The sequence below is a fragment of the Siniperca chuatsi genome, linkage group LG5 (assembly GCF_020085105.1).
Source record: "Siniperca chuatsi isolate FFG_IHB_CAS linkage group LG5, ASM2008510v1, whole genome shotgun sequence".
In the NCBI taxonomy this organism is placed as follows: Eukaryota; Metazoa; Chordata; class Actinopteri; order Centrarchiformes; family Sinipercidae; genus Siniperca; species Siniperca chuatsi.
The window spans coordinates 12,261,390-12,333,478 of record NC_058046.1 but is presented as its reverse complement, the minus strand read 5'-3'; the positions used below and the strand labels follow the sequence as shown (position 1 = coordinate 12,333,478).

Genomic DNA, 72,089 nt, shown 5'->3' with positions numbered 1-72,089 from the left:
TTGAGGGCTTGTGCATAATCAAATGACAGACTATGCTGCGGTTTTCACCATAGAGAGGGGTCACAGCCAAACATCCAAACATGTCCTCGCAGCAGAGCGTTACTTTATTGTGTCAGTCAGCAGCACAAAACACACTGCTGCCACAGTATGAGGCATTGTTTGCATGCTACAGGTCTGACATAGATCTGTCATAGACAGTGCTTTACTGTAACTTTATTGATCCAACAGTAGGAAACTCTTTCACTGAAATACCACAAAGCCACAAGTGATGCAATACAGACATTTGGACACTGCTCATAAAGGTGAGTGCATTGGCAATATACAAAATCTTGTGATAAATAGAAATACACGACAGACACAATTCAAAGGAAGGTTCAGGTGCAATCCATTACATTCATTCCTCATGTCTAAGAAAGACATGACCATTTGAACCATAGACAGGGACATGTAAACATACTGCTGCAACCGTTTTTTCACCTCCTACCTCTGTTCCTGTGCTGAGAAAAAGATGGTGTAGGATTCATCTCTCAGTGCCCAGGGGTGCAGATAGAGCCCTGGATAGGGCTCAGTAATCCCCACCACTATTGGAGCCCATCTGTTTTGGTTTTCATTTTTCTGCATTATTAGTGCTTATTGGTACATGGTCTAGGAATGTAGCCAGGGTGTTTGAAGTCAAGGAGGAGGTGATGCCAGGGGCATTAGTTGAAGGAATGATGACCTTAAGGTCTAACACAAGCCAGCACTCCTAACCTTCAGGAACCTCTCCCTTGATGTTGGAATCCAAGTCCTGCACTCACTTCTACCTCAGACACCCTGGACTTTATATACAGTTTTCCATTTCATCTGTCAATTGAGAAAATTCATAGTCATGAGATTTGCTGGTATGATGATGTACTAAAAAACTAAATATTTATTATAAATATAATCTAAATATTTCTATTCTCATAATCAATCAATCAATTTTTTTGTTATTTGTGGTCTTTCAATATCTTTACAGGAAAAATTGAAAAAAAAAACCCGTTATTTTTCTGCTTTAAACTATGGCTTAACTATTTTTATGTTAGGTCATTTTGATAAGTTTTATCAAACATTATTTGCTGCCTCCCATTGTCACTAATATGTGACATTGTACAATTTTATAGCATCAGAGCAATAAAATAAATAAGACTCTACAGCCAGGCTAGCGTCTCTGTGAGGCTGTATTTAGCCGCAACGGTGCTTTGAGTTAAATGCTAATGTCAGCATGCTAACATGTTAACACGCTGATGTTTAGCTGGTATAATGTTTACCATGTTAACCATCTTAGCTAAGCTTGTTAGCATACTAACATTTGCTAATTAGCACTAAACAGAAAGTACAGCTGAGGCTGATGGGAATGTCATTAGTTTTGCAGGGATTTGGTCATAAACCAAATGGAAATTTTGACCTGAGGATTGCGCTACATTTACTGAAGGGATCACCAAAGTGGATTCATCCTGAGGGGGGCAAGAATGTCTGCGGCTAATTTTATGACAATCTATCCAATAGTTGTCAAGACATTACACTCAAAACCACAAATGTCAACCTCATAGTGGTGCTGGAGGAAAAGTCAGGGGATCACAAAAGTCTTTAGGGTACATCCTCCCTCTGGGAACCATGAATGTGCCAATTCCTCAAGTAGATGTTGAGATATTTCACAGGATAAGTAAAAACAGGAAAAGTCATTAGGATTCATCCTCTGAGGACCATGAATGTCTGTACAAAATATCATGGAAATCTGTCCAATAATCTCGATACATTTCAGTCTGGACCTGAGTGGTTGACCGACAGACAAATATTGTGTCCCTGAGAAAAGCAACAAGGAAAACAAAGAAGTAGTCAGGGTGATGTTTATGGATCAGTCATTGGTTCAGAAGTTTTTGAAGCAGAGTAATATGAAGCCCTCAAAGAAATTAAAGTTCAAGCAAACATTCTAATTGTCCACAAAGTGAATTTTGCTTTTGTAATCAGTGTATCAGCTCCAGGCTGTGCATTGGTGTAATACTGCAGATTAGAATAATCATTCTGGCCTTTAGCCCTAGCAGAGGATAGTTTATGCTGCCATTCACCATGTAATTTTAGCATTCTCCTTTAATAAGGACTCAATGATAACATAGATCAATCAAATTTTACTCATATGAAGAGCTTTTGGTAATTAGTACCGATATGTTTTCCACTTCATGACATGCACAGCTAACTGATACCTGCTTGTTTATAATTATTCTTTGACTTAAGTTACCTTCTGGCAAATAGACAACACCAGCATTGACTAAGCAAACCTTTGTTCGTCAATGTGCTTCGTGGATTTGTCAAACTGGAGCGGATAATTAAATCTGTCACTGAGGCAGATAAAGGCAGCAATCATATTAACCACAAGAGTTAGAAGAGAGTGTGCAATGCAGTTCAGGTTACTCAGCAATTTAATCATGTCAATAAAGATCCCCTTTTACGTGTGTTACTCCTCTTCCCCAAAACATGTTTGCATATAAAAGAGAAATTTTATCAGTGTAATCTGAAAGCCTGTAAAAGTTTGAATTCACAGTAACTCCTTTTTTTTCTGTCTGGATGAACTTAAAGAGGAGAGGAGGCAGTCTCTTCTGGCTCACACATGACTTTGGGCAGAGTTGCTGTTCACAGCAGCTCTTACAAACATTGGCTGTGGATGTGGGATACGGTGCAGGACAAGGTGAGCCCTGAGCCGTATATTTAAGCCCTGGATGTTTCGACAGAACTCACCTGTGAGGCTGATAAATCACTCGCAGTGTACACTCAAGAGTTGAGCGTGGACAGTAAATCTGAATGTCAACAGCCAGTGAGGGCTTAACCAAACTGTTAGGAATTCTGTATTTGGCACATTTCCTGTCATGTATACCCTATTTATTATATACCCTAATGACTCCTTTCTGGAGACCATCAATGACTTATGTTTGCTCTGAAAATAAACCTTGACCTCTGTCCTTCAGGTAGCAAGTTATAAAAGAAGTCTGTTATGTACTTTTTGTTTGTTTATATAAATTAGGTCCAATTTAGTGATTCCCAAAGATCTTTATAACATTGTAAATCAGTATCTAGTGAGTACTACACAGGCTATTGCAGATCAGGTAATGACCACTGGGCCACATGTGACCTCCTGCATGACCCGCTCTAACTTGATAATCAGTATTTTCAGAAGACAGAGGTGGGTGCTACTGTGCCCTGATGTGACCTTTTTCATTATAGCAAGAACCAACATGATTACCAGTTCATCATGACAATTATAATCCATAATGTTACATATGAATATCATTTGTCACTCGTGTCTTTCTGTCTGATCCCCCAACAGATACGGTGCTCTTCTAATAGAGCTTTGATCTGGAGAGCATTGATTAGCCTCATGCTCTCCTCCAGTTAACAGCGGACAATCATCCTTTGTGCGCTGCCCGGCCTTTTGGTGTGTTTTTGACAGTTTTATTATAGGGACTAAAATGGCCCAAATAAACCACAGAACAGCCTCCTCTCGCTAGCTTTTCAAAAGGTTAGTAAATTTCACCATATGGATTTTTTGGTGTTTCTCCCAAATGTCATGGCTTAATTATTAACTGTGGGGCCATTTTGGAGAGAGATTTGCACTTTTACAATATTGTTGTGCCTGGTGAGGTTAAGTGTTGAAAGTGCAAGGAAGGCCATTGTCCTTTCTCTGTGTTTAATGAAGATGGATTTAGAGATGAAATGTTGGGTGTAATAAAGACAGCGTGACCTTTAAGTCCTTGCCACAAGTGGAAAAACACGCTGATGGTTTGAACAGACATATAATGTGCTTGAAGATTAAAAAAATTCAAACAGGTTTTCACTGTTTGTGAATTTAATTGAGTGAAACTACAACATATTTTATCAGCAATAGATATTTGTTATATATTTGCTGTCCTGTGGCATCATCATTGAACACTTTGCTGTAGCTGTTCAGTGAGAGTAATTTTTTTTTCCTCTTCAATAGATCAAGATTAAGAGCTTTAACTCAAGATTATAACCAGTCACGAACACCAAAGGTCGTGACCTCCCAGCGTGGCCTTTATGAGTAAATATTGATTACACTACAGTCAGTCAGCTAAGTGGAGTCGGCAGAGCAGAACACAGCCATGTACTGTGGTGTTTTTTGAAAGAAGTAATATCTGGCCTAATCCCAGCCTCAGCCCTGCCCTCGCCCCAGCCGGTGCACTTCTCTCTGCTGTGCATATCAGCATGTGCGGCTCTGCACTTGGCTCAGGTTTCTCAGAGCTCCTGCTTGGTGCAGTCAGACCTTTGCAGCGGTGCGTCTGAATAGGCTCCTGAAACTTAAAGTCCTCATGCTCGGGCTTCCTCAGGGCACTGACTGGCTGACTCCCAAGATGGTATGGCAGTATCTCAGTTCACATGTTACCTTCATACATGTCATCAGACTCGCTGTGCCCGCCTCAGTGAAAGCTCTCTGTTGACTTCCTCTGCTGACAAGCGAGACGTGACCAGCTCCATGGCGTTGAGCGCTAACCACTGAGCAGAGCCTTGTAATAGAATAAGTAAAACTCTGTTATGAAATATATTACGTTGCCAAATTCATGATATAGCCTATACTGTGGCTTTCTGCATTAAATAGGCTCTTTTTGAGAGCAGGCAGTGATGTTTGATTCATATGCGACAGAGATCCCTGTATGAGTTAATGAGTGTGTTTTAAAGGAATAGTTCGACATTTTAGGAAATACGCTTGTTTGCTTTCTTGCCGAGAGTTAAATGAGAAGATTGTTGCTGCTCTTGTGTCTGTATGGTAAATAAAACCTAGCTGGCTACCACCAGCAGCCAGTTAGGTTAGCTTAGCATAAAGACTGGTAACAGGGAAAAACAGCTAGCCTGAGTCTGTCTGAAGGCAACAAAAAACTCTTCCCAGTGCCTATAAAGCTGTCAGAGCATAAAAATGACAAGTTGTAATAAGTTTTATGGAGGGGGATGTTCCCAGTCTTTATGCTATGCTAAGCTAACCAGCTACTGTCAGTGGCACTATATTTAACAGACAGATTTGATAGTGGTATCAATCTTCTCATCTAACTCTCGGCAAGAAAGAGAAGATGCATATTCCCCAAAAATGTCAAACTACTTGATCTGAGTGTCCTAGCAAACATGATAATGAATTGGTTTCATTATTTATATCAATTCCAACACAAAGAGAGGATTTCGAGCCATGCAGCAGTGGTGTCAACTGTCAGATTGACAGAATGGCCTGATTTTCTTCTTCTGGTGTTTTGGAACTGGAGGCTCAGGAGGAGGCAGCAAGCCCCGACAGAGAGCTGCCATTGCACACAGCAGAGACCTACCCACAAACCCTTGCCTGTGGCTTGCCCTTTGAAGGTGCATGTCTCTTCTTGACATTTCTTGTCAACTTGCCTTGGGAACATTGGATTCCATCCACTTGGTCCACAGTTTGTGTTCAAACTGTCTGGGATGATGCAGGAGATATAAACCACTTCAATGTCATTCAAGGGAGGTACACAGTCATTAATCCTCAAAGTCAATATTAACCATTCCAAAAAATGTATCAGCTAGGTTCCTGGTCTGAAAACTTGAGGTGAGGTTCAAAGTGCTATGAGTCAAAGTCTTTACAATCCATACTGGAAACTATAGATGATGCAATGCAAAACGCTGGTAAGTTTTTATTTATTCCTGCCTTTTGCAAAACAGCACACCATCCTTCTACATTCTCTCTTGTATGCTGCATGCCTGAGCAAACAGATACACACAAGAGCTGACGGGGAACATGGCATATTTGTGTCACTCCAGCAATTGGAACAGAACAACATTAATAGACCATGCAGGTTGTAATACAATTAAAATATAAATATGCAAAGTACACAGGGGTGCCGCTGCTGTGCTGTATCTGCAGAGACAGGTGCCAGCCATCTTTAGTGTTTACGACAAAGATCCTCCAGCAAATGGCATCACGGCGATCACACTGGATTAATTTGTGATGTCTGGGAGCTTGAATTTCAGCACGACTTCAGCCGAAAACAATCTAAAACAGTAAATGACCTCAGCAGGAGGAGCCCTGGTCTAAAAAGAATAAAGTAACCTGAGGCAGACATGTAGAAGAACTTACATGTCTAGATAAGTAAGTATGTTGTAAACTGTCAGCACTGAGCAACGTTGTCATGAGAAGAGAGTTCCTATTTTTTATACTGGATGGCAAAAAACACATCCAAGACATCTTCCTTCTCTGTCTTCTCACAAATCAAATTAGTTAATGATCATTTTCTGTCCCCTGTCATATTTCTTTGATATGAAAGGAGGTGCGAAAAACATTTTGCATGTCTGAACAGAAAGCTTTGTTTGCTCCGAGGCAACTGCAACAGAAAGCTGGCATGTTCCAGATAGTGAAAGCTGACAGAGTCCTGTCTGTTGAACTGATTCTGGCCTTCTGACATGTCCTGTCTTCTTGCAAGGCATTTACTTCCTCTTTCATCAGGTTCATTCTTGGCTGTCTTGTGTTCAGTTTGGCTGATTGAGCGGACGGTTCCAGTCGCCGCCTGGCAATTTCTACAGATGTACACAAATTGTCAGTCAAGAAGTGACTGTTCAATAATATAGCCTTTACAGCCTATGCCCAAGGACCTGTAGGCCATTACAGGGCCATTACTAGTGAAATCCGTGTCTGGACAAGTGGAGGGAAACTAATGTGTTACTGTGACGAAAGGTTCTCATTGTGAGGGTTGCAGCAAGAGCCTAACAGGGGAGATAAGATCAATTGCAAATTAAGCTAGTGGCTGTGAAAGTAGGGAGTGTGTTGCTACAGCATAATACTGTAGTGCTCATCATTAAAAAATGGAAAGTTGTTTTTAAGGTGTGTACCAATTGGTTCACTAATTCTAATTCTAATGCAGCAATAGTTTCCCCATATTGTGTTGACAGCTGTATTTGTTCACATTTGCTACAAATATCATAATCTGAAAAAACATTTACAATGCTAATGAACATGTCATGACTTGTAGATTTGTTTTACATGCTTCAGATTTTAGTATCCATGATGAATGTGTTTGAGAGTAAAGATTTGCACAGTAGCTCACACACATTTAAGTTTGGTGAAGAAACATTCAGCCAGTTGCTGACAGCTAGAACTAGAGCAGTAGTTATGAATCAGATCATTATAATTGATTTTTTTTTAATGAAAATGACAACAAATCTTACTATACTGTTTAATTCTTGCAGTAAAGATTTCACAAATTGGGGTAAACTTGGTTTTAATCACTGTGTTGCATTAATGTACAGTAGACAGTTTTTCATCATAAAAATGAGTCGTCTAGACAACCTCATTGCTGCCACAGTTTCTGACAAGCTTAATTCTACACTTCCACATCTGTCTTTATTTTCCTATGGGTTTGAACTGTCTATCACAATGTGGTTTCCAAAATGTGCTGGGTGTTTCTCAATGTACCCACACAAATCTTTCCAACTCCAATGATACATTTACTTTCATATTTTTTCTGTGGTTAACCATATATACTTTAGCCTTATTTTTTTAGTAAATATCTAAATAACCAAATATGCGTCAGTTCTTTTTGTGCTTTGTTTTGATAGAAACCATAAATTACACTGACAAGAAAACAGTGATGAGCTTATGATCAACTAATAATGGAATTACTTTAAAGCTTTAAAACACAGCCTGTTTCCAATCTGGCACAATCAAAGTTGATAAAAATGAACAGCATTGCCTAAAAAATGTCTACAAGCTAAATGAACATGACATTAAAATATTAGCATTCACTCCTCTGTGGAGTGAAGCAAAAATGTTCGTTCGGGGGGGGGGGTGTCTTGGATTAATTAAGCTGAGGAACTCCCAGTCTGGGGAGTTTAGCATGTGCAGGGTGATGTTTTCTTCAGAGTCTTTTCCACAGGGATAGGTTTGCACTCATCTTTGATAGTTAACCTCACGTGACCCTTCCCTAGAGCCAGTCCCACTCCCACCTCACTGCTCCTGCTTCTCATTAGAGCCTGTCCACTAGTCTGACTGGGTCTAAGTAGGCCGCCACCCAAGCCACTGACGCACTGGTTCCTCCAAAAAACAGAAAATTCTGTGTGTGTGCTGACTCACTGTATGACTGTGTGAGTTTCCAAGTAAGTTTATCAGTGATTAAGACATCAGTGTTTAATTCAGATATGGAAGAAATCTCAATTTACTGTCAGACTGATATGCATGCATATTTGACTAAAATCACAATTCCACTGACTGAACAGTTTACTTTGGCATGTGGAAGCATTAAAGTGCTGAGTTAATATTTTACTGCTTTCATATAAAAATATCCATTTGTCAATTCAATGGCCCAAGCAGAGCTGCATTGAACTGATTCAAATGGCTCAAATTTCCTACATTACATTAAATATCACATGTACACGTAAATATGCATTGTCTTTGTAATATATCTGTTACTTATAATTCAAGAGATCAAAAAATGTTTTTTTTTAAAGCACAATATATATATTAAAAACATGCAAATAAATTAATCTAAAATGTCTTCCACCAAAAATCTGTATTAGCTGATCGCGCCACATGAGATAAGCTGTTTTGATGAACATTTTTTACAGCAGAGGCGACAGGGTTGAAATTGCAGCTGAGTCATTACCCTGTATCATTGCTATCTCAGTGTATGATGAGACGTGAATTTGTCTGACTTCCCCGGGGCAGCACAAAGGGCTGAATTCAAAGCGGGGTACCCAGGGGCCAAGCTGGCGGCAGGCCCAGCTGAGGAGCACCAGCCAGCCACCACCTGCATACTGCTGCTCGCCCAGTCTCCCTGGATATCAACCCCCACCCTCCCTCCCCTACTTCAACTACCACCCCCTCTCACCCCGTCAACCCCCTGCTCTGACAAGCCTCATCTACATCCCAGTCATATCCTACTCCCACACCTAATATCTGCCCAGTCCATCTGATCTGTCCATCACGCAGCCTAAATTCTATGTGACGGCAACACTATGGCCTCAGCTGTGAACACTCCTTTCATTCTGTCACCGAGCTGTTGCTGAGCTGATTTTCAGATCCTGCAGTGACAATGACTTGTGCAATCTTTTATCTCCCCTCTGATTGTGATTTAAACATTTGGGGGTTTTTTCCACATCAGATTTTAATGTCCCCTCGATAAAAAATTTAATTTGGTACTGGTGGCTAATTTTGCAATTTTTTTAAATTTCTGTTCAATTAATATATGAAAGTTTCTGTTTGTGTATAAATGCTCCTAACACCACCCCTGTCCTTTTCTTTTACCGCGATAAAACTTCAAAGAGTAGAAATGTCAAAGTGCTTATAACTGTTCCAAGAATTCATTTTAGATATTTTGTCAAAACAGCAATTATCTTATTAAGCTTGAAAGTACAGTTTTGTGTCACTTAATTGTGTAATGAATGTGGTTTATCTGATCAGTCTTCCCAAGAATATACAATCTCACCCAAGCATATTACTTAACAAACTTAAGGTGCGGTATGAAAGAAAGCCAGGTTTCTAGTGTTGTTTCAGTCAAATGATGGCAGCCATCTTGTGACAACTTATTTGACACTTATTTCAGCTGCTGAATCAGTATAAATGTTTAAAAAATATCCAAGCTGAGAATTTGAGTTATCAATAAGGTTTGATTATTTGCCTCTAACCTTCCATGAGTTCAGCCTCCACGCAGCTGAAGTGTTTCTCTCTGGCTCAACAGTCTCAAGTGCGTTTCTCTCTTAGTTCAATACTGCCCCCTGGAAAATAAATTGTGTACTGCAGTCAACAAAGCTGGATCAGGGTGTAAAAAGATGGCAGCCCCCTGGACCGATCATTTAGTCCTCCCATCTGCCTCCAGTGCAGCTCTGGACAGGCAATTTTGACACTTTAATTTTGGATATTTTGACAATGATGTCAAGACGGCTGTTAGACCACACACATAAAGCCAGAAAAACTAACCATGTATTCATTGTAAGGATTATTTTTAATAACTGTGAGGATGATATCATTATGATTAGCATTCTTGTTAATAACAAAGGCTCTCTTCATCCACTCTGTTTTTCTGTTAGAGTCAACTGCAGTTGAAATTTTCACCTTCATTATGGTCACTGTTTGCAATTCATTTCCCGTCAAACTCAGATGTCACAACCCACATGACCCTTGCCCTTGAGCAAAAACAATATCAAAACACTGAGCTGGGAGGACAACGGAGCCAGACAGGGAACACTGGGATGCCAGTGCCAGACAATAAGAGGGCAAAAACGGAGGATGGTAGAAATTCTCCTCCCAGCTGTAGACCTTGTCAGATCCCTATCCTGAATTCCTGAGCTGTCCGGAGGAGCCCTTGGGGCTGGCAGAATGGCAGGGTGCGTTGTGGGAGTCTGTCCAGTTTCTGTAAGCCTAGGCAGGGGGTCGGGGGGCAGGGGGTGATAACGTTGCATTTTTGACCCCCTCACGCTCCTGCTGTCTCTGCCGCAGCGTCTGATTCACGTGGAGGCATCGGCAGCCCTTTAGACCTGTCTCTTAGACTCATGCAAAGACTAATTCACAGGCTTGTTGTGGGCGACAGTGTTTGACACCGTGCTTCAGCTTCCAAGGTGGACTAATGGGAGAGTTCACGGAAGGTTAAAGGGTTAGTGTGCTTTACTACTGCTCTAACCTTGATCACCAAAGTAATTATGAGGTGAGGGAGGGGCTGAGAACATGCCTGAGGCTATGGATATGGCAGAGCAGAAGAGCTCAGTGAATGTGTGTGTGTGTGTGTGTGTGTGTGTGTGTGTGTGTGTGTGTGTGTGTGTGTGTGTGTGTGTGTGTGTGTGTGTAAATGTTTATATGTGTGGATGGCGTGGCGTGGGTGTGTGCACATATTTGCAGTCAGAACACAAGCACCCGACTACATCGCTTTAATATTTCACACATTAACCCAGATAGTACTGAGGACAAAGTAATGTAAGGTTATGTAATTACATGACTTATACAAACAAACAACATAATGATATACAGTGACACCACAATTGGCTCTGGAATAATCCGTGGCTCTGCTGTGTCACCAAATGAAATAAAGCAGAATTTAAAGCACTGAGCGGTCACAGATGTGTGGAGTTTTTCTTGCAAGTGAAAGGAATAGCTCAGATGGAAACCAAATCCTGTGCATCGCTGCTTCAGCAGAAATATCAAACAACTGGAAGGAACTCGCCATAACTCTTTGTCTTTGAAGTTCTACATGCTCCTGTATTATAATAAATACATAGTTGCAGCAAAAGAGTGATTGGAATGAATCGTGAAGGTATAATACATCGTAACTCGCACACATGGAGACCTAACAGTCACATTCTTGAAGGGAGACACTGAAGAGAAAGAAAAAAAAAACATTCACATTGCTCTCAATCTGATTGAGGCTGTCACACTGCATGAAAGTTGACATGTCATATCATGTGTGTTCATCAACATGCCGCAGCTCTCCGCGGAGCGCAGACCGCAGCTCTGTGTGCAGGACCAGTTCGGCCTCCGAGGGGGCGGTTCTGGAGGCGATCCATTATCAGTAATGGGTCGGGGTCACACAATGGGGGCACTTTGTCAGATCTGCTGGGGATGCACTGCGGTAGGCAAAGGGGTCGCTTTGATCTCTGTGCGCATGTTCACCGGAGTGTGCCATGTCTGAAAACTGATCCACTCTCTGACATTTCCCTCCCATAACCATCTCAGGATCTATATCTCCTCTCTGAAAAAATAAATCACTTAGATAGAAAAGATGAATACTGCCCAGAATTGACTATGACTCAGGGGCGAAATTACAAACCTGTGCTACTAACAGCCGATGCAGATAATATCTTTGTCTTTGCTATTGTCTCTCCATTGTATCAAAGATAAATGGGCTGTTAACAGTTGGTGTGTGTGTGCATGTGTGCATGCAAGTGTGCATCTGTGTGTCTCAGATAGGAGCCTGGACAGCCCAGTGTTTGTAGTTTTTGTAGTCCTGAGGGCCCCTGGTGGGTGTGCTGACTTTAAAGGGCCCAGTGAACTGTGAGGACTTGAGACATGAGACTGTGCCGCCCAACTGGCCCCAGGACACGGGTTCACCCAGAGAATGTGAGCTGAGCAGGGGAACTGGGCCGAGACGGGCTCCCACAAACCTCCACTCCATTCCTCAAGGCAGCTATCCCATCTGAAAGACTCATCTCTCGCTTGTCAGAGGGAAACTCTGCCTTGCTGTGGTTACTTGTTGGGATCTGATTTTGATTTAAATCCACCATCTTTGTCACAATTGCTATGTTTTAAGCTGGTTTCTTCACATTTTAGCCCATTTAAAATCAGCTGAATCTGTCATGACTCTGTAGCTGCTGTATATTTGATCCAACTGTAGAGCATATTCAGTCAAAACATTCATGTCAGCTTGTATGTCGGTGAAGATTCGCAGTCAACCAATTCATTGAATATATAGAGTCAAAACCAGCCCGACTTGCTGTTTGGTATTTGAAGTGTGGCGACATTCTATATTTTTCTTATTGTCAAGAAAATCTCATGAAATGACCAAAACCAACAATAAACTGATCCTAGTAACAAGTATTTTGCATATAGTCAAAGCCTGATATAGCTTATTCCTTTTGTGCCATAGACCTCCATTGTTGTCCAAAAACTATTATAAACATATCAATCAGCCACACTGTTGCACTGGGTGACATGTTCCTTCATTAAATGGACATAACTACTATAGTTTATTTTGGGCCAATTCCATGTATATCATCCTGCTGCCATACAGTAAATGTGTATCAATCCGCAGCTGAAAATAGTTCCCAACAAAAAATGTACCATTTACTCCTGGTAGAGTTCCAGTTGCTAAAACCTACAGTGCCCAGCTGTTTTAGGAAATCAGTTAGCATTTTGTAAAATTTAAACAACATATTTGTGACCTGTTTTTTCCAATGGACATGGAGCTCAGGGCTACAGAGAGGGTAGGGAATTCAGAAAGTAATGAGAGACAGAGGAATGCATTGTTGGATCAAAGACCAAATCTTTCAATGGGATTTGTTGACGATAACAAAAATATAGAATATCGCCAGACTTAACCTTTAAGACTGATGAAGACTCTGAAATTAGTGGCACACCTAAAGGCCAAACAGAAATTCTAATTGAAATTGATTAATTCTAGTTACATAAGCTGGATGAAATAAAATAAATAGTTTCTATTGTTATTTAGTAGTAACATATTATTTCATTTGAAGACTGAATGAAGGAATTGTCTTCATTTTTCTATTCCACTGTACCATCTAATGGCTATAAAACATGTTGCAATAGGTGTCACAGGTATGGTATTGTGAAATGTTTATTTTACAGGCAACATTTCAATTGAAATGGTTACACCCACATCTGTATTTATTCAATGAGTGCGTTCCAATCACAATTTTAAACATTTTTAATGTTAAATATTCCCCTTCACAGTACACATCACCACATAGCTATTCATGTTTTGTATTATACCGTACATACTTATCAACCTCTAAATCCACTTTGGTACTTACACTTATTTTCGCTTTTATACTTTATATCCACTTTGTACTTAATTTATCTTTCCTGTATTATAGCGTATTATATTTTGATTTGCTTAGTACTTCTATTCCTTCTATTCCTGTGTGCATTGACGTGATAGTGAGCAGCTGTTACGAAAGAGTTTCCCCTGGGGGATCAATAAAGTATTTCTGATTCTGATTCTGATATTGCAAAAAAATACCTTGGATTGAAAGCCAGCTAATCATCTGTCTTACTGATACCAGAATAATGTCTATATTTTCCCCTGATCACTTTTAAACTTCTGTCACCAGCTGTACTGTATGTCTGATTTATTTTTAGCCATGGAGATAGTTTGAGGAAGCCCTTATAGATTGCACCCTCCCAGGAGAGAAAAACAGAGACTGCAGAAGTAAAGCGAACCCCAGCTGAGTGTCGATATCAGGTTATGATGTTTGCTGTTTTAACATGAGCCTCTTTTCTCTTTTCTCCTGTTGTTTCTTCTCCGCTTCAAGGGTAGACAGGCAGACAGAGCCTGGGGGCTGTATCTCCCCAGCTGGGATCTTAGGTTAAGCTCCAAAGAGAAAAATACCACCGTTGTTGACTTTTTTGGTGCAATTCCTTCATTACAACTCTATTTTACATTATCCACTGGACAATTCCCATCACATGGTTTTGTTGTTGTAATTTGGAGTGAGGTTCCATTAATTTGAGCAATTGTTTTGACGCCAGTTCATTCTAAGGTCAGAGGTTGTAAAAACAGTCAATGCAAGCTGCTGAGCTGTGCCCAGTTAGTGAAGGTATAAATCTACCCGTTTCAGTGAAAAGAAGCAAACATTTTTTCTGTTGCATGCTACCATTTAAAAACGATTGCCTTAAAAAAGAAAGAAGCACCGCAACAAAGCAGACACCGATCAATTTGCAGTGATGAATTGTGGCTTTGGATATTCGATCTATGATCTTGGGAAAAAAATTGAGTAATCTATAATCTAATCTTACAGCACTAGGAGAAAATGACTGAAAAAAAAACAGCACCAGCATTTTCTTTTATGTTCACAGAGCAGCATTCTCTGGGTGAAGTCTGATGGATGTCAATTAAAGGGCTATTTAAATATTTAAGCAACAAAGTTTGCAAGTTGTCCCTTGGGTGCAGTTATTGGGGAGGGCGGTAATGCAGCCTCAGCTCTCCAAGGAGCAGCTGAATGCCAGGAAGGCAGCGTGGATAGTTGGGAGGCATCACGGCTAGGGTTACAGTGTGAATTAAAGCTGACACTAAGAAGCGCTCCTTACAATGACCTGCAGAAAACAGCAGACAAAAGAGCCTATTTTAAAGCAGGACAAAGGGGAGGTTAGTGGAGATACCTGAGCCCGGGCTGGCCTAGTCAGCGTGTCTGTGGAAGGACGAATGGCTGGTGCCGCAGGACCACCGCAGCTAGACCCGGCAGGAGAAGAAACACACTGGAAAGCACATTCCTGCACAGCCATAACACCAGAAAAGACATATGACACACACAAATACACACACACACACATACACACAAGAATATCCCGAGCACAAGCTGTAATTTGTAAGACATCACTTTTGGTATTAATATCAGTGTTGTCAGTGGTGTGACTGGTCCTGTTCTGGGTTTGTGGTCACACTCACACACACAAACACTAACACACAGTACATGATTTCATAACAGTTCAAAACAGAGAGAGATTGTCAGTAATCTGTTATGCTCCCTGGAGGACTTTGTCATCTGAAAAGCATATTTAACCTTTCAGATCTTTTCAGAAATGTAATTTTCCCTGCAGCAAAACTTACTCAATCATTGCTATTGACATTTTGTGATGAAATTTACATTACCAAAAATATTTCTGAGAGCGCTCCAGTTCTCTCGTGGCAACAACCCCCAAACTCTGCCTATGAATGCTTGTGAATTCCACAAGAGTTTGCGCTATCTCCCTTCATCTGCTGTCACCATGGTCCTCAGCATGCTTTCACCTCCATCCTAATCCCCCACTTCATCTGAAAGTCAGGATGACAGCTCTGGCTCATGTCCTCTCTCTGTGTGTTTATGTTCGCTCCTTCGATTTTCAACAGCATCCACCTGTTCTTGGAGTGGGGAGGCCGCAGGTCGATGGGTAGAACTAATTGTTGGAATAACTGGGACCATCACGCTCAGTTACTCCAATCAATTGTTTTTTTCATACACATATCAAACTACTAGAATCCCCCCACCCCCCTAGTTCCACACTGAGTTGTCTTAATAATTTATATACTAGTTCCATTTTTTTTTCAGACAATAGATAATTTGCTTCTAGCCAAACTGACAGCGTCCTAGTTGAAGTAATTACTTTCTGCAGACATCTCCCAGGGTGCAAAGTGTCCAGACGACAGCCGCATTCTTAAGCTGCCACTCTGAGGGTCACAGCTCACTCTGGTACCAAACTGGACTGTTCAGAATACCATATGAAATATTATCTTTGTATTCACTGTGTCACTTTCTCTCTTGAAGTATTCAGATAATACTCTTGGCACTTTCTGAAACACTGAGGAGGAGCTGCAGATTGTTTACAATGAATGCCAAATGCTATCAAGCTAACCACTTAGGGCTTGGTAGGAAAGTTTTCTTTCACACTGTGAAAATAACAAGACCGTGACACAACTTGCCACAACCTAGACGGTTAATTAGAGGAAATGTGCCACCAAGCCAATGGAAACTAAAGGAGCCTCCTCATTTAAATCTGGCATTAAATTGGATATAAAATAACAACGCAAACAACAATTTTAGGTGTAAATGAGACATAAGGAAGTGATTAACAGTATGGACTGAGTGATGATAGATGATAGATGTCAAAACTTGTGAATGTTGTTCACTGGCACCAGCTTTTATCAGAGAAATGCTGAAATTAAAAGCTGAGATTGTCACTGTAGTAACAAAGGATAAATACATTACACAATTTATATAGGTCTGCATAAATATAATATGTATGTTATATAAAAGCAGTCAAGTTTACTTAAAGGGTATGTTTACATTTTTTCATGTCTGTCTTAAAACTGCTGTAAAAAAAAAAATCGCTGTAATTGTTCCTACTTTTCATACTGGCTGTGAAAAGATCTCTTCCTAATGTGATTCCAATGTAAGTGATGGGGGACAAAATCCACTGTTTCAGTGTACATAGGGGCATGTGAATATTGTTTTAAGACAGACTTGAACAATTGTGAACCTATCCTTTAATCATTGCAAATTTTGTTCAGTAATTTGCACCTCAGATTATTGATTTTTATTGATTATCCACAAATATATAATTCAAAGTTAACTCAATAACAAGAGAACATCTATGTAAATAACTTCCACTTTCCACTTTGTATATTCACAGTGTGTTATCTTCCATCTAATCCATATTTTCTATGTTTGACAATAATCAAATAAAATTGGGAAAAATGTCAATATATTAAACCTGCATTTAAGCATCACAGCAGACATTTTGACTTGTCATAGCAGGAAAAACACAGGTGTTACTACTAACATTAACAATGGCTCTGTTCAATTCACTTGTCCCAGTAAGCCATGACAGTGAGCCAGTATGCACAATACCAGGACCCTCATTCATTTTACAATTTACACCTGTGCTTTTCCTACTATGACATGTCAAAAATGTTTTGTTTATGATTCAACATTCACTCATTTACTTGTTCAATATTATTTGATAGGTTACTGGTTTATCTAATCATTTCTTAATGACATGCATTTTTAATGTTGAGTTTGTATTGACACAAGTTTTAATATTGAATGCAAAGCCTGGTAACAGTGCAGAGTCAGACAGAGTAGCCCCAGCAGGAAACCAGCAGCTTATATGTCTCCGGTCTCGACTGATTAACATGGATAACTCTGACCCACAGAACGGGTGAGGATTCCTGTCTAATTGAATTACTGTCAGTCTTCTAGCCTCCAAATATTGTCTTGAACTTATACCCCTCTCTGTTGCCAGAAACTATTTACTTTATATATGTTGGAGAGTTTTTTTTTTCCTTTCGACTTAACTGCAATTTAGTTTTAGGCTTTGGTACAGAGTATGGCAAGGCATATATACAGATATATATGTTCTTGCACCATACATCTCAACCATAAAAGATGTCATGAAATAAAGCCTATGTGACAGAGTCCTTCATATGTTGCATACAATAAAAGCACATTCAGGTTTTTGGAAAGAAAATCAAAACAGTCAGTAGGCTTTTTACTTGATTATACGGAACTGAACACCTGCTGTGTTTATATATTCCACTTAAAATTACTTTTCTATGTATTCAGTAAAGCTTAACTCGTGAACTTAAATCTAGAGAGAGGACAGAGGTTGAAGGAAAGCTCGTCTTTGAGTGTGAATCGCATTCTTATGTTAAGGCCAAAGTTATGTCACTTATTGCATTGCTCTGGAATGAGGTGCAAAAACATGGCTGCCAGCTCACTTCCCCCTCAGGCCCTTCAAAACCCAAAGGCAGGACTTATGTGCCGTTTCATGCATGTTATCCATTTTGCATCAGAAAACACAAGATAAAGAACCCTCAGTAACATGGGTCCCCAGCGGATAAACAGCTTTGTTCTCACTTGTTAGTATGTAGCAACAGTTCTGTTATATAAAATGCATTTAACTTGGACATTCAAGTCACATCGACATGAACATTCTATTAAATATGCATATCTCAAGTGTCCATGTCTGATTCCAAAGTGGACAGTCTAAGATTTATGGCACCATTGACCCTCATTGCTCTGCTGCTTCCTCAAGAGAACCTGCCACAGGCTGCGTGCCAAATGCTTTAAAATTTAAAGAGGTGATGAAGAAACTATCCAGAGGAGACAAAAACACATCAGTTCTGCCACAATGAGACTTTTCTCTTCCTTCCTTCCAGCCTCTTCTTTCCAGTTGATCTGTTTTACCCTGAACACTCAATGCCAGCAATGGCAATGAGTTGACAACTGGCCATTCAAACTTGTGGTTGTGGTTACGTATATGGAAAGCCTGGGAAAATCAGATAAAGCTTTCTCTGTAAAATCCCTATAGGACCTCCAGTTTGGATGAAACGAAGAAATCCTTGGCTTAGCTTTCAATAAATAGTTCTTTGATACAATGATGTGTAAATGACCAATACATGCCAAGATTGCAAACCAGAGATACTGGAAACTTTATCATTACGATTGCCATGTGAACAGCTTTGCCTGTGCCTTTTCACAGACTGCAGGATGAAGGAGGCTCAGGGATGGTGAAGAGAGATTTTTTTCCCCCCTTCAGGCTGTTTGCTGCAAGCTGAACACCTGCATTCATTCCAGGCTCTTTGGAGAACTCTGAATTTGACCTGAGTGTACAAGTAAAAGGTTATCCAACTTCTTCAAAATGTCAGAATGCCACATAAATCTATTGTTCCTGACGTGTTCTCTCCACAGAGGCTCAGATAAAGAAACACCTTTCTAAAAGTGGCAAGGCTGACATACGTTTCTAAGAGCAATGGAGGAAACAAGAACTCCCACATTCTCAGAGCAGCTCTCTGATTTGTCCACACTTACTGGTAAACTGATAAAGTACTGTGACAATACCTCTGGAGTGTCTCATAAATGCTTTGTATTGACCTTAAAGCATTTTCTGACCACAAACAGAACTACGAACAGGGGGGCATTTCTCCTGTGGGTAGGAGATGATTTTCTCCGGCAGGCACACAGGATCACTGTCTTGGTACTTTAAGCTGACCTTCCACAGACAGCAGCACCTTCCATTGCTCCAGGCCTTCAGCCTGAAAATCTCTCCTCTGCAGGATGGATTGGGTTCCAGGACCCTCTCCTCTCCTGGGACTGACCCAACCCGGGGAACAGGGGGCTTTCATGGGAGATCACAGGTGCTTATATACAAAATGGCAATTTTCTTCTTCCATAATTCCATGTTACTGCATTACAAGATCTTATCGTGAGGCCAGTATCTCATTCCTAAGGGTTTTAGACATTAATGAAAGATGCTTTGCCTCTGGCCACTGGGGGCTAAATCAACAAGCCTAGGATTCCTGTTGGCCTTTGTAGGGGAATACCAAAGGCAGAGAATGGACTGAGCTGGGGTCAGAGACAAAGCATGGAGCTGAAGATGGAAATGCTGTGCTCAAAACAAGCTTGTATGCAATCTAGTGCATTGGTTCCCAACCTTTTATGTCAGACATAATCCCACAGCCCTGTCAGATGTACTCAAGCACCCCTTAAGTGGCACCACCTGTCATGTCTCAAACGTGTTCATATGAATTGGTTTTAAACAGGATTGTTAATCATTTTAATTATATTAAAGAGGTTATTGTTACAGTGATGTTTTCATACAATTGAACTGCATTTGTGCTGCTACCACTTCGTTGCAGAAGCTGGATGTGTCATTTATCTGTTACTTTTAGCTAACCATTAATTTGTTAATTTTAGCTAACAATTTCAACTATTTACCCATTATTTTTAGCTATCTATCCTTTAGCTAACTACTTCAACTGCTGTGCTTAGCTATTTCACCATTTATCCATTTGCAATCTATTTTAACCATCCAATAGGCTTCTTTTAGCTAACTGTTTCAGCCTACTTTAGGCTAATGGATCTATTATCTATCTATTACTATCTATTTCAACTATTTATCCATTAATTATTTGAACTGTTTATTCATCACATTTGGCCCTTTATTTCATCTATCATTTTTATTTGACCAGTTTATTCATTACTTATACCTATCTATTTAACCTTTTATCCATTACTTCAGCTAACTGTTTAGGCCTCTCTGCTCACTTAATTGCAATAGTTTTCACGCAATCTCAATCGCACACATAGTGAACAAGTGTTACAGACAACTATGGATATCTTTTGTAATGAAATAGTAATCAGTTTTTTGTTTGTTTGTTTGTTTTAAATTAGTTGGGCTTCTCCACAATCTTTCCATGTATTCCCTTACACCTGCAGAAGTATGCCTGGTTGGGAATCACTGATCTAGCAAAAACACTAGCAAGCCAAATTAAATATATTACCCTTCTTATCTTTCCCAGGTCAAACATGGTAATCGTTGCTGTCATACTGTACATTTATATATAGCAAAATAACAGCAAAATATTAAAATGAATGTACTGGATGTATGTACACTATGGTATAGTAATAATACAAAAATGATTGCCATATTATTCTTTTCATTAGAGAATTGAAACATTGTGATGATTACTTTTTATGTCCTTTATGTGCCCTGGAATCAGACTAAAACAACCTCAACAATATGTGATGAGGATATGTAATTTCAGCCACTTAGGATCATTAAAAGGAGATCATATTGAATATCACTTCTAGAGAGGGAAAGAGAAAGCGAGAAAGAAATAAAGAAGAGATTTGTTTGTCAGTCAATTCCGACTAACTCAATCTCCTTAGCCTAGTGAAAGAGGGGGAGAGAAAGGGTCGGGGTCAGCTTTCTGTAAATCTTCTGATGAAATGTTGACAAAACAGCCAATTTTCTGTAATTTTGTTGCAGCCGTCTTTCAGCAGCTTACTCACTCAGAACCCCTTCATTTCAAACAGCAGCACACTGCGACCTCTGACATGTATCTCGTCCCTGACTTCTTTGGCCTGGCAGAAAGACAGTAACAGTTGTGCCTTTTAGGTCAGGTGGATGCCGTTTAAGAAGCCAGCCTCATAAAGGACTCCTTTGTCTCTCAAACAGGCTCTCTTGGGCCCCAGTAAAAGGATAAGAAATGTAGTTAATAGCTCAGGAGTGGCCTAATCATCAGCTGCCATTACTGCTCCAATATCAGCAGAGATGACAGACTTATCAATAACAAAGGCCCAGCTGAAGCCTCCACCGCTCTGTCATTTTGATCTTTGCTCCACTAATCAGAGCTTTCATTTGAGCTAAGCACCAGGCAGCACACCTCTCATTCTCTTCATGCTGTGCCAGATATCACTCATCTTTACAAGCCACTCTGTATTCCCTCAACCCCAGGCCACCATTTCCACAAATTGGCTTAATTTCTCAGGCAAATATATGACACATCTGAGAGCTCATTATCCTTGCAATGCAAGTGATTATTGTACTTACTGCTAAAACTCTCTTAGCTTTTGAGGTTTTGTCTTGAAGGGCTTCAATTGGAGTCCAGCTGATTTTTAAAATGAAGATATGTCAAACTGCCTATCATTGTGGTTTATAAATATTTCACAAGCTTATGCTGTATTTGCTTTAATAGTGCACTTCCAAAAACACAAAAGGATTTTGAGGCATATTGTTTCTACTGTTTGTCCAATACAAAGCATGGACTGAAGAGTAAAACTTCCATATACCTTATGTGTTGTAAACAACAAGAACACTTATATTAATAAAAGGCTGTCCATCTACACAGATTAGATAACTGTCTCTGTCATTAGAGAGCAAATTGCCCTTATTTGGAATATTACATATCCTAAAGGGGATGATATGTATGCTTTTTAATAGTAATATACATAGTTTAATGCCAATATTTCTCTTGTTCATTCTTCCACAAAAAGCTCGTCCATCAAGGAGAAACCTGAGAGGGTCAAAGAGGTGCTCCCGCACCTGGACGAGCTGGCCCTTTCATTTACAGTCATGGTGAGGATCAGGCACTGACTGACTCAGACACCTGCTATTGGGAAATATGTTCTCCATCAGTGAGCTATAGACTATTTCTGGACAGGAGCACTGGGAGACCATTGTTCTCCCCAGCACTGACAGCCAAGGTATTCTGGGACTCTTGGCACACATAGAAAACAATGTGTTATTCATGTTAAGCTTAAAAATTGGGCTACTTATTCAACATTACCAAACAAACTGTGGTTAGAGTGGTATTTGTTGACTGCGGCAGAATTATTTGATAGCTTTTAATATCACAATAAAACTGCAAACATTCCATATTCCAGAGAAGAAGCTCATGTATGATGGGATTCTTTTTTGAATAATTGCAATTGATTTTGAACAAAATCAGAGAAAGTGATAGATCAGAATTATTAAAAAAACTAATTAGTTTCGTTAGACTTACTAGTATATTACCAGAATCACACACATTTCCTTTTCAGACAAAGAATAAATACATATCTTAAACACATATCTAAGAATAACCTATGGTCTCAGGCTTAACATAAAACAGTGGAGTTCCTTATTCCCTCAGTTTGATACATGATATGTGCTCTTTAAACAAATCATCTGGTCTCTGCTCCTATACAGTCTTATACAGGGGCAGGGGGTTTGGGGATTTTGCAATGTCATCTGGGATTAAAAAGGAGCAGCACATCAGAGCCCCAGGCCACACCACCTGGAGCCCCTATACGATCCCTGGCGCTGCACCACTCAAAACCAGCCCCATTAGCTTAAAACCAAATAATTCCTGGTCAACCAAATGACACAGAGCTAACAAAGCTCCATTTCAGAAAAGATTACAACTTCAACAGGAAACCCTTTGATTATGAGTTTGTTTGAAATGTTATCAATACCATGATCATTCCTGCGGATCAACAAAACCATCTCTAATCACCATACCTTGGCTGCACCTTCAGTTGTGCATCAATCTCCTAGAGAGAAAAAAAGAGCAAATCACGGTCGAGAATAGAGGAATGACTTGTTTAACAAGAAGCACGTGCAATGACAAAGCGATTCCTTTCTCTACGTTGATCACCCACCTGCACACAGATTAGGTCAGATATTCACCTGAACTGCCAACCTGTCACTCACACTCAATAAAAAAAAACCCCACACACACACAGCACACATTCATTTCATGTTAGTGCTCCTAACAGTAGACAGCAGACAAGAGTTTACCTGTCCCTTTTACCAACAGCAAAGCAGATGCCCTAAAAATTATCAGTCAAATAAAACACAGCATATTCAGTGTTTGCAAGCAGCTATTAGAGTGAAAATAAAATTCAGTGAAATATGGCCATGAACGTTAACCTCTGGCCAGGGTCACAATACACACAATTCAATACAATCTGCCATTTACAGACATAAATGTTGATAAACAAAAGATTAAAAGATCATGAAATATACAATATTGTAAGTACAGCTTTTGTGTAAGTACAAAGTGCTTAGAAATGATTATACTTGCAGTGCTCAGTTATTATATTCAAAGCTCTACAGTATACATAAAAGAGATTACTACAGCAAACAAATATCTTTGTCTACTTTGGGTGATGGCCAAACATAAAGCTAAATTTAAGTTGTTTTCTTAAGATCCTGCATGAAGGTTAAACTTACACTATTTTCCATTGTGTTATTTTTGTAGATTTATTGTATTAACAGAAAAATTATGCAGATGATCAGAAATATTTTTTCCACTGTCTTGAGAAAATACTTTGATCTTTATCATAAAGTTCCTCATTAATTTATTTCAGTGTTTCCAACATTAGCCAATCCTCAATCAGTCATGATGCACAAAGTTAATATGCATAGTTAATATACCTAATTGAGACCAGACAACCAAAACCCACACAAGCAGGTATTCATTGTGGTAAAAAAACAACAACAACAATAATTTAAAAAATAAACATAAACAAGTTAATATTTTTATTCACCACTTTAGTTTTTGTAATTGAATTTATTGTATAACGCCATCTGACTGGTTGAATAACATATTTCCTTATAATGCTGATCCACCTCAACCGTTTGAGTTTGTATTATAATGACAGGGAGGGATGCACAATTCAGTCTCTGGCGCCCCTTTGTGGTATCTATGCAGAACTGAATGAATTAATTTTGAGTTTATAAAAACTGATAATGCAACTCATTCCAAAAAAACTTTTATTAAACACAGCAAATGACTGAAAAACTAAACTAAAATGTGACCACCAAAGATTCTAATGAGTTCAGAGTTGACCAATGCCTCTGAAGTCGTCATAGTGACACAGCTAAGCTAAACTCAAATGTATTTTGTCAAGGGGTGCAATACCACAATTCTGGTGGTCTCTGCAGTTAGGCTAAATAGGCTAAATAAAACACGAAAGATGTTTCTATCATTAAGACCATGTACATGATGACAATGTTTTAACTTTTTCTAACTAAAAAAAGAATAAAGCTTTTTAAACTATTTAAATGAAGAAACTATAGTGTTACAATAAGTACAACGTTTACAAAACAGCACAAAGACACCTAGATTTAGTGTTCCCTCCCACTGTTAGTGTTTTAAAGTGGAAGCAGATGAAACTGACCTATTTATGCTACCATGACATGGGTGTAGTCAGTAGATAAGAGTATGAATATAGCCACGTTATCTGTTGAAAACAATTTGTCAACCGAATGTAGGCTACTTTACATTTTTGCGCGTGTATATGTCCACCATCACGTTATATTAAGAACATTGTGTATGAGTGCATAACACTGACATAAGCAAGGGAGAGGGAGGGGCTGCTGCAAAACACACTGATAGAATGAATGCAAAGAGCCAAAAAAACACTTCCTGTTGATGCAAAAATTGCAGCAGCAACTGTGTGACACATCTGGACTGGAGAGGGGGGGAGGCCTGGCGGTAGTGTTAGCGAACTACTGAGGGGAATGGACAACGTTTAATGCTAATCTGCAAGACGGTGAGTTGAGTGGACTTCAACTTTGCCTTGGACTGGTGACCATAATGCGTTTGTAATGTCGGCACGTCTTTGCTCTTACAGTGTAAGTAATGGTGAAATATTTGCCTGTGACCGTACGCTAGCAACTAAATGCTAGCTAGCTAGCTTTAGCCGCTACTTAGCACTGGTCGCTACTACATGCCCTGGCTGACATGGAATGGTTGCTACCTAAGCTAGCGCTAACAGGTAGCATAAGCTAGCTAGCATAGTAGCTATTTCAAATGACAGCCGACATAGTTTGTATCCGCGTTCGACGTTGTAACCTAGCTAATAAACCATACAATGTTGCCAAGCTTTTGTATAGTCAGGGAAAGTGTGACCAAACCGTAAAATAATCCACCATGCGTGAAAGAGTGAAGTCTGTGTGAAAGTTACTCAATTTTTCTGAAATAATTGCTCGATGCTAGGCTAGCTAATATAGCTATTTAGCCAGTGCGTGTGTGCTGTTTGATAGTTGGGTGGTTCGGCCCTGTGAGCCGATGCATTTTTTTTAAACTAACGTTAACGTTAATCTAACTACAAGTTACCGTAGAAATGAGAAATGGTGGAGACAACAAACAAAAAGCAGGTGGATGTGACGCTAACGTTAGCTGCTCCGCTATGTAGATCCCCCATCAGTAGCTAACTAACTACTAACAGAATGGTTTGGAATAAAGTTTGAGACACCGCACATTTGCTCCCTAAGGTATCGGCATTGTATGAATATACGATCGGATCAATAGTAACTTACATGCTAATGTCCCCCATTGTCCATTCACGATGACGCTAACACAGGTAAACGCGATTCTTAATGAATAAGTTAACGCACTAAATGTTTAGCGAAGACTTGCAATAATAAGCCTTATTTTAATCTCCCTGTTCGTGTAGGGGGTGGCATCAGGCCTGTATGTAGTCCATGTCAATGGTTTTCGCAGGACATCTGTTAAGATGAAAGACTAAAGATACTAGTATTAGCAATGCTCTTGGTAACAATTAATGTATGTACCTGTAAACTAACTAACGTGATGTTATGGCAGGAAAGGACAAAGTGCAGGGGCATGGCAAGTTATTCTGTACACCTGGGTTCACCTAGTTCACCAAGGACTGTGTTTGCTACTATTTCTCTGACATCCATTTGCTCTGAAATTTCCCAATCTGCTGCGTTAAAAGCCTGGTTTGAAACCAACAGCATGCGTTATTTCTAGACAATTGCATCTGAAACTAGCCTAAATATTTTAACTGTAAGACATGTCAGAACAGAGTGGAGCCAAACCAATTACGACTTTTGCATGAGCAGGCGTAATGGCTTTGCACCCATTCAACCCTATTTCTTATAGTCCTGTTTCTGTTTGGGATAAGCAGTAAAACTATTGGTTTCTACCGCCAGCTGACATTAGTGATTGTACAATACAAGGTATATACAGATGCTAGTTACATAAGGAAATGTGAAAGCAGGTTTTGTGTCTATCCTGGTAATATGTAAATTCAGAAATTGCGGGGCAGTGTCAGATGTTATTGGGTGTAGCAATTTTCTCAGAAGCAGTTACAAGGCCATACTCTTACTCTGTAAATGTGCAAAGAGCATAATTTTCCCTGATATTTTTGATTTGATAAAATTTGTTTTGTGCTCATCATACTGTCATGTTTATCACTAAATTATTGATATAAATGTCACTATATTTACTGTTTTCTGAATCACAAGTTAAACGTTAAATGTCATGTTGTGAGTCAAAATGTTCTCGAGTATTAACTTTAGTAAAACCTGACCATTTGGCAGTACTAAAAACTGTTTTAAGGGCATTGCGTCAAATGTATCACAGCAGGATGATGTCATAGCTAATTAGTGCAGGTCATTAAAAGCACTGTTCATGCTGCAAACAAGATGTGGTAAATTTGTCATGGTTGACAGTAGACAAAATGCAAGATAACTGCAGCAGAAGGGAAAGGACCAATTACTGTATGGAGGGCAGAGTAAGCGTACTGTCGTGGATCAACTAGGTTCCCTTTCAACTAGTTACTCTCATCTGAATGCATCAGTTGTTGCTAAGTAGTGAATGCAGATATTGGAAATGGGAAGAACATGTTTGGCTGTCCTTATGGATGCCTAATTGTAATCGTTTTTTCTTAATTAAAATTCCAAAACATAACCACACAATTCCTTTTGGAGTCTCTTAGCCTTGAGCGAACTTGATTGTGTGATTGTGGCAAACTTACTTCACTGCACTGTACAGTCCCTTTATAATTCTCTTGGTCAGTTATCATTTCTGTTCAGTGTTTTTATATGTTCACTCGTGTTCATATGATAAACATTGTGAGTAGGCAGAAATGAAAGATGAGCATTTTCTTGTTTTCCAGTTATTTACTCCAAACAAATCAAATAAGAGAACACAGCCGAAGGCTAAGCATACAATATTTAGCCTTGCTTATTGAGCTCCCACCAAGCCTTAACATTGCATGTTATTCTCACACTAGCAAATTTCCTCACATCATACCTTCCCTTTAATGTATCAAAATCTAGTCTATTTTTATCTTGTTTTTTTTACTTACTCTGTTTTAAATTGCTCTCCCAACCTTTGCTTGTTAAGCAATTCTGTTCTAGGTCTGGTCTGCCCCACAAGCTGTTTTTCAAAGTAGGTGAAATGCTGCTGATGTTGAAGAAAGCATACAATGCTTGCTTGCTGACTTATAATTTTCTTTTAATGTTTTTTTTCCTTCTTTTTTTGAGTGATAGACTTGGAAGCTTTAGGTGATGTCTTACCACCAGAGTTATGCTGACATTATGGTCAGCCAAACTGTCACAATTTACTCAGCATCCTTTATATCTACCTACATGAAGCAGCTGTGTCAAAAAGGTTTACTACCAGGCAGGGAACTTGAGCCGCAGATGGAATTTTTGAGCTGAGTTTAAACATTTTCGTTTTGTCCCACGTGAGCCAAGCATGTGACCCTCACCCAGCATGTGCATCTCAACTACTGAGCATGCATTTGTTGGCTTCTCTTCAACTTGGCTCCATTCAGTATACATGCTGTTGGCAGCCATCACTGATACGTTTTAATGTATGAACATGTTGTATTTGAAGGCTGGTAATGGACAAGTGAAAATAATGTACCTTCTTAGGATTCTCTCTGTTTTGCTACATCTTTCCCTCTTATGTGCCAGGATGAGAGCATATGGTTAGTTGGACAGATGTCTTGGCAAGCTTTGGCAACTAGAGAAAGTGTTTACATTCCCAAAGTGCTGACAGGGACTCAATCCGCAAAAGATCATGCTGAATTGCTAGCAAGGGGAACGGAGGGAGGGAGGAGGTGCATTGGGAGAGATGGGAGAAGGGCAGATGGAGCGGGGGGAGAGGAGGGTTAAGCTGGAGAACTGACACATACTAAGGTTTTGCAACATGGAAGTATTGGCTTTTACAAACACAGAATTACACAGTGGGTACAGTAGAGTTCAATTTCACAGTTGCAGCTTTCCAAAGTGTGATTTAACTAGTTTTGCTGAGAAGACAGGGTCTGTCTATGTCTGTTAATATTTTATCAACCAGCTCAAGTCAAAGTATATTATTATGTATATTATTGTGTTAGGGTAGTATGCCACTATTTGTGCCTTTCATGGGGGGGATCTGATCTACCATTTTGCCAAAATCTTTTTCAGTCAAAGCTGAAAATGCTCAATCAACAAGCGTTATCCACTATAAAGTGGTATAAAGCAGTTACAATGGCACTGAAGCGGTTGCTTCAGTTACTGACACTCATGTATTCAAATATATCAAAGATACCTTGAAGAAAGGCTTTGTGAGAGACTTTTCAACTAAACTTGGTGCATGCTCACCTTACAAGCAGAACCGGATTTTCTTCTTTCTCTGCCAAATGCGGCATATACACCTATATGGCTTTCCTCATGACGGTTATACATCACCACAGTTAGTGTATGTACGCCTAGTCGCAATCAGTCTACTTTCCTCTCAGTTCCCTGTTTAGCAATAATGTCTATGGATGAATAATCAATAAAAAATATGCAATAAATAAAGGACGAAGGAAGGATGAAACGTGTTGAATGGAATTTTCAAATTATGAGTTTTATCTTTGGATTATCTTCTTTGTTCTCGCACTCCCTCTAATATTTTCACTTGATTCTGTTAATGTGGTGCCACTACAAGAAAACAATCAATATTTTCAGCTCTCCTGTTGCACTTTCTATATGTTGCTCTGAAATAAAAATTGCCTGCCAAATGTTTAAAATGTGTATTGGAGCCTGTGAGGGCTGGCCGAGTAGCCAGGCATGTGAAAGATGGGTTGCAGGCAAAGTTCAGCAATCCAAGTTCATTTTATTTTATGGCAGTGGAGTCGTGCAGATATTTACAGTGAATAAAAGAAATGGTTGGCCAAAATGAAGAGAAAACAAACTAACAAAACAAAAATAAACAATTTTCCCCCAAAATAGGAAAATACAAACAAATAGAGAAATATTTCAAGAGAAAAATAACTCTCTAAACTGCACTTTGGGCTGTGGCACTAAAAATGGGCCCCAGCCAGGAGCTTTGTAGCTTTGTGTGTGTGTCTCGTTCTCTCTTGGTTGCTCCAGAACTATTTTCCAGAAGCACCAAGCCATCTGAAGTGCTCCAGCCTTCTCCCTTTTCTACAGGTGGACTCCACCTACTCAAGAGATCATTATCAATTATCTCATACAAACCATTCACAAGGACAGCAATATTCAAATACAACATGTTATCTAGTTGTCAACCGATATGGGTTCAATGGCCAATGCCGATATATAGAGAGCAAATATCGGCTGATATATAATGCTGATGTAATTATTGAAATAGAAAAAATACAAACTCAATATTTGGGTTTTAAAAAACAAAACAAAAAACAAAGACAAGTCATGTATAATTCCATGCATATCACAATCTAATATGGTTATTAGTACCCACCTTCCCAAAACTATCACGACTATGTTTGTTCATGTTTGTTGACAGACTTGGTTACAAGCCTTCCTATCAAATAAAGGCAAAAAAGCCCCGAAAATAATTTACAAACAAAAAAAAAACATCACATGGGCGCCCTGATAGCTCACCTGGTAGTGCGCTTACCACATATTAAGGCTGAGTACTCACCACAGGGCCCTTTGCTGCATGCCATCCCCTCTCTCTCTCCCCTGCCTTTCCTGTCTCTCTCTACTATGACTGTCAAATAAAGCAGAAAAGCAGAAACAAATCAACTTTTTTTAAAAATTAAAATAAAAAATAAAAAGGATCCCTCATATTTGGTTATTAAAGATTTGTTAAAGACATACATCCTGTGATTATGTACATACAAGATTTTTTTTACTGCTGAACAATACACTATTATCATAGACAAAGATGACAGTTTCAGTGAATATAAGAAATATATATTGGACTGTAAACGCCACTGGAAAGTTCATTAGTATAAATGACTAAACAGGAGTAGGTGATATGGATAAAAAGAGAGAGTGAAGGGATAGCCACCATGATCTCAGAAGGTTGACAAATGTATATTGTCTCAGCATATAGCATCATAAACATCAAAAACAAATAGGGCTGCTGCAAGTAGTCAACATAATCAATGACGTCAACTCTTAAAATGCGTCGACGTCAATATTAGTAGGTTTTTCTTTGTTTTTCTTCAATATCACTAAGTAATTGCTGCGTCATGACGACAGCGTTGCAGACATGTTTATTTGTGCTTTAGAACATAACAGCTGTGAAACAATCAGAAAATAACGTTTTATTTCTCTGATTCACTGGCTTTCTCCTACTGCCGCTCCCTCACCTTATTCGCTCTCTATGTCGCTCGACCACAACTGTCTCTTTGTCTCTTTCTCTCTCAAACAATTAACACAAACCAAAGGAAGCTTCTTGGTATTGCTATTTTTCAGCATAGACTGCAAGCCAGACACACAGGTCGAAGCTGGGTACATGAAATAAACCAAGCAAGGACACAACTGGGAGAGTGTCATAGTTTGGTCCATGAACTAGTTTCATTGATATTTCAGGCTGACTGTGGAGCCGTTTAACCGGTCTGATCGCCGGATTGGCCACCGCAGTGGAGTTGCCACTTTTGTTGTTTAAACATGACAGCTCCCCAAAAGTGAAGCCAAAACATATTGATTGCCCCCTGGCGGCTGGCTGCAGTATAGGTCATAAACCCCACCCCCTCCATGTTAGCGTATGGGACATGAGACAAACATCTGAAGAAAAAAAAAATCAAGGTACATGTCAAAACCATTTTTCTCAAAGATGGTTTCTGTCATTTTAGATAGTTCTTATCACGCAGATGTATGTTCAAGTGGTAATTTTTCTGATAAGTTTGGTTCTAATTAGTTATTTGATGCTATAAAAAAGGGGGTTTCACGTCATGATTGACAGCTGAGGCCGGCTCGCGATTGAGTCGGCCGGGTGTTTGGGCAGGTGTATGACCATGATACCACGGCTCCAACCACGATCACTACAGCGCAGACTCTGGCTCCAAATGACGTCACCAGCGCAAGAGGGCAGCTCCCGTATCTGGGATATTTTGGCTTCATTTTTGTACAATGGGAGGAAGTGGAGATGCGTCATCCATCTTTATATACAGTTTATGGTTTAAAGCTACAGTTTACCACTTTAATATGTAAACCTTTGTTTACATTTTGTTTTGTGCTGCATTATACAATGACATACAGAATTTTTTATTTTTTTTTTGAGGAAAATTAATCGTTTAGATTAAAATAGTCGATAGATTAATCGATAGAAAAATAGGCGTTAGTGGCAGCCCTATAAATGCAACTAAATATATTAAACTTGAGTTAAGAAAAATGCAGTTCATAGTCTACTCAAATGTAGCCTATAAAGTGTTTGCTGCAATGCATTCAATGTTGTTTGTTTGTTGTTTGTTATCAAATGCTCATCTTAAACAGCATCCTGTCTCATTTGTCCTACATGTATAGTACAATAGTTTTTTTGTTAACTGTGAAATTATAAAAATGCTGAAATGCATTGTGAATGCAGTGTTTCAAAACCTAATGTTTTCTTCTTATCTCTATTTTCTTTTCCCATCAGGCTGTCGACAAACTGGAGAAACATATCCAAGAAATGGACGACGGCAGCTACATCGAGTTTGATGTGCCGGAGTTCAGTAACACTGTTCTTACCCAGCTCAATGAGCTGCGGCTGCAAGGGAAGTTGTGTGACATCATTGTTCACATTCAGGGCCAGCCATTTCGAGCCCACAAGGCTGTGCTGGCAGCTAGCTCACCCTACTTTCGTGACCACTCAGCTCTCAGCACCATGAGTGGCCTTTCCATCTCAGTCATCAAAAGCCCTGAGGTGTTTGAGCAGCTTCTTGCATTCTGCTACACAGGCCACATGTCCCTGCAGCTCAAGGATATAATCAGTTTCCTCACTGCTGCCAGCTTTCTGCAGATGCAGGCCATCATTGACAAGTGTACCCAAATCCTGGAGAGCATCCACTCCAAGATCAGCCTCCCAGTTAATGTCTGCAGCCCAGAGAAGGATGACTCACAGACCAGCCGCAATGGGGTCAATGACAGCAACCTCTTTGTAAACCCTACCCAGATCTCCCCCCCTTACTACTCCCGGCAGAGTCAGGCAGGACACGAAGCGCGCTTTGAGCTGGCAGGAAAAGGCCTGGGCCGGGGGCGACAGCAGCAAGAGGAAGGCCAGTCGGACCGAGGCAGTAGTGATAGTGTGTCAGAGCATGATGCTCCCATGGAGGGAGAAATGGAGCAAGTGGAACTGATTGGCAAAGATGGGCAAGTAACAGATGTGCATGTGAAGGTAGAGAAGACCGAGAGGCCCACTTATTCAGATAGTTCGTCAGCCGGTGATGATGGCTACCACACAGAGTTGGTAGATGGAGAACAGGTTTTGGCTGTTAGTGTGGGTTCTTATGGTCCTGTCATCCAGTCTGCTACCTATTCTTACTCAGGGCTGTCCTCTCCGTGCTTTGTCAACCTTAGCAGCTCCAGTCCTTCCCGCTCCATACTCAGTGGCTTCAGAGGTGGGCGAGCCAGGGCAAAGCGCCCCCTAGTCATCCCAGCAGGAGTGCTGAGTCATATCAAACCAGGCTCAGATGACGGTGAATCGGCTATGGGACCCACAGGGTTGGAGAATGATGTGCGAGAGCGTAGCCTGCGGAGCCAGTGGTACCCCTACAATGAGAGACTCATTTGCATCTACTGTGGAAAGACCTTCAATCAGAAAGGGAGCCTGGATCGCCACATGCGCCTGCACATGGGAATCACCCCATTTGTTTGTAAATTCTGTGGCAAGAAGTACACAAGGAAAGACCAGCTGGAGTACCACATCCGTGGCCACACGGACAACAAGCCCTTCCACTGTCAGATCTGTGGCAAATGCTTCCCATTTCAGGGCACCCTTAACCAGCACCTGAGGAAGAAGCACATGGGAGCGTCAGAGGGCAGTAATCATATGGACTCTCCAGAGAGGACGGAGGGAAGCTCAGGTCAGAAAGACCAAGAGGATACGTCTGAGGGGATGGCCTTTGAGGCACAATATGCAGAAGAGGCACCAGCCAATGATATGGAAGAGAGTTCAAAATGCAGTCCGGAGGAGGCTCAAGCATCAAGATGTGATTTTTAGGTCCTGCTTCAGGTTAAGGAAGCTTTAAGAAATGTTTATTTTAACTCAACTTAAAGGACTTTAATTTCTTTTTGAATCAGCTCCCTCTACTATGTACATTTGTTGCATTAAGAGTTTCTGTCAATTTTGTGAAAGTTAGATGTTGAATGCAGAGAGCAAATGGGTGCTTTATAAAAATTTGATTCTTTCAAGCAAAGGGAGTAACAACTTACTATTTTTGAGGAGGTCCTAATAATCAAGACCCCCTAATTGATTTCTCTTTTTATCTTTCCATGTTTTTTAAACATATTTACAGAGTTATATAGGCATGTTGCAATAATTGATAATGTGAAAGCTCTGGTAAGATGCTAGTCATATCACCTTTTTACCTGACCTGTTTTTGCACATGTGGCCACAGGAGGTCACTTACTCACAAGGAATGATTTTTCTGCCAGTGCAAAGCTTCGTGTGACATATCTGTTCAATACCTCATGATGCAACTACATACTCATAACAGACAGTATTTTAACTTAAATGAAACTCACCAGGTTCTACCTCATAGCCAAGAACCTACCAGGCACAGACGTGTTCACCGTTTGAAATCCATTTTAGGTTGTATGTACAGTATCTTATTGCCAAACCCTGTAAAGAATATTCTCTCAACACAAAGCCTTGATACTTAGGTGAAATATTCCTTGCTGATTGTATCGATTAGGGACAAAGTCCTTGTCAAATGTTTCATGGTCAGCCAGGTTAAAATGATGATTAAGAAGGTGCTATGTTAAGAGTGCATTACATTTGCTAGCTTTCATGTGTGTTTGTTTTTGGCAAATGCAGAGAATAGACTAAGAAACTTTCAAGATATGATTTTGTTGTCTTATAACTAATAATTTGTTCTACAAAACACTTAAGGATTTTATCTCTCATCACTACTGGAGATCTCAGTCTGTTGGCCAAGGCGTGGTTTTAGATGCTGTCATCCATTTAATGGGTGAATTACGTCCATACAGTGAAGTCATTTGTATTCCTCTATACTCTGATTGCAGACTTATACTGAATTATTGTATGTGTAAATTGTTTTGTCCTGAGGTAGGCTTCTAGGTTAATACTCAGTGTCTAACAGAGACAGGAGTACTCATTGTCAACTCAGCACAGTAGGAACAGCTCTAGATCTGTTCACATGTTCACATAAATCTATATAGTATACTAGCCTGAATAATATGCAAACAGAAAGAACAAAGGAATTTCAGCCATTTTGACATGATTTTTCTTCCATTCTTTGAAAGAGCTATTAGTTTGTTTCCTTTTTTTCATTCTGTCCTTCCTTTTATGATGGGACGATTGATCTGTGATCTTTGTTCTCTGCATTGGTTGGGGTCAAATGCAGACTTGGAACATGTTTTCCATTGTCAATCCTACTTTATGGTGTTGACATAGATGTGGCATAACTAGATTAAGGCTAAGGGGTATATGTTTTTCGAGGTAGCTGATGATCCAAAGTATTGATGCACTTTGCAGAGTTAGTGGGTGGGATGGGTGCCATCCCATTGATAAAATGTGCTAATTTCTGTCTTAATTCTGGTGCAGCAACTGCATTGTCAGTTGTGCTTGCTTCACAGCAGTGATTTTTCAGTGAGTAAAAATGTTGTGAACCTCGATGAGACTCTGCAGTCACATGAATACTATTGGCTACATGTCATGCATATGGCAACATTGTATTTTAGCTATACTGTTTGAACTATAGACTGTATATAAAGATGGACGACGCGTTTCCGCTTCCTCCCACTGTACAAAAGTGAAGCCAAAATCTCCCGGATACGGGAGCTGCCCTCTTACGCTAGTGACGTCATTTCAAGCCAGAGCCTGCACTGTAGTGATCGAGGTTGGAGCCACGATATCATGGCCCCGCCCATCGCAAGCCTGCCTCAGCTGTCAATTATTACGTGAAACCCCCTTTTTATAGCATCAAATAACTAATTTAACCAAACTTATCAGAAAAATGAACACCTGAGCATAAATCAGTGTGATAAGAACTACCTAAAATGACAGAAACTATCTTTGGGAAAAATGTATTTGACGTGTACTTAGATTTTTTTAGTTTGGCCCGTGTCCGTGGAGTTTATGACCTATACTGCAGCCAGCCACCAGGGGGCGATCGAGATGTTTTGGCTTCACTTTTGGGGAGCTGTCATGTCGTCCATCTTTATATACAGTCAGTGGTTTGAACCATGTGGAACCAGGATGGGGGTGTTGTTAATATATAGAGACATTGTGATTTAAAAAGATCTGCATTCACAGTAAATACATAAAAGGCACTTAGAAGGCCTGATTAATTATCCTGTCATATTTTGCAAATTTAAGATCAGCTGGGTGGTCCCTTTCGTGTTATCCTGCTTTATTTGCCATCCAGCTGTTTAATGCCTTTTTTTCATACAATTTTCTACTTTGTGTGCGTTTGGTGGGAAAATATTGCGTTTTGTTGCTTATGTCTAATGTTAAGTCAAGAACGCAGTCCTTTTTATTCCACTGAATGTGTGGTCATCGTCATCACTCATTGACAGTTAAGAAAGCAAACCAAAACGTAGGGAATTTAGCAAAAATCGGTATAGCTAGCTTTTCATTATTTTTTTGTGTAAGGATTCATCACAAACACTTTTTTGGTCATCATCACCCACAGTCTGTCAACCTGTACAATACTTTTTAGATGAATGTTTACTCAAGTTTATTTCTGTCAGCCGCTGATGTGATGTGCAGGCTTGACAGCTGATCTGACTTCACCAAAGTCAGTAGCTGACTAATTTGAATCTGCCTGATGATTCTTGCCCTTCACCTCGAGAAAAACAAGCAGGAAATGCGTACCTGCATTATTGTCAGTAAGGTTTTGTGAGTAATGAGTACAAACTGCTAAAACAATTTTGTGCCAAGAGTTCACACCAAAGACTAATAGGTGATTTTAAACAGTAAATTTTGACTGTATTGCATAATTGAATGCTCATTAAGAAGAATATGTTCTTTATTTAATGTAGGACTAAATCATTGCTATTTGCAAGGAATGTATGTTTCCCAGCTTCTAACAATCACTTGTGTAAAATTTGAACAATTTGCTAAGAAGACGTTAAGTAGAAGAAATCATAAATAACATCATATATTAAGCCATACAAAAGCTGACAAAATAAAAGTTGTGCAATAGGTATTGTAAATGTTTAAAGCAAATGTAAACAAAAGAGAGAATACTTCACAAAAAGTGGCATCTTAAACTTAGTGCCTTGCCACAAGCTTTACATTTTAGATTCTGGCACTTAGATTCCTGTGCCTCTTTTGTTTTTTAATGGATAATAGACAGATTATAATAAGATATGGCCACATAATTTATTGTAAAATGGTGCCAAGAATGAATAGAAATTAAGTCATGTCATTCTTGGCCATTTTGTAGTTTTTTCAGCTCAAGTCCTGCCCCCAGTTTTCGCTTTTTATCATTTGATTTGTTAGTTTTTTGTCATTGGATGGACAAGTGATTTTAAGGTTTAACTGATTTTGTAGCAATTGATTACAATCAAATGAGGCAGACCTGTTCCCTGCAAGCCATTGCCCCATGTTCAGAGACTAGACTGTATCCCTCCTCTCTAACAACTGAGGACAATCTTAGTGATGTACTGTAGTTTTAGGCATTTCAGTGAAGGAAGGAGATGCATGAGAAACACAAATCTACTTCCTCTCTTCTCTTGGAGCATCTGGCAAGGGAACAGCTGATTGGGTATTTAGCAGATAATAAACTGAATATTTGTGGATGATAAAAAGGTTACCCTCATATACTGTAGCTTAATTGCACGTTGCTCAACCACAAAATAGTATAAAATTGCCAATGGATAATTTTTTAACTCAAGTTTTCTTGTGTCTGTGTCATCGATTGTGCACTTACAGTTTTTTGTTGGTAGTAAATACCAATTCCATCTGGGAAATCTAGTTTATCTCTGTAGTTACTCTTAAGGGACTCCGCTATAATGGCCTCAATAACTTTGGTAGGGACCTTTTTCCCCTTAAATGGTGCTTTTAGATAAGTCAGATTTTTTTTTTTTTATCAGATGAGTAAACAAGTCCATGTAATCATCATAGGTGAATGCAGGAGAAATTGTTTAAATGCTTTTCATGAACTTAGTTACTTATGTGATAGTACACACCTACAGAACCAACTGAACTTGACACACACTCGAATCGACTCTTTGTCAACTCTTAGTTCCACACTTCTGAGAGGAACAGGAGATGCATCATGGGCCACAAGTAATCAAAAGGAAGTGTTTACAGGGAAGGCTGTCAGACTACTTTTTGAAATTGCAGCTCGTCCTATTCTTTTTATAATAAACTCACTTCAGGTAGTTTACAAACACTGATACAGGCTTAGAAAAATCTTAAGTCTTCCATAGCTTTTCTGTCAGTTTCTGTCCACTGTGTATTGTTAAAAAAAAGAAAAGAAAGCAATAACCTTTTTAAAAGTGGTGTATTGGGATCATCAAGCCTGTTGAAATATTGGCCTGTCATATATCAAACAAATGGAATGTCAGGGAGCTGTTGAATTGAAGTAGGACCAGTACAATTTGATATTGATTTATTTTTTATATATTTTCTGAAACTTTGGACAGGTTGACTTCCTCTTCAGAAAAAATATATATAAATAAAAAAGTGGTGTTGCTTGCTGGTGTTCTAAATGCTCATCAAAATCCAGTGGTAGTCAGTAAACTGCAACACAAGAGCTGAGCTTGTGGCTCAGTCATCAAGCTCAGTGGCACTGTTCAGAGTTGCACCTCCAGCTGTGTCAAATAATGAAAGGGATTTTGGGCTGTATAGCCACTGTTTGGGAGTGGGCTAACTGTTGTCATGTTGAGGTTCAGTGGTCTCCTTTGGCTCCTCAGGCACTGAGACTGTAGTTGTAGTTGTTCAGGATCAGAGGGGAAGTTTTCAGTCTAGCTATTGTTCCTTTTCCTTTTACAACTCCCTAAACTGCACTATAATGTCTCTGGCTCGTATGTATTTGGTGACAAGGCAAAAAAAAAAACTTAGAACTCAGGGTATATAGTGTTAAAAGTGGTCTCATTGGACATACATCTTATGTCCATAGTATAATTGTGCACTTCTCTTCAGGTGGGGAAAAGAGTCCTCAGTCAGTGGTTCCCAAACATTCTGCCTCAAGGTCTCAATGAGCCCATATTTTCCACAGAGCTGAAGCTTTAGGAGCGCTGGATACCATGAACTGAACCATGATAGCAGAAATGCCGAAACTCCTGTTTTGTCCACTCTACACACAACCTCACAACCCAACTGTGAACCTCAGAACTCTACTGTTTTGTACAACTATGAAGTAAATGAAGCTAGCTAGAGCTGATGTTGTATCTATTGCCATTTATGAATTTATTTTATAGCATGAAATAAAATATATTTATTCAAATTATATATTTTACTCATAATCATTATGTGCTGCTTCATTTTGGTTCTTAAGCTTGTAAATTGCTTTTTTATTATATAAAAAATGTCAATAGAATAATGCGTTTGTAAAATAAAGACGCTGATTTGGCTCTGATTTGTCTTTTGTGTCTCAAAAATGTATTTATTTACTTTTACTACATATTTACATGTGCATGAAAACTCAAATCACCAAGATCAAAGCATTTGGTGTAAAGGGGAAGAGAAAAACATACTGGAATATTCAGCCATCCTTTAGTTATGTTGTTTACAATGTGTTGCTGGCATGCATGGAATTCACTTGATAAGGCAGTAATGTTGTATATGAATGAAATCTGGAGGAATAACTGATATATGTGCAACTTTGTCCCTCCAGAGGGAGCTAGAGAATAACAAATACACCTTAAAAAGTCACTCATCTTCAGTGCCAGAAATTCTGCAATTTAATCTAAACAAGAATATATCTCAGAATGAATAGGCCATTGTAACTTAAAACACAAGGCTGTTTAACTAAAAAAAATAGGCCATTCACAAAAGTCACAGAGACCAAGTAGTAGAACATAAAACAAATTGCTTTAGTCTCAGATGGGAGGTAATAAAATTAATTTATCACCAAACAGGCTCCTTTTCCTGCTGGATCTCCAGTTAAATGATCTGCCTAATCTTCGACAGTGTTATTGCTCCTGTCACTACTGTGTTAAAAAATGCATCCAAAGGGAGAAATATATTCATGAAGTGGCACAGCTGTGCAACAGCCTCCCATAGTGTTACCGCTGTATGTGGGTTTTACAAAAAGTAAGACCATAAGGCAGCCAAATGACTAATAAACCACCAAACTGGCCAGCTATGTGCTTCATTGACATTTTCTTGAAATAGTTTATCACTGTAGTGCACTCTGTGTTGCAGTTTGTCACCGACTTCACTGAAAAAATATTTTGTCAAATATACTGTCAGTTACTGATAATGTCAGTAAATAACATAATACTTGGCAACATGTGATGTCATATAAGCATCGCTCATTGGAGAAAATTCTAATAAATGGGATGAATTGTTTAAATGACAGCATTATAGGGCTGCACAGACATTTGATCCTAAAAATAATCAGCTAAATTGCTCTGTTCAGTGGAATATGAGAATAAAAAGAACCACAAAATACAAGGCCAGGAAAGCCGAGGTAGTCGTATTTCCACAAGGAGTCTTTAACTGCATTCTATGGGTATGATGTATTGTGGCTCTCTGTAACACAAACTCTACCAGTTGGACTGGAGTGATTAACTGATAGGTATAGCTGTTTCACACATTTGTTAATATGTACTTAAAGGAAGATCATTAGTTTTCTTATGGCAGTTTTGCAACTATAACATGACCGGTAGATCTTACGTTCCCTACACACTTTTGATGCACTTTGGCTCAGCCTGTCTCATGCAGCACAACACCCATATAGTCCTGAAACTGAAAACCCTCTTACCATCTCACAGTTCAGAAAGGGTCATTTATGCCCTACTGCAGGCAGGTACTCTTGCCTTACTTGAGTGCTGCTGGAGCAGAAATGTTGCTGTGCCTTGTAGTTTGATAATGCGACCCATTAATTAATAAAATCCAAAAAGGTAGCTTGATGTTTAAACCTAATTTCTGCCCCTGTGGAGTCATTTTGAGTGGCTCTTGTGAGATAAATGGAGCTTTCAAAAATGTTTCTATACCACACTATGTTATTTGGCATTATTGTAACAGGGAAGTAGAAGTGACTCAAGTGACCATTCCTTTATCAAATTGTGTCTGACTGAGAATTAAGGATAGTCACAATTGACCCCATTGATTTGACAATGGAGCATGAACAACATAATGCTGCTACAAAGGATTTTGGAGGAAAGAGTGGAGCTAGTGGGAAACAGGTGAGAGCCTACTCAAGATCCTGTGGTTACCAGGTATGTTTATTCCTGAAGGAATTCCTTCTCTGAGTAAGAAGCCACTGGAAACTGTAGCTCTACCTCAACCATAAGAGTGTTAAATCACTCTACAGGAAATATCTAAAGACAATTTAAGAAAGTTAACATATGACCTGTTGGCCTGACTCAGCACCACAGTCCCCCCGCGTGCGTGAGATGGCTGCAGGGCAGTGTGGTAATGAAAATGAAGCCAACAAGCACAACAGCTAGCAGGTAAGGTAGCATTTATCTCTTAGTAGCAGCTGAATGTTGGCCATACTTTGTTCGTTTTAAACAACTAAACGGGAAAATGAATAACGTTAAGTATCTGCGCATTTAGCTGCTTGTTAACTAACGTGGTTGTTAACTAAGCTGGTGTGGCTTGACAAAATTGGTTTGTTTGGTTTAAAGTGACGCTGCTGATAGGATACCAAGCACATGTAACGCAAGGTAAGTAAGTTACTGTATAGTTCGCTAACGGCTGAACTTAACTTATGTTAATGTTGAAATAGTTGCTCAGGTCCACATTATTAACTGTCATTGTGTGTTGTACCACTTTGCGACAAAAGTGGTACAACCTTAACTGTTCAAAGATAGGCCTATCTAATATTTGCTAACTTCGCTACAGTTTAAATAGTTTAACACTTCTTGGTAGCTGTATGTAATAGGCTATGTGAATAAAAATACCAGGCTTTTACTGTATTGCTCAGGTATTTGTAATAGTGTCTAGTGACAAATACAGGGGTATTTGTCCTAAAAATGCCAGGCTCTGCTTGCTTCCAGTAGGCCTTTGGCATTTTGACGTGTAACGGGTGTAAATTATAAAATGAATGATTTGGCTGCTTCATTATCAAGGTCCTGGTATTGTGCATGCTGACTCAATGTCATGGTTTACTGAGACACTTAAATACAACGGAAACATTGTTAATGTTATTAGTAACACATGTGCTTTTCCTGCCATGACAAGTCAAAATGACTGCTGTTAAACTAAAGATAGCAGGAAGACCCATGAGGAAGACTGCACGTTTGCCTGATAGCAATTGTTACACCAGCTGTGACGAAAAACTAGGTTTTCAGCTTACAAAATGAATGATTTACCTGTATGAATGTTTTTATAACAGTGTTTTGGGGCTTGAGTAGAGAGGGGCTGAAAAGATTACAGAGCACTAAGCTTGAATACCATAGGTTCTTAATTAAAAAACAAATGTGGCATAAATTAATGTTTTGGCACAGTATTTTTTCACCTTTTTACTATGTCTGTACCTACAAATTAACTAAAAAGTAACCAGAACACATACAGAATACATCTGTTGACCATGGAATAATTTGTTTTTATATTCCAACTAAAGTAATACAGCAAATGAATGCACTTAGCTGAAATGAGTTTTAATGTGTAGCCACTCTAAAGCTAAATCTTAAATGAGTAACATTTGTTGTTTGTTTGTACAATTCATTCAGAAAAACACAAGTAGGCCTATGTAAGTTACCGGGATCTCCTCAAGAAGAAAAACACTGTGCAGTAATGAATGAATATGCGGAGGCTCACCTGAAATGGTTTCCAAAAGCAAACCTTTCCGCATCAGTTTAGTGAGTTTATAATGTTTTATTTAAAAAAGCTAACATTTAAAACAAGTCATTGCTAATATATAGAGGACCAAAAGTATCACGGAAATAGTAAAAAGGATTTCATTAATTAATAACTAATTGTACAGTAAAAATAGGCATTAATGCATTTGATTACAAAGTAATTAATTATTTGATATTTTAATGGGCAATAAAAAGAGGAATTATAAAATGAATTTACAAATTAAAATTTGATGAATCAATCAAAGGCCTAGTTCACATTTAAAAAGGGATTTACAAAAACTACATAAAAGAGTGAATGAGTACATAATTTAAAAATACATTAATACATTCATAAATACATAATGGAATTTAAAAATCTATTTGAAAATGTAGTTTAAAAAAATAAATATATAGGCCTAACTGGATTCACAAATTGAATTAGAAATGCAGATTTTAATCAGGCATTTAATAGTGTCATTTGCATTTCCATTTCCCCGCTGCTTTTCCTATTAGCTATTTGATTTGCTTAATCATTTAACTTCTCCTTTTAGCCTCTCCATTTAGCCTTTCCGTGATACTTTGGGCCTTGCGCTGGTAAAATGAGGTAAAACAATACAATTTAGCCATGGGATGTAACAAGCTCTCTGATTGGTTAGAGATCTATGGAAGCATATAAGTTCTCATTAATATTTTGAGCTTGTGAAATGATGTTCACACCCTGCCAGTGTATCACCAGTGGACAACGTGCTGCATTGTCCACTGGTGATATACAACTGGAAGCAAGTTAATGTGCAACACTGATATATCAAGAATTTTAAGGGACATTGCCAGTGAAATGGAGCGTCGATCCTCAAGAGAGTGTTGCACCAGTGGAGACACCCTCAACTCTCAAACACTCACCCTGGCACGACACCCTATTGACGGTAATATGCACAGCTAACATTATCATCACACGATGTAGCCATGCTCATTTAGGAGCAACATACAATGCTTAGATGTGTTTGGCTAGAGTTTTTAGTTATGGCGGTATGTTAGCTTGTGAAAATATTTCTTTAAATCCTTTTTACTATTTCCGTGACACTTGTGGTCCTCCATGCCAAGATGCCACCATTCTTTCTAATGCTGGTATTTTAGTTATCTACTAGCAACTATTAGCATAGAGTATGGTAATAAATTAAGTCCGTATTTCCATAAGTGAATTATATATCACCCCACAGTGTAACACCTACAATTAAGTGAACTTACCTGGATGAGGAAAAAGCATAGTAGAGTTGCTGAGTTGGCATGACATATTAACCAAAACCCTGAAAAAGAGGAACATCTGTCAGATTCTGAGAAACCACTCCTTTTCCCAATATAAGCCTTTTCATGTTGTTCATATTTTCCTTCATTAAAACTGAGTCAGTCTGTTGTACTGCAGTTGATCCGTGCCCCAGTCATTTTGCCTAACAATCGAGTAATAGTTTAGAGGCTCATGGTGTACTGCTGTTTCTTTTGTTAGACCACAGCTTGATTACAGTATAGATCATGCATTAACAGTAAGTAGTAACAATTCATTAGCAGCAAGAAGTAATCATGTTCATTTTTTTGTTGTGTTTTTGAGAATTTTATAGATTTGACAAGAATATTATCTTATTATTTATTACAGTTGTCACCTTTCAACTTATAGTAAATGTCATTTTAGTCTTTTAAGACAGACATGCATTGGTGAATGTTTTAAGTGCTGATCCTAGCCTTTCCATGTTTTCTAGGAGATGGTCTCTGGTCTGCTCTTACATAGATACATACTGATAATACTTACCTGCAGCATGATTCAAATATCAGTTTTGTGTAGTATTTGAAGATTTTGGCACACTTGTATGATCATTTTTGGTTGCAGCCAAAAATTGATTTCCCTTAACTGCCTGAAATTGTTTTTCTAATGGATTTATCAAACTAATGCCAGATAACAATGAAGTTTGTATGTGTGCCTTTGTGTCCTGCGTCTGTGTGCAATTATTGATAAAAAAAGAGCTGTGGGCTGAAAATGCAGAGCGAACAGAGTTTGGCTCTTAAAGGTCACAGGCTGCACATGGAAAAACATGTCACATGTACCAAATTGAACTATTGCTGTCCAGTTCACAAGGATAATGTATTACATATACTGTGAGAGATTTTTGTCTTTTGTCTAACAGTGAAGATACCTCGCTAATAAAGTGTTTTTGAAGCAGTGAAATACTGCAACACTGGAATAACCACAGTAATACCTTACAAAATAAAATTTCCATTGTGCTAAGGAAAATTCCTCTTGTCGATCCCTAAGAGATTTCCTGTAAGTTCCCTGCAGAGAACTCACAGATGTTTTGGAACAACATGAAACAGTGGTCATGGCATGTGGCTGTAAAGCTATAAGCAAATCTGCACATCTCCACAGTTGGAAATCAGTTCAAATGCTGAGCTCTTGGAAAAACAGAATTCAATAGTTCCACTATGTAAGTAATAAACAATGAAGTGACTATTCTCCCAAAGAGAAGCTTTACCACATTATTATGTGTTTCTATTTTTAAGCATCTCTTAATAACTCCCATATGCATCACAATAACTTTACAGCAGCAATGGGGAGTCGTTTGAATAAATGACTTGGAAAAAGATGTTGGTTACCTTTTTATTGCGCAGCATTTTATCTCACTTCCATTGTGTTAAGAGTTGTGTTTTTGCTGACTTGCAGTGTGACAATGACAATAATAGGTTGTGCTCAAGTCAGAGTTGTGTCACCTCAGTGGAATGCTCCATTACTTAGATGTGACAGAGACAGAGAAGTGATCCAGACACTGAACCGATAGCATAGTTGTGGTACCTCAGTATGTCTTTAGTCTGTGGTAAGTTACGACAGAAAGATGGATGTGGATACACTTTGCAGAGACTTCATGGTTGCTGTTGGCATAAAATGTGTTTTGATGAGGAGGATTCTGTTTAAATGCATGTGTAAAAGTTAGTGCTAGTGTATTATGATTAACCCACTTTATTGATAATTATCATTTAATTTTATTTGACAGTTGTATTGGCTACTTGCATGAAAAGATCTTAGCATGACCCTGGTTCACAACCACTGGAAAATGGGAGAAGGATACAGTGAAAAAGTCACCTCCCCTATGCAGTCCTTTCATACTGCTAGATATCAAAGCATTAACATATCCTGAACACAAGTGCTGAAATCTTTAATTCAAGGAAGTTATCAGCTCTGAATGATTTTCAATTTCAAAGTCATAGCCATTATCCAAGGGTCACATATTGTTCTTAAATGTGACTAAATTGTTTTCAAGTCTATGTCTACTCCAATTTATCATATTTGGTATAGCTTTTAATAATTAACAATGAATTATAAGTTATGTGGCATGTCTCTTGGGGATGCCTACATCTTGCAGTGAAAGCATGAAATGTGGTGTTAAAGTACCCAATGAATTATTTGTGCAGTAAAGTGAAAATGGTTCTATTAAAAGTACAAGGACATGGACTTTTACAGATGTGAAACAACAATACAGGCCAGTTTGAAGGTTCAGGTTTGAAGGCTCAGGAAATGCGGTTCTCTTTGTGCTGAGTGAGCACTGTGTCAGCTCGTGGTTTTCCATGTTGGTTGAGGAGTGGGGGCTGCACAGGCCACCCTTACTGAAGGTTTTCCATCGTGGTGAGTCCTCAGACATACACGGCATCCAAAGAGTCTGTCATCTCTGTTTATGGAGACGATGAAACATCGTCCTGTGTTTTACCACGATTAGGTTAATTGACAAAGCAGACTTAAACTTTTTTAAAGATGTAATTGCTATTAAAAAGTGTTGACCTATCTGGGAAGACAGAAAGAATTGGTACAAAGCGCATTTTACTGTCCCATCCATCTTTAATAGAAACACAGCTGACGAGAGTGACATTCACAGTGATGAATGTCTTCCTTTGTCCAATCCAAAGCCTCTTTGTCATGGGGAAGAAAGCTTTTTAGCGTTTGACTTATGAGCCAGTTTTAGGAGCCAGTGTTTGTCGGTTCAGTGTAGGACAAGTGTTTTGGCTACTGTCACATAAGCATCCATCTTTACTTTGGCAGCACAAAACGCTAACATGGTAAGTTAGGTTTTATTCGGAGCGAGGGAATTTAAATACACACGTCACGTCTTGCTCTGTTGATAATTAGTCTCTTTAGACAATCTCAGATTGTCCTTAAAGTTGTCAGTCACATGAATTCATACTAAATTGAATTCAAATGCTCTCTAAACTGTCTAAACCTTCTTCAACTCAAATCTGGTCACAAAATATGACATTAATGGAGCTTGGTTCATTGCAATGTAAAGTCATTTTTGCTTCATTTTCCAGCTGTCTTTGGAAATCTCATCGACACATAGTAAAGTAAAGGTGGTTTCTGCTGTCAGTGGAGGGGACTGCTGGATGCATTAGTTTTACAAGCCTGTCACATTTCATTTGTCATTCCCTGGTGTGCTGACTCTATATGCAAACACTGTGCTTGATTGTGAGACAGCACGTTTTTATGCAACCAGTTCTCATAACCTAGTCTGTGTGATAAGAAAAACACTTAATGTAGTTTTTCATAATGGCATTTTATTTCTTTTTATGTTACTGTACTTTAAAAATATCACTGTTTACTTTTGTTTTCCATACAAATTGTTACATTTTAGTGCAAATTAAAGCAAAAAAAAAATCATTAGGACATCATTAAAAGCCCATTTGCAAAAAACTGTGGTTGCTGCGTGGTGGCGCCACGTACTGTAAGCTATGATTAGCTTTGAACAAAGCAGTAATCTTTTGAACTAATGTTCACATTGCAAACTTTTTGGTCAGAAAACAGGGTTGGAAATTAGTACCCGCCAAATGCGGGTGAATTTGCTCAACCTACCAGCCAAGGTGGTGTGTAAATAAAGTAGCATAACAGAGCGATTTGTGACATTTCAGTCAGTAGTGTTTCTCCTGCTGGTCCTGCCCGCAAGTTCCCGTTCAGCCCGTAGACTTTACATTGTAACGTTTTACACGTTTTACAAATATAAAACCTCCATGGATCAAAAATTCATAATAGAAAGAGTCATACTTGACCTTTTTTGCAATTTGAGGTGTCCTGTCAACAGTTTTACAGACATTTTATTTATAATTGTGGCCTATGGGGAAAATGCTTTTTGGGCTGCAGGAGAATTTTTCGTTGCAATACCGTGAGTGGCCACTGGAAAGAATTGGATGCAAGGCTGAGTGGCGGTGCTGTATCTAGTTCTTATTATACTTCCATGGTTCACATTTAAGGTGTGTTGATTGATTCACGACGTCAACTCAAAGTAACATGCAAGAAAACATTCCACCTTAAAAGTTGCCGGTAGCTGCTGGTAGCCTTTGAAAAGTGATCTGTAGTTAGCAAATGTTAACTAGTAAAGATGAAAAGGCAGCAAAACATCCTTTCATTTATCATTCACTCCTCTGACAGTTTCTTTATTTGTGACACATTTGCAAAGAAACATTACAAAGCCAGCCTGTCAGTATTTTCCTTAAGAGTTAAAGTTTTTACCTTTATGAAATAAAATAGCCTATTGCTTGAATATTGTAGAGATGTTTTATTTTTTTCACATGCAGTTACACACTGCCGGTTAAAACAAGAAAGTGGCTGGTAAAAAAAAAAATGTGGCTGGTAGATTTTGAAATCCACCAGCCACAGTGGCAGGTGGACAAAAAAGTAACAATTCAAACAGTTCATATATACGATTCATTTTGAGTTTTACTTAGATTCCTGTTTTAGTCACAGTACAAACCCTGTATAGTTTCCAGTAAAATTGAAAATATATCCTAATTTTACTCAATTAAGATTTTAATGATTAATATCCAAAATTGCATATATGATATTGTCCCCATTATTATTATCATGAGGCTTATATCCTATAAGCTTTGTTTTTACATGCTTCAATATATTGAGGCACATGTAGTATTGATTAAATGAGCGATGAGTAGGCTTTCAGGGGGATTGACCACAAGAAGTTGAGCATTAAAAATTATGCAATGGGCAAATGACCTTTGTGTTTATTAGACTATCGAATAAATGAAAGAAAGCAAGTGGCTAGCCCACTAAGTACTAATATTGGCAGCTAATAAAGCAAGGACAGTTTCCCCAGGGGGCTAATTAAGTGCATAAGAATCACAATAATTGTGGTTTATAGTAGGGATGCACCAACTGTGAAATTCTGGGCCAACACCGATGTTAAAAATAACAATTTGGCTGATAGCCAATACCGATGTTTCTTTGTTGTTGCCAGGGAAACAAAGATATCTTCATTATAAAAAAATAACTGAACTGTTTTAAAGTCATTCAGCCCTTTATTAGACGATCTTTGAATGAAATTCAATCATGCAAATTTATGAAACAATAATATAATATATAATAATGATTTAATATAACCTTCTTTCACATGAAATAGAATCTTTTTTTGAAAAATAACTGCTTCAAAAGCCTTAGCCTGCTATACAACAAATACAAGTAACACATAATTTAGCAGGCGCAAAATTGATGCGACACAACAGATAAAAATCGGCTACTGCCATCAGCAAATGTCATCCTATTTGCCGATAGGCCAGTAGCAGTCAACAAGGCTGATACCGATGTTTGGCCGATATATCGGTGCATCTCTAGTTTATAGTTTTTTGTTCTCATGAGAGAGATAGTAGGTGTGTGATCTGTATTACAAAAGAAATGTTAACACAGGGTGCTAATTCCACCAAAATAGTAATCTAAAGGATTAACATTCAGAATCATAGTGTCCAACTTTCCTGTTTAGAGGAAAGCATAATGCTGGCATAGCACTGTCATAAATAATGAAAATTGAACATATGAACATGAATTAAATTTTATGAATGTTTATGACTGTTGTCATTAAATGTCATTGGATAAACAATGTCACTTAAGTTAAATGGTAGAGTTGAGAAGCTTCTTAAAGAGTAACTAAATCACCAAACCAGCTGAATCAGCTGAAAAACAATGTATATGGGTATTTAATAGTGTTGTTGATGGGTTCAGGTCCAAATCTTGACATTTTAGTGCAAAGTATTTGAATTCTACATATTGTGTTATAAATTTGCATAGCTACTGCCCTCTACAGGTTGAAACCCAGCTCTTTCAATTGAATCTTGCTATTGGCTGATCTGGACGTAGGTGTACATGGTTGCAGCTTTCGTCACCTACCAACCCCCCGCCCCGCCCCCTCCTATTTCAAAAGTCACATGTCACTCGTTTCGCTGCTCTGTTGTAGGTCTGGGCCTGCCTCCAGTCTGTAGGTCTGTCCAGTGCAAGGCACCGGGCTCACGAAACTCAGATCAAACTGTCAAACTAGGCAATGCTGATCAAATATGAGGATCCAGATTCTGTTACTGCATTGCCTATTTCCCGCCTTATATGTTATCAGAAACACATTTTAGTGTACTGTTTAGTTGTAATTTGAAAAAGTTTGTGACCAGGCCGCCATTTTTTCCTCCTTAAAAACAGACCAAGCACCGCGCCGTTGCTCAGCGCTACATAACGTCACACGTTTCCTTGCTCTGGTTGATTGTAGGTTTATCAAATTGTGCCCCCTCCCAGCGCTACCTTTGTTGATAGTTTTTAGTTCTAGAGGCATTTTTTGAATTTCCAGGTTATAGGCACTTCAGCCAAATTTCTGGGGTTTTGGGGTTGCTCTTTAAGGATATAATTAATACAGTGTCTTATGTAATAAACTGTTATAACACCAATAGCACTGTCATGACAGATCTGTGTCAACCTTTTAGTGAAATTGACATTATTAGCCAAATTACACTTAATGACTACAACACATTCAAGTTTAATTCATGTTCATTACAGTTCATAACAGTGTTATGCCAGACCCTTTCAAATATGTGCTCTTACTTTCACTTTTGGAAAATGGATAAATGCTACTAAACTAAGTATGCTTTATACCAAGCAACACAAAAAAGATAAACACACAAGCTGTACATATTTTATTGCAACTTAATAGTGACATAACATGTTTTAATACATTATATTACAAATGTCTTTTATGTACAAACGCAATATGTTGGATCTATTGACATCAACAAACCATTCAATTTATACAGTAAATACAGTGCTTGATTCATACAAGCAAATTGGTGGATGCCTGTTCAAGCAATTCAAGATTTCAAAACAAGTATTTTTAAGGAAAAAAGCAGGACTTTGAAGAGAGTGTACCTCCTCAAATTTTGGTGGTGAGTTGATTTTTGTTCTTATCTATTAAATGTTGCATAAACAGACCATTAATAATGTGAGGTATTGGTATTAAAAGTTTTGGTTTTATGTTAGAACAGAAAATGGCACCATTTTTATAGCATATTTTATTGTAATTGACAAAACTGGCCAGAATATCAACCCTGTATTACAAGTCAATAAATGTTACCATTCATATAAATTACACATTTTAAAAATGTATTTAGAATGAAATTAAAAGTCACTGGATACGTTTCCTGTGTCAACCTCATTTGCTTGTTACTGCAAAAAAAAAAACTTTACATACATACTAAATATATATTGTTGGGTTTGTATCTCAAAGCTACTTAACTGAATTATTGTGATCTGTTCTTTTCATGTCAAATTAGGTTCATATTGTCTTTCTCATTCAGATCAAATGAGATTACTGATAACTAAGCAGGGTTTTTGTTTTTATCAAAGACAGTGTATTTAAAAGAACTCCTGAGCAATTAACACATCTTTACTTCATATGTAAAAGGTAAAAGGTACAGACAATTGAATATATTCTTTGAATTGTCAGGAGGTACCAGTATATTGGTCTAATGTTTTGATATTGCACTTTCAACATCATCTGTCTTGGTCTGGTGCCACTCCATTAAACAAAAAAGATAAAGTTTGCATGGATTTTAGGAGCTGTAAAGGTTTTTGTTTAATGAGAGATACAGTACGGAATGTGTTCCTTGAATGCTTAGTGGAAGGTGTTTGGGTTTGGACGGATCATCATGACCACTTTCTTTAATGAATAGGCTCCTCCTCTGAACTCAGCCCAGTAGACTCCATCTTGGTAACGGCTGCGGTAGTGTCCTCCTCTGTACCAAACTCCATTCAAATTTGAATGGGCACAAGAGTTGTACCACCAGCCTCCCTTCTGGTAATGGGCACAATTGCCTAGAAACATCGAAAAAATAAATAAAACTGTAAGGCTGCGTGCATAGACATACATTTTGCATTGAACACATATTTTCCATTATTGGTTTTAAGCTGCCAAACTTTGTCCAGTTTAATACTTTTCTAACATAAGTTTTTACCTGTATATGCATCATGGTCTCTGTCCAGTGTTGTGAACTGTTTGCCGTTATGCCAGGTGAGGGAGTCTCCAGCGTTGCCATGGTAACGTCCCACCCTTAGTTTGTAGAAGTCAGCCTCAGGCTCCACTCTGAAGCTGGCATACTCTGCAAACACCTTCCTGCCAGACCAGTCCTCCAGCGTGACCAGTAGTTTGTAGTTTCCCTGGTTAGTCAGCCAGTAGATGTTCTCCAGACCAAGCCAGTACTCGCCATCAATATTGCCAAAACCTTGCTGTGAAGTGCAGTGAAAAACGCTATCAGTAAGATTATGAAATCCTTTCTGAATGATCTTTGAAAAGCTTTGAACAGTTAGTTTGGATATCTGTGGAATGATTCAGGGTCATTGCTCGTGTTCTGGAGGTAATTCGCTCTTCTATGGGGTTGTTTATCGTCAAGGAACATTATTATAAATGGACCCTCTGAGTCAAGTTTATAGCTTGCATCGGGTGTCCAGATTTCCACTCGTATTTTGTTATTGAAAACATAGCAGAATACAGTGCATATTCTATGAAATCAGACATACTGGATGCTGTCTTACTGCTTTGTTCTGGCTCCAGTCATAATAAGTTGTTGGTAAGTTGTAAGTTGGTTTGTGGTATTCCCTACCCCACACATGCTTTGAATTATGGAAACACCCCTTCTGATGAGTGTACAAATGTAATTTCTGATCTCATGTGGTTTAAAGGTTTCGTAAAAGTCTTGGGAAGATCTCCATTGTTGCCCAAGCTGAGATTTATTCAGGACTCGTTTTGGCCTGCAAACAAATGTTTACCAGTGAACTGCTTCTCCCTGTTGGAGTGATTTTCCTTTCAAAAGATGAAGAAAATGGGTTCCCCTGAATAAAAAGTTATGTTCTACACAGCCCTGTTTATCGGGTACCTGATAATAAAAGGTTATTTTCTTATGAGGAATGCCGACACAACTAACTAATGTGACATTTAAGTCTAATATTCCCACATTTTTATTTTAGTGTAAAGTCATTTGCAAAGACCAACTGATTTTGCTGGAATTAATGAGTCATGAGGCTGTGGCAGTGACAGAGGCTGGTACTACATCAGACTTTTACAGCCATTTTTAAAGCTTAACAATTACCTATTCATTACTGGTTCACATCTGGTTAGTGTCAAAACAACCTACATAAGCCACTAGCTTCACTCCAAACTATGAGTTCCTTGATTTGGTGTGAGGTTGTCGCACCTTGTATGTCTCCCAGTTCCTGAAAAAGTTGACAGAGCCGTCCACCCTCCTCTGGATCACGGTCCAGCCACCTGGGTCATGTCTCTGGTCACACCACACCTGCATAAGCCGGTTGGCATTCTCTGGCTTCACCAGGTACATGCCGCTGGCAGTGTGGCCATCTTCCAGAGCCTGGAGACAATCCTTAAATGGACCTAAACAGAAAGATGACAACAAGACATTTACAGCATGTAAAATCCAGTGAACAGTATCTTTAAAAGTTAAGGAAGGGAAATGGAGAAAACGCCATAGTGACAAAGAGTTTTTCGACTCTGCCGTAGGGAATCCCATTTTTCAGCAGAAGCTCTCATTTTAACAGTAGAATTGACTTTGGCTGCTCCTCTCACAAGGGAAATGGCTGCCGGCTGTGCAGCCAAAAGAAACACTGGCATGAGGGCAAAGGGAATCCTGACTAGTGAATGATGAAACAGTAGCAAAAACATTCGAGCATCTGCAATGCTTTACAGTGCAGGATTATTATTTTACTTTAACTTAGGTTTTTGTATTTTTTATCATACAGACCCATCATTTTCAGTGGTGGCATAGACATTAAGACCTCACATCATGTTTTGAAGAGAGGATTTCCGAGACTAAATTAATTTAAAGACAGCTTGTAAATCCTTGTCTTAAACTGCACTTCTCTGCCAGTAAGTCTGCTGAAGTTTTTTCCCATATTGGTATAAGTTGTGTGAAGTAACTGGATAGCCTCTAAAGCATGTTATGAAGATGTAGTTCTTGTTTACAGCTGAAAAAAACAACTTAATTGGACACAGCAGACAATACTTATGCACCATCGGCCGTGCATTATTCTGCAGCATTATAATTCATGCTGAAAATGTTTTGTAGATTTTGTGCAAGGTCAATACTGTTTTATTGGATTTTATGGTGCAAATCAGTGAAACCTAATTTACCTGTATGCCATTACGATTTTATCCCAAATTCCTAACCCAGTATGGAAAAACACTAATGGGGCAACTGGCTCCCCTGGTTCAATTGGCTGTGAAAGTGTTTAAGTTCTCAAGATTTCACACGTGTGTGGTTTGCCAACTGGCCTGTATTACAAAGAGTTTAAATATAATGGGGACAAATGAAAAAAGAATAATGGGTCAAGCAAAGGGTTAGAGGTGAGGGAAGGGGTGCATCAACAGTTTGCAAGAGATATAAAGAAAGAGGAGGTAGGCCTATATGAAAGAAGAAACATAGCACTTCAGTTACAGTTACATATGTCATGAGGTCCTGCTCAGCTGACATGCCAAAACATAGAACCATAAAAGTGTTCGCATAATATGAATAGCCATAAGTTTTTCTCTCAGTAACAAAGTTTGTTTTTGGTTTTATTACATCACTCTGGGTGATATCTTTCTTTTGGCCCACTTTCTGTCATCCATTTACTCTCAGGAATGTCTCTGTTGAGCAGATACAAGCCAGAGAGCTGCCCTGCCCTGCCCTGCTCTGTTCTGCCTGATAAAGTCTGCTGCTTTGGTGGAACATATGACTGAGTCTTGCCTGGTGCAACTGGAACAAATGACATCACTGACTCCCGATATCTCTTTCTGTTCGTACTTTACCCCTCCCCCTTTTCTTAGACTCCATCTCTCTGTTTCTCTCTGTTGCTCTTTCAGGTCTCTCTCTTCCTCCTTCTAGTCCTGCATTGTGTGGAGCTCTCTGTTCGTGTTAAGGATTTATGCAACTTTTTGGGGTGTTAGTTGCATGGCTGTGGGCAGGAAATTACTTGCCTCCTTTCAAACATTCCATACAAAGGCTACCGTTCATATGCAGCCTAGTGAAAATGGCAAGCAGCAGCACAGAATGCCAATGGAAAAAGCTCCCAGTAGTCATGTTGGGAATGGTTTGTTTTTTTTTGTTCCACCATTTTAAAAGTGAAGTCTCTCAAGAAAAAGGCAATAGACTATTCACTTCAACTGATACCACAAAACACCCTTCACATCAATTTAAAAAATGTATCATTCACTAACTTGAGAAGCCCCTTGGGGTTGGATCTAGCTATCCATTTAGGCACATGTATTTACCCTGCTAATATGCTTTGTGTTTTTGTGTGGGTTGAATCATGGCAATTAGATGATGTGCATCTCAAAAGGCTGTAGACAACAGCCTTTCTGTTCTCACTTAGAGCCCTTTGCTCTGGGAATGTGGGGGATGTATTTAAATTGGCTATGACTGGAAGAATGGGTACTTGGTGTTGTCTGTGATTTAATGATTAAGAGGTTCACAGTATTGAAACACAATCCTTTGTTTGTGACCACTGTATGTGATGGCAACTGGTGTGTTTGGTAAGAATGCATCAAAAATAGAACTTAGAGGAGTCAAATGTCTTTTATTTAAAATTTCAGATTGGACTTTGTTAGACTCACCAGAGGGCTTGTCAGTCGTGGAGGGGCTGTGTGTGCCAGTGGGCATCGTTGGAAGAAGAGGTGGTAGAGATTTCTGGTCACTCTGGATCTCATTGCTGATTGGGTTGGTAATTCGTGGAAGGACAGGTGGCTGGTAAGGCTTGTTGAGAGGTGGTGATGGTGGAGGTGGCTGAGGCCGTGGCTGGGGGACGGGCACATGACGAGGGGGAGGGCGACTCTGGCACTGCTCCTCCAATAGGACAATAAGAGTTGATTGGTTAGTGGCCAAAGAAGCCAAGTGCTGGTACTTGTGCTCGAGATCTTTGTATCGACTGGTGAGCTGTTGCATCTCAGAAGTTTGGTTCAAGATCTTGTTCTCCATCTGAGCCAATTCTAGGGCATTGTCTCTCTTCCTGATGATCTCATGGAGCAGCTGCATGTATAGCTGAGTGACTCTGGAGTTCATGTTTCGGCTCTCCTTCCTCAGAAGCTTGACCTCGTTGACAATACCTCCGTCCACCTCTACCAATTGCTGCAGGGTCTCAATCTGCCTCTTCTGTTTCTGTAGCTCCACATTTAGCAGCTCTAACTCCTGTTTGTTGACCCGATTCTCCAGCATGGCCTCCGGCTCCTTGGAGTTGACACAGATGGCTCCGGTCACTTTCTGTTGAGGCACAATGAAAGTGTAGGAGCACTTGTCCTGCAGCTGGTCAGCTGGAGCACGTTTGCTCCTTCCAGCATAGAGAAACTCTCTTCCTAGACCATCCTCACTACTCTCAAATTCTTGGGTCCTGTCCCTGCCATGGCTGCTCTCCGACGGACTCCCCTGAGTCTGCTGGACACCATAAGCTAGTCCATTAACAAGAAGGAGACCCAGCAGGACCATTGAAGGGGGATCCATGAGTTTGTGTCCAACTCACCAAAGCCTGAGGATAATGGGGAAGAAAATGGAGAACATGATTGTATTGTAGTGAAAAAACTGTCATAACTGACTCACTTTTGTAGTCAGTATGTAGAAGACTGTATAAGCATACCTATTCTGAGACGTTTTTCCTTACTATTATAATTGAAAGCCCTCAGGATTGGGCTGCATGCTCAATTTGCCTGGGCATCAGTGGAGTCCTTCACAGCTATGCTGATTGAGACCAGAAGAAGACTGCCCCTTAGGATACACTGGTCATATCCTCCATTAGCTGCTAGGAGCAGGCAGGCACAGAAGCCCTGTGCACACACATCTCAACCTAGGCAGTGCTGGAGGTCATTACAGCTCCCAAAAATATGGATTACCGAAAAAGATTAAATCTGAAAGGAAATTGTCGACTTGCTCTGTTGAGTGCCCCAGTGGCTGCCGTGACTTTCCATGACAGGAAACGCATTCAATTAATGTGTAATATATAAATCAAGAATCTCATGGTTGCCACTCTGTACATATCACTACTGGCATGAGCACACACTGCTGTTTTCCCAATGGCTTAAGTGTAATTCATTAAAGGCATCTGGCCTTGATCCTGATATGTTTAAATCAGCTTTCCACTATCAAATGTATGCAGTGCATGCTGTTTGATTAGTTACTAATCCCCTCACTGTCCCTAAGAAAAATATTTCTTTTGTCTAATGATGTGCTGATCTCTTTAGTCAATTGTATTACTGTTAGTGGAGTGTGTTTAGCTTAGTTTGCTGTGCTGGCTCAGGTTCTCTTTGGGCGACTGCCACTGCTTGTCCTTGACACACAGAAACACTCCTATCTGCTCCCTACTGCAGGCCTGGACATCTTTGCTTATGGAAAATTTGAGACACTACCAGATGATGCTATTCATGGAACTGTTTTAAACATTGATTGTGTTGCATCAGTCCTGTCCAAAGCCCTTACCAAAAGAAGGAAATAAGTTGCATTTAGACACTAAAAAGCAATTAATCATTATTTATGTGTCCACTTGGAACATGTCTGTTTCGGTTTTGACTGTTAGACTAAAAACTTACTTTAACCATCTAGCATGCTCTAAAATAATCCAATTAGGGATGTTACATAACATTAACGTAACTGTCTCTGTATTCATTTCTTTTTTTAAATCTGAGAAATATCCCTGTTTGGATTATAGTTTCTCTTAAATTGTGTTTCCTCCATAACTGGACCTTATGGCAAAACCCATAACTTTTCTCAAGAGTTAATGAGAATGAGTTGCTTAACTGTTAGCCCCAGAATTCAAAGTGTAGACATTTTTATTAGAAAAATAAGTGCAGGCAGGTTTTCGTAGATGATGTGGTGTTATTAGGGGATGGCACTGAGTGCTGAGGAGAATGTAACTGCTGTGTTAGGATATCAGGGCCTTGAACTCCTGGGGCACCTTAATTGAAAGCTGCTGCATATTGGATTACAGAGGGGTCCTGTGTAACACCTCCCCAGAGTCAGAAGGGGCCTGTCTATTCAGAAAGCATTATAGTGAGGCCTATATTGGCTTGGTTTTGAAGAGCTGCGTCAGTATTGCCAATCTTACAAGTGCTTTCCTTACACTTTTGTTATAGCTTATCTCTGTGTGAAAGATAATCTACCATATAATATTCAGCACAAAATTGGGAAGAGAGCAGAAATGTTTTTGTCTTGTTAATCCAGGCATGCTGCCAGCACATTAGGTTGGAGACATGGAGAAGAGAAATGCAGCGCTCTCCAAGAACATGACCCTTGGCACATTCGACCCTTCTGGCTTTATCTGTCTAGAATAGAATGTGTAAACACTTCTTTTTACTTAAACTTAAAGGGGCTTTTGCATACTGTACTCTTGTGTAACCTGTCAGTCTTTTCGATATTATAGTTTACCTGCCCAGAAAAAAATCACCCACAGTACAGAAGAACGTACGGTCTGATTCTCCCATGTATTTTGTTAAATCGCTACCTTAAAGTAGCAAGTCCTCGGCTGAAACATGACTGCTATGATTTAAAAACCAAAAAACCTCAAAGAAGAATGTAGTTTCTGTTTCAAATTTACCATGAAACTGTCTTCTGTCAGCACAGTATGAGGTCTTTCATAGTACTAATCCTGCTAACAGTCGGGCTGTATGATGTCACCTCAGCACATGGTTATTGATGCAGAAACTGTAATGTAAATATTTTTCAGACCATTCAAAGAAATACTTTTCAATTATCACTGAAATGATCTTATAGTTTTATAGATGAAGCCCTAAAGAAATCACTTTATTCCCTGTCAGTATCTCTGTGGCTCTGTAATGCCGAAAAGAGGACACATAGTCCTAATAGCTTACAAGTAGGCCCATACCAAGATAATAGAGCAGCCTAGAGCCTGTCCCTTGTAATGTGCTGATGACTGTATTTGGCCAGTGGCTCCTGCGGTTTCTCTCCCTGGAACATGATCTCTGTCTCTGAGAAATGCCGTGTGATTTGCCCCCGCTGCGGAGGAGTCCCATGTTGGACGTCGTTAGCCCGGAATCTCCTGCTCTAGGCTTCACTGCACTTCAAAGCTGAGGGGAAAATGTTTGCAGCTTGTGATGAAATATGTGTTTGTGTGTCAGTGTATGCGGTATGTGCGTGTCTGCAAGTGTTTTTCCGTCAATGTGTTTTTTTCAAATAACACTTGCTGGGCGCAGTCTCCCAGGGACCTGAGACAGTCCCATCTGCCCTGACAGAGACAGCCTGTTATTAACCCATCCACAGTCTGCCAGAGGAAACAACAGAAAGCATCCTCCTCTACCTTCGCTGTTAACAGCCCCCACAGCTCATTATTGTCCTAACATCAGTTCACTTTAACAAGCTGCTATTGACTGGTAAATAGCTGCAGTCATTTACTGGTGTTGAGAAGTGTCACATATGTTTACTCTGCTCAGGGCCTAAAGGCGAATGACTGAAGTGCAGTGAATAACCACTCTCTTCATAATTTGATTGGCAACTCAACTTTGGTAATTTCTTGGTTAAGTCTGCTTCACACCAAAATGTTTTGGTTTTACTGTCTTCAGTGGTAAGTCTGTGTTTACACGACTCCTCCTTCTGGATTGTACTCAACGTTAAATCAAGTGTGATAGGCGAGTGTAGCGGATAGGTCAGTGTGTCTCTGACCAGCGCTGTGCTCCAGCCTTTTTGGTCATGCTCAGCACATATTAATTAGAAGGTGGGCAGCCTCGCTCAGACTGGCTAATGTCTCTCACCCCAGCCCCTCTCATTTCAGTGTGAGCATGGCATTCCTCACATTCTTCGTCACCTCATTAGAGTGAGCTGCCATACACACATGGAGAGTCAATGGCGGTGGCAGACGGAGAGAGCTAGACCCTCTAGACGCAGGACCACTACTCCCCTTATCCCCGCCGCCCCTATAAGACATACTGTAGCTACTGACCCAATTAATTCCCAGTGTCCTACTTTCTGTGTGAATGCTTCATAATCACATCATCATCCACAACAGGAGATCACAACACAACTACACAACACCTAATTTGTCAGTAGCCAAAAAGAAGCAGACACTTTGCAGGACGGCTTTGTGCTGCATGTTCAAATTAGCGCCAACTCTGCTGAGAACTGGCAGTCTCCAGCATGACACCCAATATGTGTTGGATCACAGTCAAATTCAATTTGCTCATGGTAATCTGCACTATTACATTACCTTGAGGGTGACCTCATTCTTTCCTCAAGCATGTAATCCTCGTAAGTGTGTAACATGACATGTGGGACATGATTAACCCAAACTACCTGCCCAGTTGGATAGTTTAGGGCAGTATTTATTTTGACTCTCCATGGAGCAGGAGAGTTCAGGTTTTTATTCAAATTTAGGTTTTGCTCTGTGTCTCATGCTGCTTGGTGCGTTCTTCTTCAGTACCTCACTTGTGATCTGAGTCAGACAGGGAGGCAGGGGGTCTCGGGAATTTTTTCGATAAGTTCCTGCTTTCTACCTCAAAGCCCCCTTATCCAAACACTACCCTGGCAACAGAAACAAAGACGGGATTCAACTGCCTGCTTCCCTGTCCTCTTGAGCCCAGGGGAACATCCTGAAGCTGCAGACTGCTTGACATTGTCAGGTAATCTGTATTTTTTAATTTTTTTTTTTATTTAGAAGTGAATGGTACTTAGATATTAGTAAAGAAACCTCTGTCAGCATGTATCATACAGAGATCTTGCTGTACATCTTCTACACACCCTCTTCATTGCCCATTTGCCTTTATTTTACCCCTTTACGCTGAATCTGTTATCAGTAGTGAAGAAGCACTTAGCCTTGAGAACCCGCTTCCCAGCATCCCTCTGCGCTGAATTAACCCCCTTGACCAAGTCTATCAGAGTCATCTGTCTGGTTAGTCATCAGAAAGTAGAATTACCCTTTGGTGCCAAACAGTGAGTCAGATAACATACTGCATGATGACTGCTGCATTTAAGATCAAACAAATTCATTATGTAAAGGGAAGCAGCTTGAGAATGAACAGCCAAAGTCTGACTTCAATCAGTTTAACAAAATGACAAAATAATTGCTTCCCCGTTATGCTAGAAATGTCACTGGGCTCATTGATTCTGTGCACACTAACAACTTGTTTCACACCAAGAAAGGTCATCATTTGCTCTGTAAGATTACTTGTTACTAACGTGGACAATAGAATGGAAGTCATGTTTGAATTAACGTAATGTACATGAGCACTGTCCCTGTTAAATAAACCGATAAAGATGATAAATATATAAATAAGTCAAAGATTACACAATGCTTACGAGATAACTGTAGCGTATTGATGAGGCTCCCTCAGTTGCCTTGCCCTCCTGGCAGAGCTGATTGAAGTTTCTCCTGGTAGAAAGTCATCCCAAGTGTGAAAGCTGCACCCGTGCGTCCTCCTCTCCCACTTTCTGCCCTCTGCCCGTCTAGTTACTCACTCTTTGTCACCTTAGTCCATTCCAGCAGTGGAGAGGTAGTGGTGTTTTTAAAGCCTATTATTAAAAGACCGTCATTAGCCCAACAGAAGCTTAACTTGCCAGAAACTCTTCAGCAGACATTGAGTAGATTGTTCCAAAATCCACTTGAAAAAGTTGGAACACTTTCAAGAGACACCTGGTAACTTTAGTTGGATGGTGGAGGTAGTTTCCTGATAAATGGTGAGAGTCCAGGGCAGGTTGTGTACTGTCTGTGGCCCGTTAGTAGAAGACTGTCACTTTTCTGTGGGCTGAATCCATCACTTCTGCCTCACAGCTCTAAGAGGCTGTCTCTCTCAACTGCACCTCTCTCCCTCTCTCTCTCACTCCCTCTCTCTCTCCCCCTCCTTGGTGCTTTTAAATGATGAAAAATCCTCTAGCAGTGTTTCAGTAAGCAGACAAATTGAGCTCAGAGCCTCCCCCTCTCTCTTAAAAATGAACACATTCTTGTTTAAAGCAACAGCCTTCTTTCTCCACCCCTCCTCCCCATGGCACAAAAGAGATCCACAAGCATGCACAACACAAGCCACACACACACACACACACACACACACACACACACACACACACACACTACTCAAATTTCCAACCCCCTGCCCCCTGGCCACTGGTTCACCACCACCACTATTTCTGGCTTGTACCGCATGGTTCTTATGGTGGTGGACAGCACTGATGTTACACTGATCAGATCCTAATTGGCCGTGAATGAACACTTGCCCCAAGAGAGATGGAAAGAGGCTGACAGATAGGAAGCAGATCCAGGTGTTTGACTTAGACCAGGTCTGGCTACTGACCCTGGTTTATAGCCTGGAGGTGAGTTGTCTGAAACTGGCTAGGTCTGTGTTAAAAGCATCACACTTGAACTACATCTTGCTGGGGGATAATTACGCAATAACTTGAAAAGCAGAGCTGTATTTACTTGTGTCCATGTGTGTTGGTGGAGAAAAGGATATGAAACACGTTGTCATGTCAGAGTGTGGACAGTCCTGCCAATGCTCTATAAATTTCTCAAGCGAAGACTTGGCTTTGGAAACGGTTGCCTTGGCTGTTGTCTGTTGTTTTTGTGTTGTCTTCCTGTTTTCAGTAAGATTTAGGTTTTTGCCCAGCCAATAATGCTGTCATTGGGTTTCCTGTTTCTACTGAGATTATTTAGTATTTAATAGTTTTCTATTCAGTGCACATAGAAATGTCAGAGTAGCATTTTCCTAAGAACTTAATTACAGAGGCATTTACACATATCTCACAGCTATTAAAAGTAGTTCTTAATCTGGTATTAACTGCTTTGTCAGCAACTAGTAGTAGCACCAGATGGGCAACTATGTTCATCACTTGCCGTTAAGTGTTTTTTAGCCTTGAGCAAATAAAAATTAGGCATCATTGCTGCACCTAACAGTAGTCATCTTATCAAGCTACAGTTTATCATATTTCAGTGTTTTATTGTACCTTTGTGTTAAATAAAATTAAAAGTTTGGCTGTGGACTTTGTTTTATAATGCGTAGGATGTGTGATTCTCCCCTCTGGAGTATAAACATTAAATATGTTACAGATGGTGACTGACTTTTATGTGTGTCAACTATAAACTCTAAAAGTGTTGGGATGCATATAAAATAGGAAAGGAAGGGGAAAAATTAACAATGAGAGAGGAAAAAGTTGCATGTCTCTCTCGTGTGCCAAAGTTTCGGCTACATCACTTCCATTTAGGTGTTAAGTACCAGACATTTACATGAGCAGTAGTAGCTTTTTAAAAGGCAACTCAAAAATTCTAAATAAAATGCAGAGCATGGTGCATAAGTTAATAGCTGAAGTCTTGCAGTTATAGTATGAATTTATTCTTTAAATGAACCCCTTTTCTACTATGTATGCAACTATTCAGGTACTCCTACTGGTTGTATAATGTACAATCAGAGTTTTCCATTGTATTGTTTTAACTTTCCATCTACTATTCCCTTTAAGCCTCTAGAATTAAATATTGGCCTCAGTGCATCTCATCATCTCTGAAATCCAGGCTCTTGTACAGTTTGCATTCATGTGTTTTTTATCAAGGAATGCTCTAGTCATAAAACAGTCATACTTCAACTTTAACCAAATGTAGTAAGATAGGAAAAGCTATTTGCAATAGGTAGCAAATAACCCTTCTGATCTCAGTTGCTGTAACATCCTCGGAGCATGATTTAGTAGTAAGTGAAAGAAAATATTGTAAAATACAAAGCGCTGAAGATGCAGACAACTGAAAGGAAAGCATCAGCTTACTGTTTTTAAGAATAAAATATCTATAATGAAGAATAAGCATAGTGGATATTATCCTTATGTAATTACATAAAGGATTATATTAGTTTCACATTCATGTGTGATTTTTTTTTTGTTCAGATCATGGTTCAGTATTTAAAGGCAGACGGTCATTGATTTCTTCCACGGTCGATTCAATTTCTTTCTGAAGTGAATGGAACCGTCTAAATGTTTCCCCTGCTGACACAGCGAGAATGTACAACTGGCTTTATGAGACAAAGTTCCTGGCAGAAGATTTTGGACCAGCAAGAAGTGGACAAATTTATTTCGTAACATCCAAGATTAAGCCAGCCCGAAGGACCGGTCACACATTTGAAAAGCTAATTCCTCAAAGAGATTTTTGATCAAAGAAAATGTGATTAAACTTTAGCTCTCATGCGTCACATGTTGTACTGAACTGGTATTATTCAACTGTTTATACCCATCTTCTTCTCTTTCCTCTCCTAAATGACAACTGCAGCTGACTTTGTGGCTAACTGGTGAATGGCGCTCTTACTCATCTGCTGGGAAGCTGAGCTGCTTTTCAATGTTGAGTGTTTTGAGTGACTCATTGGGTCTCATCCAAAACCACGGTGTTGGTGCAGTGATTAGTTCTCTTTCCATTTCTAATCCTCAGCAGGTGGAGGAACAACGGATCATAAAAATGTCAGGGGGAAAATGTTACTCCCATATTGAAATAGTAACCAATCAATGCATTTTAAAGCTGCTAGCACCACATGGGGGAGATCATGGAAAGTGGCTTCACATTGGAAATGTTTCACAGATGGGCTTCTATGTTGGTGAATGAATGAGCATGTTTACCAGTTCATCTGGGATTAGCAGGAGGAAAGCTTCTGTATTGTGTACAATTTGTGACCAGTTAAATAAAAATGTAGAAAAAGGGATAATTGCTTAATAATGATATTAATTTTAATACTGTCTTTGCTGTTTTCCATTAAATGATAAACAGCCCAAATTAACAAGTAAATGTCAGATTCAATAAAACGTAATATTCAACTAAAATAATAGTCACATACAGGCAATAGCTGCTAAATTAGTGAATTGTATTTTGTATCTTCCTAGAGCAACTTGCATGAGAGTTTAAACAAAACAAGCTTACACAGATATGAGGAAGTGAAGAAAGAGTAGTGAGCCTGCAGCACTTTTGTATGTCAAACAGCTTTTTTAGATCAGTACATCATTTTAAAATTAGTATGCAAGTGTTTCAAATATTAGAATATAAAAAAGGCAGTGTAACCTGCAACTTATGTTCTGTTCTGATGTTCAATATTACAGCTGTAGTCAAAAAAGTACTGCAGTGCCCTACTCATGTAGAAATACTATTGGGTAGAAAACAAGAGTAGTAGCTTGCAAAGACGGTAGGAGCACTTTAGAATGACACACAAACAGCAGAGGCTTTCTTCCATGAGCAACAACGCACCTCCTTTAGAGCTGAAAGGAAAAGCATGACATCATAGTTTTATCGCTTTAGAGGCAACTGGACGTATGAAATTTTTATCAAATAAACAAATACAAAATATTTAGTAAGTCCCTACTACCTGGCCCCAGGATGGTTTGTGGTAATTTGATAAAACATAACTTTATTTTGGAAAATATAAATTAATTAATTAATTAATATAAATTAAAATATAAAGACGTTGGAGCTCCATTTTGACACAGGGCCCCTCTAGAAGACAAGGCCACAAGACCATGATAATGCAGGACCCAGTTAATATTGTACTTTTGTGGTGCAAACCCCCAAACAAATTTGCAAGTAATCAAATTATCTTGGGGCCCACTTTGCCCGGTCGCTTTGCCTGGTTGGTAATCCATCCTTGCAGTATATCATAAAATGTACCACCCCTGACCCTAATAACACGTAGGCTAGAAACTCAGATGACGGATCAATAAAGTAGCACAAGTAGAGTAATTAAGTGGAATCTAACTCCTGTCAAACAGTGAGCTGAGGTGAAAGGGTAGGGTAGACATACATTACTTAACTGGCCTTTATTGGCAAAAATCTCTGTCCACTGTTAAACACTTTTAGAGGGAGGACATTTGTAGGGTACCCTGTAATTGGCGTAATTTCAATTGAAAGTAATCAATTAAAGTAACATAACTGATATGCTCAAAAAGCCACAAATAAACCGAAAAGCTACTCAGTTACACTAGCAGACGAGAATGCAGTAGGTTACTACCAGCCTTGGTTGACATTGACACACATGTTAGTTGAACAGCTAAAAGCCAAACAACACAGCTCCTATTTGCCCATAGTTCAATATCAATACTAATACTTAAACATTTTTGTGGAATATGTTCCATAATATTCAGCTTAATCCATGTTATATTTTTCATGAATGGGATCACATGTAATGCGGTGGTGTTTTGGCTGTCAGTGTATGTACCTAATATGAGCTTACTCATATTGGCAATATGGTGGCTTACTGTGTGAGGCCACCATAGTGACCTTTGTTTAAACATGGTTATGTACAAGACCAGCATGTGTCCCTGTCTGCCAGCCATGATGGATGGTTCTCTTGTGACCTGTATTGAACTTGTCACCCCTGGCCGAGTGTTGCTCGCTGTTTCTTAGGCATTTTTCATTGACAAGCCAATTACAACTATGAATTTACATTCGTAAATTGTTATTGTAATAGGCCTTTTTTTGCTCTGTTTATTCTGTGTGGCTATATTATGAATCAGATGGTAACGTAACAAATGTATCCAAATACAAATATTAATATTTTCCTCTGTGATGTGGCGTGGAAAGAGTTTGCTTAATTATTCCATGGCCTTGCCGTGTAGGACTCACTGTGTCTGGTGGCTAGACCTACAAGGACCGTTCTGTTGGGAGGAAAATTTTGAGTTTTATGATCTGAGTGGAAAGAATGGGACTGGCTCAGGATTTTGTCAAGCTCACCCCAACTGTTGCAGAAACCACCAAATGAGACCAGTAAATATGGAACGTGTGAGAATTCAGAGGAACTGGATTTCATTCAGACTTCATTAGTCTGATGTTGAAAGCATGAGCAGCCTGTGTGGCCTTGTCTGAAATTCACTCGACATAACTCATGTAAGGATTTAACAATATACTACTAATAATGCTGGAGCAGCAAATAACATTAGGAGATCTGATCACATGTGCAGCAAGTGACCAACTTTTATTTGTGTATATTCAAATAATTCAGAAGTTACTACATTTCCCTGTTGTTCCTTTGCAGCCTGTTTCTTAACAAGCATTAAACCCTAAACCAGCTCAGTATCCTACATATATTACGTTTGACATCATGCCTTGTAGCATGGAATTTAAAGATCAGGGTTACAATACCTATTTGTCATGAGTGCTAAAGCTTTAGTGTATGGTTTCCAGACATGTTTTACAAGAGGGCCATCTTGACATCATTTGGAAAGAATCCAAAGGAACACACTCAGTAGGTAAAGGCTTTTTAACAGGTGTTGTGATTTGGGATCCATGGAAGCAGGACAGAACAACAAATAAAGGCCTGTGCCATATAAGATCAACTTGAAAATATAATGTTGTGTGACCTAATGTGCTGGTGAAAGGCAATGGCAGTTGGTCTATATGGGTAGTGTATGTTAGTGAATTTCAATGAGGCAGCCTGTCATAGACTCATGAGGAGAGAGTTGTAATATAGCAGAGTTCTGAAGTTTTCATGGTAAACACGTATAGTTCTGTCATCGGGGGAGGCTATCAGTAGTGAGTTCAAGTTTGAGAAAGCTCAGCTCTCAGTGAAGTTTGTGACTCTGTGTGGATTATGTCAGCAGCATATTTGACCTACTTTTTCACCCAATGACCATTGCTTCTGCAAATACAAAAAATTACCTACAAAACTAGTGTAGAAAATACAGTATGTTACACATTTAATATAATATGTAGGTACTATCTAATAAGTGTCCAATGTTGTTGACACACTATGTTTTGCAGTTCTGAAATACATGTACATATAAAGCAGGCAGGGCCTCTTAAGCAGGGAAAGTTAATATCACAGTCACAAGTCACACTCATGAATCTTGGATCCCAGTTATGTCAATATGGTCATCCCACATGTTGATGTGACATGTTTGTTTTGCAGCAGCAGTGATCTTCTTGTCTCTATCAAAACTTACAGGACATTTATTAGGCAACAGAATCATTTTTTAACAAGCCAGCCTCCAAGACAGGTGTGGAGTAAAGCCATGGTAACGCAGAAATCGTAGCCTGTTTCTCTCTGGTTTCAGCTGCTGGACTGTGGAGAACAAGGTGTATTCTATAGCTGTATATTTAGGTTCAGGTCTGCTAGCTTTAATGACGGATGTCCTGGGGAAAGGACAGCCTGGGGAATGATTGGAACGGCACCCTGGCTCAAGGTAGACCGTAGTTCATTTCCCTACTGTTTATGGAACTACTGATGGCAGCATGGACACCCCCAAACCCCCAGCTCAGCCCGACTTTAAATACTGTTACTATACTGCCTGACACTGACCCAAGCAGCATAAGAGAAGCATTTTGCGGAAAAAATCATGCAAAGTTTGAATGGTGTTTATGGGGACATCCCAAACTGAGAAATGTTGGTGCAAATAATATTATCGTAGAGTACTGTATGTCTTTATTCCTTATGTAGAGTCTTGGGCCTGTCAGAGAGGTTCTGTTTTATAATTTCCTGTGTGAGGAAACCAACAGTGCTAAAATAATACCTCTTTTATGCCAAGGACTGGTGTTGGACTAGTGATCTTTATAAATTTTTTTTGTAAAATTGGTAAGGTTTACCTTATGTGCATTGACACTCGTGTAACCAGCACATAAATATAAGTGCAGTACATCCAGACTTTGCTCTGAGGAATCGGATGAAAATTGAAAAGCATGTTTATTGACAAATCGCCGGTTTGTGCAAATTTGGGATCGGCTCTTCAGAAACTGTTCTCGAACCCAACCCCACTGACAACCCACAAATCAGAATGTGTAAAAGGTCAGGCATGATACACCATACAGACCTGATATGATCTTATCTTATGATCTTCTCATCTAACTCTCTGCCAGAAACTAAATAAGCATATTTCCCAAAATGTCAAACTTTTGCACAGTTCAAGTAAGTGCAATAACAAATACCTTTTCAGATGGAATTTGCTGTAAGGGAAATTTGCTCAAATTCCTTTGATGAGATCCTAAAAATCACAGAATTTCCACAGTTTCAGTCTGTGTAACCTGGCAGTTGGCCATACTCCAGTTAAGGTCTTACTTGTGTTAAGTTGTTAATATGAGACCCTGTGAGTGAGTATCCCTGTTTGCCTGCAACAAGTTAGAAAAGGTTCAGTTAGTACCCCCTCCCATTGTGACTAATATGTCTAATTCTAAAATAGTGGAGAGAAACTATGATCTGTATAGTCGTACCAGGAGTACTAGTCATGTTTGTTGACTTGTTGGCCTTTGTGTTCAGTGTACATTAGAAGCATGTATGTGAAAGTATTTATGGGTACAATATGGTCCCGTAGATGGAAACACACACAGTCAGCATAACTATACTTTGAAGCTGCAGACTGTTTGTCTTGGATCATTCTAGGTCAAATAAGCAGCCAAAGTTGTGTTTGAGGACTTTTCTGCCACCTTTTCAGTGCAGTAGCTTCTCAAAGAAGGCCTGCCAAAACTAGACAGTCATGAGTATTAGCACTTCCCTCACATGCTCATTTGCAGCACAAATCACCTTTGTTAAATTATGTATGGTCCGTCATGAATGCACCACATCTACAAATATCCAAACTATCAATTAACAGTCAATAATTTACCTGAATAAATCAAAAAGAGAACTGTTTTGGTTTTCAGCTGTTCTGTACTACATCTTCTCTCAGTAGCCATACCTTTTTATGAGGTATTTTCCACAATTCATCCCAGCAGGAAGCAAATGTTGATTAGATTTTCCGTTTACTGTCCCTGTGGTGATTTTTGTTAGACAACAGCTTACAAATCATTTGTTATGGTTTCCTTTGTGAAAACAGTAGTTAATCAGTTGCCGGAAGGCTTTGGCTGACTCAATGTCAAAACCAGAAGGGAATCATTCTGCTTTGAGGAAGACCTACTTGCTCCATTTGCCTTCATGTTTTGATTACTTCTCCATGTGTGAAGAGGAAGTCCTTGACTGAACAAGGGAAACTTTCCACGCAGAGCAGCAAGACCTCATAACACACCAGTGTCATCTTTTACAACTCTACTGGCAGGGGGATGGTAGAGTCACCTGAAAGCTCAAAGCTGAATGAACATTCGTCTTTTAAATGATCTGGAGCAAGGCCAACATATTGTAGTGCAAACTCTACTCAAACTTTTACCTGAGGGATCTCTGCTCTTCCTGAGCTGCTCTCCAGCCGTTCTACTTCATGCACTGGACAAGACAAAAGCCCACTTTAGAAGGAGGTGGAAAAGAGTAGCAAGAGATGGGGGGCCAAGCGGGTAGCTGTGGTGAGCTAAAATTGCAGACTAAAGCATACATCCAAATCACAGAGCACAGAGGATGGAAGAGGAATCCTCCTAGTGTTATTGTTTCCCATGTTCTTCCACCCCCAGTAATATTTTCCAGATTAAAGCATGCTCCTTGCCCTTACTCCAGAGACAGACCTCAATTTCACAGGAGAAAACCAAAGGAACCACAGAATGGGAATTGCTTTTTCCACTGCACGAGATAATGTGTTGCCAGTGGTGTTTTGCCTGGGTTCAGCTGCCAAACTAGAGCATTATTTACATTTTTCACAGGTCAGTTATTAAGAGAACCAATGTCTGCTTGAGACCTAAATAATAGTTTCATATCATCGAGCTCTCAGAAATTAGTGCTATTGATGAAGAAATGGTGATATCCTATAGTTTATTGGATTCAACAGCCGACGTAATGCAATTTCAAGTTTTATAGTTAATAATGAGTACATGCCTCTCTTTTACAAGGGTCTTATAGCAGCCTTATAGCATGGATAAATCTGGCTACAAAATGCTTACGGCTATATACCTAAACATAGTTTAAATGGAGCAGTGAGGCATTTCCTGGACCACATCAGAAAACGAGACAAGCTTAATAACCCCACACTTCTTAACAAACACATGTACACACTTAGTATCCTCTCAACTCAGGCTGCTTTCAGGGGCCAGTGTTGAGCTCATAATTTGGCTGAGTGTCTGCAGGCTCTTTGTACTGTACGGTCAGACTATAACAGTCAACCAGTCCAGCACTCCTACTTTGGACACCAATGATCTTTGTGTGTTTAGTTTGGAAATATACTTTGGAAACATTTCTGAACATGTAAGCTCAGTCTTTTAGTTCTTCCACTTCTTCGGTTGCAGCTATGATCATGACGGAGATGACCCTCGGATTTTATTTTGGTTAGAGCATTTGAACTGAGCAGACACGATGCATGGACAAAACTTCACAGTCATTTCTGTAATTTACTACAACACTTGAATCAAGGCCTGGGAAACTTATCCTGATTGTCCTCCCACCCTTCCCTATGGCAGCCCAAGGCAAATGCACGTTCATCAGTGTGAGACATGATGTGAAATCGGGGTCAAGTCTGAAGTGTGGGCTGTTATGCTACCATCACTGGCTCAGTGCACAGTGTACAGTACACACTTCAGAGTGTCAAGTGTTTAACTTCCTCCAAGTGGCAGAGCACATAGTCATAATTATTGTCCATTTGACAGATCGTTGTAAATGTCACATGTCATTGCTCAGGACTTGACTTGGGGACATAAAATGCCTGCTGAAACTACTCAAAAGTTACATTCATCCGGCAACAGCAATCAAATGAAACATTTTATTAGTTCCCTTCACAAAATTGGCAGCCAGTTTCACTTTGGAACAATAGGGTGCCTGTCAATTGAATTGTCTCACAAGTAAAACTTTATAACATTAGCTGTTCCTCCAGAGCAATGTGGCAGATTTCTTTTCCAAGATCCTTGTTTTTTGTACCCCTGCCTGGATGATCTTAAGGTAGCAATTTGCTAAGAATTCCCTCAAAAGCTTTATTGTTCTGCACAGGTTTAACGCATTGCTCTAGTCAGACACTTAATCAAACCTAAGCTCTCATTTGCACAGCTATATGTGGTAGATGCCATACTTGATTACAGCCCTATTTGAAAAGAAAAGAAGAAAAGAGTATATTAACAATTACTAGGTTACTCAATTACAGAAAAAGTAGCTGGTGACCTGTTGCCTTAAAGATTATTTTAAATGCTGAGTAATATGCATGTAATATGTTACCTTTCTGTATAAATACCTTAAATTGAAAGAGAAGAACCACAGTTACCTAATGTTTGTCAGTCATAGCTTCCATGTACTTTGAGCCAATATTTAGTCTTGACAATTTTGCCAGTATTTAGTCAGCTATTTCCACTGGCCAGGCTAAGCATTGCCATTAA

At 39.4% G+C, this 72,089-nt stretch overlaps 2 protein-coding genes across 4 annotated transcripts; one reads left to right on the top strand and one right to left on the bottom strand.

Moving 5' to 3' along the window:
* Positions 1-24,861: 24,861 nt before the first annotated feature.
* On the top strand, positions 24,862-39,241 carry zbtb34 (zinc finger and BTB domain containing 34). 3 transcript variants are annotated; one of them, XM_044196079.1, is made up of 2 exons: positions 24,862-25,138; positions 32,133-39,241. In XM_044196079.1, exons 1-2 carry the CDS (start codon positions 25,112-25,114, stop codon positions 33,693-33,695), a joined length of 1,590 nt encoding a protein of 529 aa, XP_044052014.1. In that variant the 5' UTR covers positions 24,862-25,111; the 3' UTR covers positions 33,696-39,241. The 3 variants fall into 3 exon arrangements, with proteins under 3 accessions (XP_044052014.1, XP_044052015.1, XP_044052016.1); XM_044196080.1 differs by having other exon boundaries at positions 24,863-25,056; XM_044196081.1 differs by lacking the exon at positions 24,862-25,138 and adding an exon at positions 26,892-27,704 and having other exon boundaries at positions 32,133-35,005.
* Positions 39,242-50,587: 11,346 nt separating this feature from the next.
* angptl2b (angiopoietin-like 2b) lies at positions 50,588-61,902 on the bottom strand. The gene is made up of 5 exons (XM_044196231.1): positions 61,238-61,902; positions 55,564-56,468; positions 53,153-53,346; positions 51,917-52,187; positions 50,588-51,776 (listed from the first exon to the last, which is right to left on the bottom strand). Exons 2-5 carry the CDS (start codon positions 56,441-56,443, stop codon positions 51,577-51,579), a joined length of 1,545 nt encoding a protein of 514 aa, XP_044052166.1. The 5' UTR covers positions 56,444-56,468; positions 61,238-61,902; the 3' UTR covers positions 50,588-51,576.
* Between the last annotated feature and the right edge of the window lie 10,187 nt (positions 61,903-72,089).

Bases quoted from the DNA above. Each gene is read 5' to 3' on its own strand.
- zbtb34 (XM_044196079.1), top strand. From the start codon at position 25,112: ATGTCGGCACGTCTTTGCTCTTACAGT. The intron at 25,139-32,132 runs GTAAGTAATGGT...TTTTCCCATCAG, and splicing joins CACGTCTTTGCTCTTACAGT to GCTGTCGACAAACTGGAGAA.
- angptl2b (XM_044196231.1), bottom strand. From the start codon at position 56,443: ATGGATCCCCCTTCAATGGTCCTGCTGGGTCTCCTTCTTGTTAATGGA. The intron at 53,347-55,563 runs GTGAGTCTAACA...CTTTCTGTTTAG, and splicing joins CACGACTGACAAGCCCTCTG to GTCCATTTAAGGATTGTCTC. The intron at 52,188-53,152 runs GTGCGACAACCT...TGCACTTCACAG, and splicing joins GGAACTGGGAGACATACAAG to CAAGGTTTTGGCAATATTGA.